The sequence below is a fragment of the Cnephaeus nilssonii genome (genome assembly GCF_951640355.1).
Source record: "Cnephaeus nilssonii genome assembly, chromosome: 8".
Classification (NCBI taxonomy): Eukaryota; Metazoa; Chordata; class Mammalia; order Chiroptera; family Vespertilionidae; genus Cnephaeus; species Cnephaeus nilssonii.
Window position 1 is genome coordinate 3,723,205 of NC_137079.1, and position 71,867 is coordinate 3,795,071.

The window sequence follows — 71,867 nt, forward strand, 5'->3', positions numbered from 1 at the left end:
CTTGTAAGAACATGTAAGAAATAACTTCAAAATGCTATGGGTATTTAATTTTAAAGTGTGCCTTTAACATTTATGTAAAACGTTTTCTGTACTCGTTCAATAGAAACTTATCTGGCCACTGGGTAAAGCTAGCAATAAAACTACTGGTCCACAATGTGTTAATAATTTAATCTAGCTGTTAGAAGATAATTTAAAACCTGAACAACTCGGTTAGGATATTTTGGCAGCAAGTGTCAGAATACGCAGTTCATAACGGCCTGAACCATGAAGCCATCTGACCAGAGAACTGAAGGTAGGTGGTTCTAAGGGCAGTCCAGCGGCCCACCAGGGATAGCATGTTAGCTCAGCATCACGGTGAACTGTTTTCTCCTTCTTCAAGGTCAGAGGTGACTGCGTGTCAGCACATAACCAAGTCCCCAGGAAGAACGAATGCGGTGGGAGCAAACATGTATATTCCTTTCCGTATGTTTGTCTTTAAGAGAGGAGTAAAATCTTTCCCAGGTATCGCCCTGGACGTTCCCCCATCCGTGTCATCTTCAGCAATGAGTCACATGCCTACCCCAGATGAACCCCTAATAATGATGAGTGGGATTGTCAAAACTGGCTTTGGCCTGCCACATTTCATCCCTAGAGGTAGGGACGATATAAACCAAACAAAATAGGAGTTCTGTTAATAAAAGAGAAGGAATGATGAGGGTCCACCTCCCTGGATAGCCTCACTTCACAAACTGGTCTGAATTCAGACTAACGTATGTATGAATGGTTTGCTTCTGGAGTTTTCCAGGTAATAGTTTCAGACCGTGGTTGACTGTGGGTAACTGAAACCATGGAAAGCAAAACCACAGATAAGGGGAACTACTGCAGGAAGAAAAAAAAAAGTGTATCCTTAAAAATAGAGCTGGGTCTGCAGACGTTCTTCTGTATAGGACCAGACAATAAATTCTTCAGGCTTTATGGTTCACATGGTCTCTCTCACATATTCTTCTTTGTTATGCTTACAACCCTTTAAAAATGTAAAAAACATTCTTAGCTTACAGGCATACAAAAACATCCCAAAGGCTAGATTTGACTCTAGTGTGCCAAGCCCTGGGCATGAAAGGTATTGTTTAGTTGTCTCCCATTCAGTGAGTGAATAAAAATCGTTATTGAATGTTGAATGGGGTCAGTCATCTGATTCAGTGTTAAGAAAACAGCCATGAATGATATACAGTATATTACCTAGAAAAGCTCAAACCCTAGTAAGATGCTAAAGATGAACCCCAAACTTAAGCCCGCCTTTCATTTTCCCAAAGTGAATGTCCTGAAAATATTTTTGGCAACCTCGAATATAAATTTTACAGATACAGAGCAAAGTAGGCACAGTGACTTATAAACGTATTAATTTAACACGGAGAATCACAGTTTCTAAGGAAGCACACAGCGTTGGGGCGTTTACGTCCTACCTACGGGGAACACACATGGGAGGCGCAGAGCAGGTGAAGAGCAGCAGAACACCCCCCCAAAACGCGCTGCTTCGGCATATTGATTCTTTTGAGCTCCAGGCACTTGAAAACCAGCAAGTGCAGGGAGAGAGGCTTTCTCAGAATTCCCTTACCGGCCTCAAGACAGATCCTCCAAAAGAGACCCATTGTCATACATCTCCTCCCAGCGCGAGGACTGACTCTTGTCACAGGAGAGACTAGAAGTTGGTATCACAGCCGGACACACTTTGTCACAATCTTACCTTCCATCAGCATGTTCTTCTAAGTCCCATTCCTCTCGCCTAAGAGGCTGCATCGCCCTACCTTTCCCTATGACGGTGGTATTGAAGCCTGAATCCTAAGCCACCTCTTTGAGTTGGTCACTTTCCTCTGGTATCTCCCAGGTATACAGGAGGTATACATGCATGTTTATCAAACATGTTTTGTTTTTCTCTTGCTAATCTGTCTTTTATTACAGAGGTCTCAGCTAAGAACTCAGAAGGGTAGAGGGAAAATTATTTTTCCTCCCCTACATAGCCAAAACAGTACACAGATGTCCCAAAATATTGATGAATTGCTGGTACTAGTTTTAAATTCCTATTCATTTCCCCTCTAAAATAAATAAATAAATAAATAAATAAATAAATAAATAAATAAATAAATACTGCCCTAGCCGGGTGGCTCAGTTGGTTGGAATATCTTACACCAAAAAGGTTACAGGTTAAATAAATAAATAAATAAATAAATAAATAAATAAATAAATAAATACTGCCCTAGCCGGGTGGCTCAGTTGGTTGGAATATCTTACACCAAAAAGGTTACAGGTTCAGTTCCCGGTCAGAGCCCACACTTGGGTGACAGGTTCAATCCCTGGTCAGGGAGTGTACAGGAGGCAACTGATTGATGCTCCTCTCACACATTGATGTTTCTTTCTCTCCCATCCCCTCTCTCTAAAAAATAAATAAAAACATATCCTTGGGTGAGGATTAAAAATAAATAAATACATACATACATACACGCACACATGTTATATACACTAAGGCCTAATAGTGCGAGTGTAGAAAGCCTGTCTGACCTCCCTCCCCTCATCTGTCTAATGGGGATAACGTCATGGGCATCAAACGTGACAATGCTTCATCCGTTCTCTCGCTCTGGGGACCTGTGAGAGCCACGGAGTTACTAACAGTAATTGTCAAAAGGAAATAACTCATAGCCGAACGTAACAGGAGCCAAGACTGGCCGATGTAAGTGAATTTCATCCAATTCTTAATGTTAGAGATTAACATCTGATTACGGAGATCTCAGCAAGTTTAAAGGGATTTCTTAAAAACACTACGGAAAACAGACGTTCTCTCGGAACAAAAGAACCCATTTCGTCCGAATCAATCTCACCGCGCCAGTGTTGGAAGAGTGCTTCATCCTGATTTTAAACATCTTTCCCAGAACCACCTAGAGGACCGGGTTGTGTGTGAGACACCCTCAGTCCACTGCCTTGAGGCCATCGGAGAATCATTCGGCTCCTTGTTGTTTTCTTTCTCCTGTTGACTAAAGAGGCCCATAAGTAGTCCTTCTAAGCAGCACAAAATAACAGAAAACAATCACGGGGCATTTCTGAGGGAATGAACTGTCCTCTGGAGAACGGAGATTGAATCGGGGACTGCCGGTTCTGCCTGTAAGCGGAGGCCACGACACTGCTGCTCCCTCGGCAACGCCTGCCTGTGGTCAGTGAGCCTCTTTCTCCGGATGAATTCCCCAGAGCAAGTTCCCACCATCGCCATTTTCTTTTCTTTTAATATATTTTTATTGATTTTTTACAAGGAGGAAGGGAAAGGGATAGAGAGTTAGAAACATCAATGAGAGAGAAACATCGATCAGCTGCCTCCTGCACACCCCCTACTGGGGATGTGCCCGCAACCACGGTACATGCCCATGACCAGAATCGAACCTGGGACCCTTCAGTCTGCAGGGTGATGCTCTATCCACTGAGCCAAACCGGTTAGGGCACCATCGCCATTTCCTCCCCTGGACTTAGAAACCAGAGCCTCAGATCCATACCTGCCTCGGCAGCACAAAAGTGGGCCCTGGCCTCCCCAAACCTCTCAACAGCTGTGGGAAGGAGCACCCTGACATGATGAAGGCACCCCAATCCTCTCCAGACACACACGAAAAGTGTGTGCCACACTGTTCCATGGGCCTGCCTGCTGCTTCTGCACTGAGGCAAGGTAAGCCTGTTTTACGATTCCGAACATCACCAAAGTGTGGAGACCAAGCATGAAGTATTCATAATACAATCTTCTGAAAAGAACACGGCTCCGTGGGTCAGCCCTAAATACTTGTCCGGCTGTAATGATTTGCGGGTAGAAGCAGCCCGGGGTAATTGAAAAGATAATGGCTCTCAAGGCTGCAGGCCGGTTTCAGTCGGCGCGCTATCACTTATCATCTCCGTGACCTTGTAGAACATTCCTTAATTAGCCTGTCTGACCTCCCTTCCCTCATCTGTCTAATGGGGATAATGTCATGGGCATCAAACGTGACAATGTTTCATTCATTCTCTCACTCCGGGGACCTGTGTGAGCCACGGATTAGTGACAGACTCAGCTCGGGGCTGGCTACACAGAACCAGGAGAACAGCCATGGGCCTGCCTCACGCAGGCTGGCGTGTTTGGGGAACCGGGACGCAATCCACACCTTCTGGTCACTATCACAAGAGGAAAGATGCAAGGTGGTGGAGACGTAGAGCAATAACCAATTCCCCTTCTGGTTATCAATAACAAAAGCCATTACTCAACAGTGAGAGATGAAAAGAAAAATGCATACACACCCCCAATTAGAGCTTTTCTTTATTGTAGGATGCCACTCGGATAAAGCAAATTTCTAGGAGGTGATAGAGAAATTAACTGGGTTCCTCCTGCCAGGCTGACTGGTCCTCTTCATTGTGGGTTACTAACTACATCAGTGGAAAGGCACATTAAGACCCTGGTCTTGCCTGGCCGGTGTGGCTCAGTGATGAGCACCAACCTAAGAACCAGGAGGTCATGGTTCAATTCCAGGTCAGGGCACATGCCCGGGTTGCGGGCTTATTCTCCAGTGGTGAGCATGCAGGAGGCAGCCAATCAATGTATACATAATCAATGTATCTCTCTCTCTCTCCCTCCCTCTCTCTTCTTCTCTGAAATCAATACAAGTATATTTAGAAAAAAAATAAGATCTCCATCCCTAACCGGTTTGGCTCAGTGGATAGAGCGTGGGCCTGTGGACTGAAGGGTCCCAGGTTGCGGGCACATCCCCAGTAGAAGGTGTGCAGGAGGCAGCTGATCGACGTTTCTCTCTCATTGATGTTTCTAACTCTCTATCCCTCTCCCTTCCTCTCTGTTAAAAAAAAAAAAATCAATAAAATATATTTTAAAAAAAAAAAAGCAAGATCTCCATTCCCACAAATATTTACGGGAGATATGTTTTCCAAGTTCAAACGATATATTCCCAGCAGCATTTTTTAGACCTTAATCAAAGTACTGGGACATAGGGGGAAACCCTCCATATTTCAAAATTCAATTAACTGTGCCATTGACGAGCTCCCACCTACTCTCCCTTTGGAAGCTACCAATATGAAATATAACGATGTGCTAAAATCAAGTATCAGGAGAAAAATATAACGGAGTTATCTATGCCTTCCCATCGATGAATATGCTCCATTAAAACTATGAGCTGCTATACTGACCCCAGTGATTCCCAACAGCGATCTGTGTGAAAAGATACTTTCCAAGAAGAAATACTTAAAATCTCATCTTGGATCAACACTGACCCATGAATCTGCAATTGATTTTGATGATAGCGAACACTAAGTTTGAACCTCAGTTAAATAAAATGCTATCCTCCCCCAAAAGAGAATTCCTTACATCTCATTATTACACCTACATTTTAAAAAATGAATTTAATTATCATCATCATATTTTGAATTTCATCAAAACATTAGTGAAACTTTCTCTCTCTTGTTACATAAATGCCTCCATCATGTCCTCAATGTTGCCTCAGAGCCGGAAAGCCTAAAGTAGTTACCAGGAGACCCTGTATAGAAAGCGGCTGCTGGCCACTGTTCAAATTCTAACAACCTTCCTTTCATATCATTTCTCCTCGAAAGTGGTCTGCTGAATAGCAGTACTTCGACAGCGATCCCTGTCCCACTTCACCTTTCTCCAAAAGCTTCAGGTTTAACAGATTTGTTCTGATGAACTTTCTGTCTCTTTCTAAAACCCTTTCACTTGTTGCTGACATATGTCCTCCCATCCCCTGCCCCAGACGCCCCCAGATTCCCAATGTTTTCACTGTCCTCCTCCCACCAAGCCTTTCTGCGGACTCCCCAGTGTCCCCTCTCTTTTCCTGACTGTCACAGTCCTGTTTTCGAGGGCTCAGTGGTCCTGGAGTCTATGCCATTCTGTGCAGGCGAGAGGTGTTGGGTCTCCGGGGAGCCGGGTCTTGGCTCCCCTGAACCGTTCTCGTCTCTAAAGGAAGTTTTCAGGCTGCGTGAGTGAATCCATCCATACTGTAGCTAGCATATATTCTTCCAAACTGAAGACGTAACTGTTTATGAGCGAGGGAGCGGTAACAACCGACTGCCCAGGGGTGAGGAGGGAGCCTTGGATGGAGCGGGGGAGAGGCACGGCAGAGCCCCCTGGAGAACGCTGCGGCGAATTCTCCTTTGCTCACCTGGTCTCCTGATTGGGAGAAAACTGTGGGAGAGGGGCAGGCCAGGGATATTCTGATTTAAAGGACTGATGCTAAGAGCAAAAATAACCTTTCTCAAGTTATTTTCTATTTTAAAAAATATATTTTTATTGATTTCAGAGAGGAAGGGAGAGGAAGCGAAAGATAGAAACATCAATGATGAGAGAGCATCATCGATCGGCTGCCTCCCGCATGGCTCCTACTGGGGATGGCGCCTGCAACCCGGGCATGTGCCCTGACCAGGAATCGAACCTTGTACTCTTGGTTCATAGGTCAATGCTCAACCACTGAGGCCAGGAGAGTTATATTCTTTTTAAAAGGGAAATATTTATGCCCGAGTGGGTGTCTAACTGGGAGCCTAGGTGAGGGACCTATTCCTGAACAGGGCTTCCTCTCCCTGGAGTATTTCCTGCTTAGTCAGAGTGTAGCCCTTCACCACTCCCACGACTTCACACGTCAGATCCTTGTCTGTGGGGAGACTTGGTGGTGTTTCTTAGGAAGATACTAAAAGGGGCTTGAAGAATACAAATGTGAAAAGAGTGGGAAATTTAGTTGTCATTAAGTGTTTAAATGTAGAGGAGAAGTGATTAGATGTTCATATTAATGAAGAAATAGTACAGAAATAAATGAGCTTAAATCACAGAACTGACATAAAATGGAAAAATAAACCTTCCTAATGTCAGGGCAAGGATTTCCAAAATTGCGAAGTGATGTTGACTGATCATCTTTACTCACCCGTTTTGATTCATAAACTTATCTTCTCTACAACCCTCCATTAGTGTGTAAACTATGTCCATGGTGATTGATAAGAGCATGTGATATAATGTAGTTTCCAACGATGAGCTTTACTAATTACATACCCGTGATCAGAATCCATGGCTAATGGAACAGGTCTGCTTTACCCCCAAGTATCTGACACACCCAGCCTCAGATTTACAGATTTATGCCCAACCCCTAACCCCTTCTTTCTTGTGTCCTCTGTCATTCAACTGGGCGCCGTGCTGCCTTCGTCCTTGTCCACCAGCCCTGCACACCTGGGCCTGTCTTACCACCATTTGGATCACGGGTATGTAAGTTACAATCCTATCTAATAAAAGAGTAATTTGCAAATTGACTGTCACTCCACTTGGGTAAACCACTTGGGTACCTTGTTCAATCTCTACTCAGTCCTTCACTATGGATAATTCTAATTCTTGTCTATTTTCCTTCAAATGTGTAAGAATTATGTCATGATTCTGTGATAAAAATATCCAATAACGCGATGTTTCATGTCCATCTATTTTGCAGACAGCTGCTGCTTTGTACTATTCCTTTATATTTAATTTTATGGTAGGGTGTGTTTTCTTAAAAAGACACAAGCCTGCTTTCCTTCCCTCGGTCTATTTATGTCAATAAGTATATTTATATCAGCTTTTACATTTCATTTTAGTATCTATCAGATTATATTACATAGCTGGTCATTTTTCCTACTAACCATATAATTGTAGGAGAGCCCACATGCCAAAATATTACATTATTATTCAGTAATAGTCCAGTCCTTGTCAAAGTCAATGCCTGACTATCAAGACAGCATGAGGCTAAATGAAAAAATGCTTTGAAAAGGCTGCGAACATGTGGTGTATCTCATGGGACCAGGTGGGAAAAGCGGATTAAAGGCAGAGAGTGTGGGATAACAAACAGGAGAGATGCATGCTACTTTGGGCTTTAGTCTCTAATATAAACACTTGCCATTAATAGTTCATGGAAGAATCAGCCCCTTTACCCTTTATTCCACAAAGAAGGGAGCATGCAAAGATGCTCTTCAAGATTCCTAAAGTTATAATAAAGTCTAAAATCACTACAGGTGGAATTAACAGAAAGAGGGAAAACAGAAGGCACAGTTGGGGTCATCTGCAGTCACATTCCACAAATGTTCGGTTCTTACTGAGTGGTCACTGAAGTGAGAGGGGACATCAGCTTTAGCAGCACAGACTTTGAGAATATAAACACACGACAGAGAAGCCATCTGCAATCGTCAAACACAGAGGGGAGATGGAGGGTTAGTCAGAGTGTAGCCCTTGTTGGGCTACATCCCCAGGAAATGAATGTGCAGGGAGTAGCCTCGGGAATAATGCGGGAAGGTGAGGCTGATGGAAGGTGCACAGACATTCCCAAAGCCCGTGAACAACAGTGAGAATGCACGTGTCAGAGACAGCCTCTCACTGGAAATCGCTGCTAAAGGAGAGAAGAGTTCGGAGCCACGGTAACATCTGGAAAACTATCATTTTGAGGGAGGACTCGCTCATAAAATAAGTCAGCAGAATCAAGATTCAAATATGGACCGAGGAAGGAAACCCCATGAAACAAGAATAGAGTGTCTTTAGTTGCACTGCATTGAAAGAACATGGTACATGAGATAGTCCGAAGAAAACAACAGACCTTCTTCCTGAAGCCTGGTAGGCTCTGAAGTACTTCACGTCCCTGTGAGAGACAGCTTCCTCCTCGGGCACAGCAGCCGCTGGTGTTGGCAGCAGACAGGCCCCTGCCCTTCCTCCTCGGAGCTCTCCTGCTCCTCCTGTCTGGATAGAGAAGAGAGAGCAGAGGTTGAGAACTCTCTCTTGTGACCAAGAAGTAACCATGAGGAGGAAGGAACCACAAGACACAGTAAGCAAAGCTATCATTCAGAATTGAAGGTCAGATAAAGAAGTTCACAGATAAGAAAAAGCTAAAGGAGTTCATCACCGCCAAACCGGTATTACATGAAATGCTGAAAGGTATTCTTTAAGAAGAGGAAGAAGAAGAAAAAGGTAAAGATAAAAATTATGAACAACAAATACATATCTATCAACAAGTGAATCTAAAAATAAAGTGAATAAAAAGTCTGATGAACAGAATAAACTGGTGAATATAATAGAATCAGGGGCATAGAAAGGGAGTGGACTGACAATCCTTGGGGGGAAAGGGGGTGTGGGGGGTGCGGGAAGAGACTGGACAAAAATTGTACACCTATGGATGAGGACAGTGGCAGGGAGGTAAGGGCAGAGGGTGGGGTGGGAACCAGGTGGAGGGGAGCTACGGGGTAAAAAAGAGGAACAACTGTAATAATCTGAACAATAAAGATTTATTAAAAAAATAAAAAAAGACACAGTAAGTCCAGGATGCTGATTACATCATGCGGCCACCTTGGCCTATCTCTATCTGGACTTATGATATAAGAAAAAGAAACTCCTAGTCGGTGAAGCCACCGTAATTGCATTTCTGGTCCATGCAGCTGGACATAACCCCTGACTAAGACCAATAGAGAAACTCTTTTAAGAAATGAGCGGCCGTATCCAAAGGTAAATCCCAACCTCTGCCCGAGGGTTACACGTCCACATTTTCTATTCCTCTAGAACAGCTTCCACAAGAACACACTTTCACACTCTCTGCGTTACCACGCACAGAACTCGGTGTGATTTCCCCGTTACGCTCCATGCTGGTCATCTGAAGTCCTCCAAGTAGTACTTTTCTCTCTTTGAAATATCAGCGCTTTCAGTAAAAGGAAACAGGGAGCCCAGGAAGATGGCTGACTTCTGAGAAACAATTCAACTTCCCACACGGTTTGAAAGACCGTACGAGGTGAAACGTGTGCACAACGACTGTCATAGCTGGCATCTCTGCCAGGTGCTTCTGTAACTGCCGTGGCCTCTTCCGAGTTGAACTCATGCTCACCCCTTTTCTTTGGGGGAGTTTTAGTCCCAAAGGCAGTGCTGATCCCCTTCCCATTAGCATCCAACTCAGAAGCAAGTCCCAACGTGCATGTGCTGAAAAGTGAGGCCACTGAGAAGCCGGTGGGCACAGCAATGCCTACTGAAGCTCACTTCCACATCTGAGATGGACTCATTCCAGGCGGCCCCTGGGATGGGGCCCTGGGTGCCCGAGCCTAGTTATGCATGAACAGACTGCAGTGTTTCTCAGCTTCGCTCATCTAAGTTACAATCCTATCTAATAAAAGAGTAATATGCAAATTGACCATCACTCCAACACAAGATGGCTGCCCCATGTGGACACAAGATGGCCACCACAAGATGGCCAGCAGGGGAGGGCAGTTGGAAGGGATCAGGCCTGCAGGGGAGGGCAGTTGTGGGCTATCAGGCCAGGAGGGAAGGGTAGTTGGGAGGGACCAGGCCTGCAGGGGAGGGCAGTTAGGGGTGACCAGGCTGGCAGAGAAGGGAAGTTGCGGGTGACCGGGCCTGCAGGGAAGGGCAGTTGGGGGGCACCCAGGCCTGCAGGGGAGAGCAGTTGGGGGGGACCAGGCCTGCAGGGGAGGGCAGTTAGGGGTGAACAGGCCTGCAGTGGAGGGCACTTAGGGGCTATCAGGCTAGCAGGGGAGCAGTTAGGCATCAATCAGGCTGGCAGGGTAATGGTTAGGCACAATCAGGAAGGCAGGCAGGCAAGCAGTTGGGAGCCAGCAGTCCTGGATTGTGAGAGGGATGTCCGGCTGCCTGGTAGGATCGGGCCTAAATGGACAGTCGGACATCCCTCGAGGGGTCCCAGATTGGAGAGGGTGCAGGCTGGGCTGAGGGACAACCCCCTTGTGCACGAATTTCATGCACCAGGCCTCTAGTATTTTGTAAAGGTGAGTACTCATCCCTGAAAGACTATAGAACACATACATGTGAATGCACATGAGGGTGTGAGCACATGGAAGTGGACACACATACACATTAGCATTTTTCAACTGCTTCATAAATGAAATCAGTAGAACCAAAAGCCTCCGGGTTTCAGTATTTAGCAAGTAAGGAAAAACTCCAGAATTTTAAATGTTTAATAGCTTTGGGTCTGATAAGCCTTTCCAGTCTAAGAGATTAATAATATAAACGAAAGCCTATTATGGCTTAATCACTAGTCTAAACTGGGTCCAAGCCAGTAATAATCAGATCAGAAATGCCAAAGAATCCTTCTTGAGGCTTAACAGATGAACTCTGAACCTTATCTGCATAAAATGAACACTATCAAAACATTGCCCTTGATTTTATTCATGAGTTTTTTTTGTTTTTTTGGGTTTGTTTTTTTTATTATTATTGATTTTTTACAGAGAGGAAGAGAGAGGGATAGACAGTTAGAAACATCGATGAGAGAGAAACATCGATCAGCTGCCTCCTGCACACCCCCTACTGGGGATGTGCCGGCAACCAATGTACATGCCCTTGACCAGAATCGAACCTGGGACCCTTGAGTCCGCAGGCCGACGCTCTATCCACTGAGCCAAACCGGTTTCGGCTATTCATGAGTTTTAAGACATCTACAAATTACATATGACTGAGGTTTTCTGTTGACTTCTGTAGCTGATTAAAATTATGTGCCAGAAATTTGGGCAGGAAGCGAGCTTACATTTGGCTGCTAAAACAGACCCTTCTGCTCTGTTGGTAAATCTATTTTAATCTTATATAATAAAAGCCTAATATGCTGTGTCCCATCTCCTGTCGGCCATTCAACCAATCAAACTGTAATATGCTAATGATATGCCAAGGCTGCTCAACCACTCGCTATGACGTACACTGACCACCAGGGGGCAGATGCTCCAACTGTTAGGTTAGCTTGCTGCTGGGATCTGGCCAATCGGGACTGAGCAAGACGGGCCTGACATGCCCTGGAGCCCTCCTGCGGTCCCTCACCAGCTGGCCAACCTCCTGCACCCCTCCTGCACCAGTGGGGTCCCTCGGCCTGGCATGCGCCTTCTCGCAATCGGGCTGAGGAGACCCCCCCCCAAAGTGCACGAATTTCATGCATCGGGCCTCTAGTTTTAATATATTATAACCATTGTGTTCTCATTAAGACATCAACCACAATAGATTGAACTCAATTCCATAGGGATAGACACACACAGAGCTGCCAAGTTATCTCCCAGGTACGTGAACATGAGTGCTAAGGCCAGACCATGCCCAGCTGCCTTAAATAATCTCGCTATATTTATACCTGGCCTTTCGCTAATGATGTCACCTGTTCTCTATGGTCTGTCATGCTCAGGAGGGAGGATTTTTGTTTAAACTTTGCACACCTCTGGCTGCCTCATGCTAGTGAGATCCATCTGCCGCTGTCACTTCACAGCTATCCATTTCGCGGTCGCCTCACTTCCAATCATGCCTGGACGCGGCCACGCTGAGCTCGGGTGTCCACCGAGAAGATAACATGGCATCATGACATAATTCATCCACTTCTGTTTTAAACTCCAGGCCCATTCTCAGGCTTAAGACCTGTCCTGTGAGCCAGAAGGAATGGGCTTAGTCTCTGCTCTTCTTGTCAGCTGCCACCTCCCAAGAGGTTTCTAGTTACAACCTTGGCTGGTGAGCTCAGTGGTTAGAGCATCGGCCTGTGCACTGAAGAGTCACAGGATTGATTTCCGGTCAAGGCCACGTACCTGGGTTCATTCCTGGCCCCGGCCATGTGGGAGGCAACCAACTGACGTGTCTCATATCAATGTTTCTCTGCATCTCTCTTTCTCCCTCCCTCCCTTTCATTCTCTCTAAAAATAATCAATGGAAAAAACATCTACCGATTAGGATTCACACACAAAAAAAGAGTTTTCCAGTTACTAATTATGTGAAACTGGCAATCAGGAGGGTTGGGGGCAGGGTGGAGGGAGGCAGAGGGGAGAAAATGGGGAACATCACTAATAGAGTCAACAATGAAAAAGTAAATAACAACAATGAGCCTGTAAGTAAAAAGATTTCAAACCTCTTACAGTCTTGGTCCTGAGTCCCTGCCTGAGATGCCAGCTGAAAGCTATTAAGATCTCTGTTCTCAGCTTTAATTTCTCAGGGGGAGCTCCTCAATAAACTGCACCCCCCATTCTGACCCACTCAAGGCACACCATAGCTGCCCCTTTGCCTCAAGTGGGAATTCTGCTGCATCTTCCCACTGTAACAAAGGCGGTCTCCACCAGTAGCCAGTGTTTATAGTAGCTGCCTCTGAGCCTCTGAGCCTGGATTTCTGTCTGTCTTTCCCTTTGCCCATTAAAACATAGTTTCTGTTGACATATTTTGATCCTTTCCACTAATAATCTGGCAGGAATTGTGAGGGAAACGGTCTTCGAAATGGTTGGCAACCAAAATGACAATGCCACACATACAAAAATACAAAGCAAATATACACATGCAGTGATGTTCTTAATCCTCTCCGAAACTGCCAAGTAGTGTGAACTGCTCAAGTCTGCTGTGAATCTTTAGAGCTCACTTACGATGAATTGCAGAAAATATTTAACGATTCAACAGCTTCTTCTAGAAAATGCCATCACATAGCTCTGGTATCCCTCCTTTTCTTCCTTGCTAACAAAATATCTGTTAGTCAAAATAGGGTCTGTTAGAGTTTGGTAAGTCAAACTTTAAAAGGCAGAGAACTTTATCTAATAAAAACTTTTCCAGAAAAAAACACAATGTACAAGTCATTTTATGATCTTAATATCTGGACATTAAAATTGGACAAGAATATAAAAAAAAGACATATAAATAGTCAGTCCACATCTTGAAGAGGTGAGAAAATATGAAATAAAATACTAACCAAATAAATTCAAAATCTATTAAGATTAATATTGAATTGGGAAGGGATGTCTCAGGAATGCTGCAATGGTTTCCTGATCAAAGCTCCATCGATGCAAAAACATTTTAAATTATTATCTTAGTACATGGAGAAAACGCATTTAATAAATGTTACACTTATTTATCATTAAAAGAAACAAAAGAAATGCTAGGAAAAGAGGGAACAAATATGGTGTCTTTCAGGGGACAAGAAAGTACTTACTTTAAAGGCTCAGCTAGATAGTGCTTATTGAAGAAACGTTGGACCCAACAAGGCAAGGGTATCTTGCATCACACCACTATTCATCACTAGAGGACCGGGGCACGACATTCGTGCACTGGTGTGGGGGGGTGGCCCTCAGCCCGGCCTGTGTCCTCTCGCAGTCCGGGACCCCTGAGGGGTCCTTAGCGCTGCTTCAGAGGCAGGAAAGGCTCCTGCCACCTCCGCTGCGCTGGCTAGCCATGAGCCCGGCTTCTGGCTGAGCAGCACTCCCCCTGTGGGAGCGCACTGACTACCAGGGAGCCGCTCCTGCATTGAGCGTCTGCCCCCGGTGGTCAGTGCGTGTCATAGCAACCAGTCGTTCCACCAGTCAATTTGCATATTAGCCTTTTATTATATAGGATAGTACTGAGGGCCCTCGCCCACACAGTAGGACAGGGCCTCTCAGCCTCGGCACCACTGACACTTTCATCCGGGCAATTCTTAGTTGTGGTGGCTTGTTCTGTGCATGGTAAGACACTTGGTAGCCGGGCTGTCCTCTGCCCATTAGATGCCAGTCACACCGTTTTCCCCTCGTTGTGACCAAATGTCACCAGAAGGTTGAGAACCACTGCTTCTCACAATCTGGTGATTACCTAATAAAGCCAATTACGTCACTCTCCTGCGTCCCCCCAGTACTTTCATCATGTCATCCATCCTTAGGGTATCATCTTAGACTTGGCCCCTCTGCCCTCACTTCCCAGCCTCTTATCCTCCAGATATTCTTGCAGTCCCCAGAACATGTAGTCTCTCACAGCTCCTCGCTTTGTATTTTCTCCCCAGGCTGCCTGAAGATCCTCTTCCATTCCTCATGTGATGAGCTTTCACTCCTTTCTCCTCAAAACCTAGCCAAGATGCCTGGGACCAGGTGACCTCCGGGGTCTGCTCACAGCATGACAAGTTACCTCTGTCAGTCCTGGTGTTTCCTCTTTTCTGAGAGTTATTTCATCTCTTGCATCTCTTTTGGCCACGGATCTAGCACTCTCCTGGCAACACATCAGATTGTTTTATGAATGAATGCCCAACGGTGGGTTTCATGCCTTGACTTGGATGAGACTGCTGAAAAATGTTGCTCCAAGATATTACCCCAAAATAGCTCGCTTTTCTGTTTCAAAATAGAAAATAAATGCATTCTTCCATCCTCTCTCATGGAGAGAACCCCTCACAAAATGAGTACTTTGGATCTTTTGTGAGTGTCTAGTAACTATTTCGTTCTTATTTTCCCCCAAATTAAGTTCATGCTCAGATACTACCTTCACTTACTTAATGTGCTTAAGTTTAAAAAGGAATCAGAAAGCTTCCTTCCACGAAGAATTTGGCAAGTCACAACTGCAGGGAGAGCCCCGCCCTCCTAGGTCACCGCCCTCTGAAAAGACTGGGAAAGTTAGAGCAGTCATGTGTCACCGAGGAGCCCGGGTGGCTGCTGCCATTTAGACTGTTTGACTTTGCAGGCAGGTCCCTGTCACCCGGCTCTCCCAGGCTCCACACTGGGATGAATGTCACTGCTTTGCAAAGTTTCAACACTTGGCATATGCTTCAAACAATAAAAGTGTCAAAACGGGTTCTGGTGCTGTGCATTTTATTATTCGCCGGGTAGTCTCACGTTCAAAGTTTCTCTTGATGGGCAGAAACTGGAGGCTCTTTAGCAAATACCACCGAAAACACCTGCGTGGAACGTTCACTGATGGCTGTTTCCTCCGCTCACAGCTCCAATTAAGAGGGCTTTGACAGATGATGTGTGTTCACTCTCTCCTTGTTAAATATATTCAGGTAATTGATGCAAAACACAGAAATTAAAGGATTTCCCCCATGCTACATGTTTATCATTCCAGCTAAAAGATCTGTCTACAGACCTTGTAAGGAGAAGGGTAAAAACAAAGTTTCATTATCCAAAACATGTCAAAACGTAACAGGCTAAAAGGGAAGTTTTTAGACTGTCTTTCCTGCCCTTAAACAGCCGAGTGAAAGGTTGCTTTTCCTCTAAACCACCATTTCTTCAGTTGTTGCTAAAAATACTTGGTGCAGGGCCAGTGTAGCATAATGGATGTTGCTGAAAATATTTGGCTAAGGCCATAGCGTGCCTGACTGAATCCCAAGTCCGTGACCTTGAGCAAGTTACCGAACCTCTGTGTGCCCCAGTTCCTTCTTCTGTAAAATGAAGATTAAAAATAGTACTAACCTCAGAGGACTGCTTTGAGGATTAAGAGAGTTTGTATTTCAAAGCACTTTGAACACTGCCTGGCACATGGAGGCACTAAATAGGATTACTATTCGTGAAAACAGACACTTTGAACGAAGCACTGCAAAGTATTCTGAATTCAGCGTTCTGTAAGAAACGCTAGCCACTTACCATGAGCAACTGTGGCCCATCTATGTCCTAATGAAGAACGAGCAATAATGGGTCCCAACTGCAGAGCGGGCTCCCAGTTTGATTGAAGTTCTGAATTTCCGTTTCAGTAAATAGGTATCATGAATTTAGGGGTTTAGGGGGGGTCCCTATATCTGCTCAAAAGTTTCACTGGCTGCCTATGACCCCAGGGAAATGAAATATCCTCTTCCCTCTCCTGTGTTCTCCACAACGTGGTCCCTAGGAATCTTCCCAATGTTATCTGCCGACACCTCTGCTGGAATCACCATGGCTCAAGTGCATCCCATGTTTTCCTGTTCTTCTTGCTTAGAGTTTCCTTAATCGACCTTTCTCCTTGCCTACGGCCCCCACTTCTTAAATGATCCACTCAGATTCCATCTCTTCTCTGAGCATCTCAGTTCATAAGAATGACATTAACGACATGAGGAAAAGTATTTGGAGCCAGAAAGGTCCAATTTTTTTTTTTCAATCTTAAGTTAGTAATCATAATTCGACAAATATTTGTTGACCGTCTATCAAGTGCAACCCCCTGGCTGCTGTGGGAAGTGTGAAGACGAATGGGACGCTCAGCGGTCTGTAAAAATGAAGGGGTTTTGAATATGGACACTAAAATATATTTGGTCGATAAAGCCACATTTTCTAAGACGTGATAAACGTGTCAGCGAAAAAAATAAACGCTGTCTGTCCGCATACCCTCCTCTGAGCCCCTCTCCGCCCTCCCACTCCGAATAGGACAGACAAACCCAGAGGCCTGCTGGACCACGCCAACGTGGATTTCAGGACAGAGGAAGAGGGCGAGGTCACAAAACGTGCATGTCCTGAGCAGCTCAACGACAAGGGCAAAACCTCAGAGCACAGGAGGTAAAGTCCACGCTTGTGAGGTCCCAGTTGCCTCTACTCCTAGCAGTTCAGCCCAGGAGGCTGGCTGCACTCACCAGACTCTCGCATTTCTTCTAGTACAATCCTGCATCCAGGGCCTGAGGGGTGACCCACTGAGCTTATGCTGCAGGGCGCGGCTGGGCGGGGCCTGGGAAGGGGTGGGCGGGGTCTGGCCAGGAACTTGGCTAGGTGAGCGGTTCCGGGGCGGGGCCTAAGGACGGTGGGGCGGGGCCTGGGCGCAGCTGGGAGGTTCTGGGGCAGGACTTGCGGCGGGGCGGGGCCTGCGGCGGGGCGGGGCGGGGCCTTGGAACAGTGGGGCGGGGCCTTGGAACGGTGGGGCGGGGCCTTGAAACAGTGAGGCGGGGCCTTGGAACAGTGGGGCGGGGCCTTGGAACGGTGGGGCGGGGCCTGGGCGCAGCTGGGCGGTTCTGGGAAGGGCCTGCGGCGGGGCGGGGCCTGTGGCGGGGATGGGCGGGGCCTGGGAAGGGATGGGCGGGGTCTGGCCAGGAACAGCCAGGTGAGCGGTCCCGGGGCGGGGCCTAAGGACGGTGGGGCGGGGCCTGGGCGCAGCTGGGAGGTTCTGGGGCAGGACTTGCGGCGGGGCGGGGCCTGCGACGGGGCGGGGCGTGGCCTGGGGCGATAGGCGGGGCCTGCGGCGGGGCGGGGCGGGGCCTGAGCGCGGGAACTTTGAACATCTCAGCAGAGCTGGCGCTGAGCGTGGATTGCGCGGCAGTTGTCCCCTCCGCGCCCTGACGCTAGGGCCGCAGGGCCGGCTCCGGAGATGGTGGAAGGACCAGGCTGCACCCTGAACGGAGAGAAGATTCGGGCGCGGGTGCGCCCGGGCCAGGCGGTGACGGCCGTGCGGGGGAGCGCTCTGCGGAGCCTGCGGGGCCCGGGCTCGCCCCCCGCTGCCCTGGCGGCTGCGGCGCCTTCCCAGGTGAGCGGCTCCTGGAACTTGCCACGGGGGCCAGGGGACCGCGGGATAAAGACCCTGCAAGGTTGGCAGTGTCCCAGGTGTCCTCTCTCTGCTCTCCACTCAGGTCCTGGCTGCCTGGACCCCCTGACCCCAAAGTTTATCCTGACTTCCGGGGCGGGAGGCGCCGGCTGGCGCGCCTGCGCAGTGGGAGCTGCTGGGTGCCCAGCGGGAGTTACTCCTTCCCTGTGCCCTGGCTGACCTTCCTCACTGCCCAGCCGGGAAGGCTTCCTTACAGCTGCGTTTTCTGCAGCCTGTGACTTTTTTATCCCGTTACATTTTAAGGCAAGCTTTCAGCATGCGATTCCAGCTCCTGGCTGGCCTAACATGCGGCAGTTGTTAAGAGGATCACAACTAATTTATAATTCTGAAACAGCACACGCAACCTTTAGCACTAACCTTCCCGCTCGGGATTGTCATCTGATGAAGGGGCAGGGGAACCCAGCTGTGGCTCCCCTAAGTGGAGGTCTTTCTTTCTAAAGTCATTTGTAGCCCAGCTTCTCGCCACTCGGGCCTGGGCTGCTGTTGGTGAGATGCTCATTGGGTGAGTCTGGAACTTGGCCTGAAAAGCTCTGATGAAGCTGTCCCCCCGGCAAAGCCCCTGGCTGTGCCCACCATGGTGTTTCACCCGCCCTATCCTGCTGGCTTTCAGCCTCCTGCAAAGCTTCCTGGCAGCCTTTGGTCCTGCAAGGAGTTGCCTGCTGTGAACTTAGCATAGGCTTTCCACTTGGAACAAATGAGGTTCTAAGGCCGAGAAAAGACAGTTTCCAAACTGGGAAAAGTAATGGTTCCCTCCTCCTTTCAATTAATTGCCTTTGTATTTTATTTAGTTTGGCTGTATATGTCAATAAGTAGTCTGCATCTCGTCTCCTAGTACAGTGCTTCTTAACATCTCTTCAGGGTGTCCCATAGATGGATCTCGGATGGTCTCTTAAAATACTAAAATATTCTTATAAAAATTTACCCACTCAACAAAATGTTGAATATTGAAGGAACCAGGGGAACAAAACCAGCTCTTCCCTTCGTGGGACATGTATTACATACTTCCTCACCTTCTTAAATGGCTGCTGATAATGGTTTTCCCTTAATGCCTCAGGGTCATTGTTACCGGCATTATGGAGAATCCCAGAACAAGAGGTAGCTGGCAACAGCTAAGGCTTATGGGTGAGGAAAGGAGGGAGGTGATTTCCTATGGCCATTGTAGCTTTAATCATCACATTCCCTGTGATGTCCAGAAAAGAACTTCTGATTCTCTTGGTTTTGAACTTCAACCCCCTCCTTACTTCCTATCCGTAGGTGCTTATTTGCTCAGGATTAGATTAGAGAACATCTAAAACTGGTAGTTCAGTGCCCAGGAGAGGACAAATCCTGGTAATTGTTACTTTTTCTCCCAGATCAGGGCTTTCTCACCAGACCCCTTTGTCTTTTTTGTAATAGTCTGTGCCCTCACATTATGTGCAAAGCATTTCGCCTCGGGGTTAAGTGCTTGAAGGTTCCCGCTTACAAAATTGCAGGCTGTGTTTTTGATGAATGGACCCAAAGACCTCTGTTTGGGGGCTTGGGCTCTTTGATGGTTTAAATTGGCATGTAAGTGACCTCTGAATAAGAAAAGTGTTGTATTAGGAAATTTTTTAAAAGGCAGGAAAACCAGGAGAAGAAACTGTGAGAGTGAATATGGTATACTTTTTTCCCTCTGGGGCGATGGCGTAACTGCACTAGAACCTGAAACATTTCTCTGTGGAAGAGCCTTAATCTGCTCTGACAGAGAGCATCTTCCCTTCCCCATGGCCAAGTGGGATGCGTGGTTATCAGCCCAGTATGGCGTGTGCTGTCTCCCAGGACCCTTGTGGTTTTGACAGTTTCCTCTTAGTAAGCCACTTGACAATGGGAAGGTGAATCCTTCTCAATCATACTTAGAGTCCTGGCAAAGGAGATTTCCGGCTCTGTTTCTGGGGGGAAGGGGAGGATGAAATGTTCAAATAATATAGTGACCGGATTATAAGGGTCAACACGAGAAAGTCAAGTATATATCGGGCTGTTGTGTACAGTTACAGCAAAGACAGTAGGCTTGTGGAAAGTCATTTTTGGATTTGGGCAGCTGGAGCTCATACAGAGGGGATTCTACAGTAGGACCAGTGAAGATCTTGTAAATCTTAGGTTTAATGCAAAAGCCCTGCCTGGTTCCCACGCGATAGCTCTCAACATCAGTGGAACAAACTGTCACTGGTAAGCTCTAAAATGGAGCTTAAAAAAGCAGTTAAAATATACACGGAGTGGCCAGATTATTATGATCTCTGAACGCATAATAATCTGGCCACTCAGTGTGTGTGTATATATGTGTATATATTAGAGGCCCGGTGCATGAATGCATGCATGGGTGGGATGGGTGGGGCCTGGCCAGGGGGTGGGGACATTGGTGGTTGGCCTGCCTGCCTGCTGGTCGAACTCCTGGTCGAGGGGACAATTTGCATATTAGCCTTTTATTCTATAGGATATACACTGAGTGGCCAGATTATTATGCATTCAGAGATCATAATAATCTGGCCACTCAATGTGTATGCAGGTGCTTGACATAGCCAATCATCAATTGAAAATTATTTTTTTGTCCCCAGCTGATGTTTTTAGAAACGCTGGTGTACTGGGAATTCTATGACTTGGGTCAGGTGTCAGCGTGATAGACAGCTGAATAAAAGGATTTTTATGTATCATTTTCCTCAAAAGCCAAAGAGAAGTATTAGAATCAATGTTTTTAGAGCAATCCTTTAAATGCGAAGAAACATCTCATTAAAACCAGGGCATGCTAGGACTGGTTGCTGAAAATACATCCATCCCTTCCTAAATCCCTCCCGAAACCTTCCCATAAAGCTCTTTTTCCTTTGTGGGAGATTCTGGTAAGTGTAATATTTTGTTTTTATCTAGCTTTGGATAGTCCTGAGAATTGGGTCCTCTTATACTTAAACCGCACTCCATTGCAGATAATTAGAACATAGGAGTCAGCGAGCGGTGTTAATAATTTTCTAAGTAGGTTAAACAGATGGCAGAGTGGAAGTTTTTGCCAAGAAATCTTGGGCTGGTCAAGCAAGATGGGGGTGGTGGGTGGGGAGACAGCGGGCCTGGGTTTTAAAGCCACACTCAGATTCAGGAGGAAAAGGAGAAGGGAGCAGATTAAACCCCAAAATGTCCGCTGGCCTCCAGGCATTGAGGGGGGCTCTCAGGGATTTTCAGCAGCATCCCTGCTGTCCCCACGGAGCTTATAGACAAACTAGAGGCCCGATGCACAAAGCTTCGTGCAAGAATAGGCCTTCCTTCCCCTGGCTGCCAGCATCGGCTTCCCTCCGGCACCCAGGACCTGGGCTGCATCGCTCCGGCTATTGCCGCCACCCACCCGGGGCATGCTCCGAGCCGTGCCACATGGCCGCTCGGAGCACAACCCCATCCCTGGTGTGTGTGTGTGTTTGTGTGTGTGTGTGTCCGCTGGGGTGGGGGCGGCACGCAGACCCCTCCCGCCCATCTGTGCGCGCAGCTCCTCCTGAGTGGTCCTGATGCAGCCTCCTCGAGCCGGTCGTGATGCCCGGCTAATTTGCATATTACCTGTTTATATATATAGATGAGGGAGAACCACGTCACAGCATCCCTCAGGGTGGTGAGCTGAGACTTCCTCTTTGTGAGTGGCCAAGTTTCCCATGGGTAGATCCACTCGACAGGCTAAGACTGCCGACAGGTGGCAGTCATTTGGAGAGTGTAGAGATGTGCTTGTGGCCGACCCTATGCCAGGTAGAAAGCCTCACAATCACTCTGCTTCCCGGGGAGTGGGGGCAAGGGGGGGGTGCGTTCTAGTAGCAGGAGAATTACAGACTCTGCGTGTGAGCAAGGAAGGGGCTATGCTAACATTTCATTTTAATTTCTCATTGAGTATTAAAACTCGTCCCCGCCAAGGTCACACAGCACCTGCAGCTGGAGCCTTTGCTGCCGCCGTGGGCACTGATCGTGTCGGGTCTGTAGGTTTCCAGACGGTTTCTCTCCCTGGGACGGTTCCTCCACTTACCCTCCTGCCCACCTCTGTGCTGAAGGTCACCGTCACCTTCATCAGGCCGTGGACATCTCTCTTCCATGTGTGTGGAGCCTTTCATTTCATGGCTGGCTCAGCATTTCTTGTTTGGAGGGCGCACTGCGTGTTCTTTTTAATTCTGGAGAAGAGGATAAAACACCAGGAAAGGAAGGGAGACAGACGCTGCGCCTGGAAGGCCTTGGTTCTCGCTTCCCTTTGAGGCTCTGTCAGCCGGGACAACACATTGCGTGTTTCCCTGACAGCCGGTGGAGAGGGTCAGTGGTCTCATGCGTGTTAAGTCCACGGCCCTTTGTGCTTTCGGGTTCCTCCTGCTACGCAGCACAGGGTGTATTTACGGGGCACGCTCTGCGCTCCCTCTTGTTCACACGCAGTCCGGGAACCGTCCAGTTTTGCAGGGCTGGCCCCTGCGACTTCCTCTTCGTGAGGAGCCAAGTTTCCCGTGGGTAGATCCACTTGACAGGCTAAGACTGCCGACAGGTGGCAGTCACTTGGAGAGTGTAGAGATGTTTGCTGTGGGACTGCTTTGATGCCCGAGGGGGAAATCCTGGATTTATTTATTTATTTTTTAACCCACCCCTCAGCGTTGGTTAGGAGGTTTCGGCTGTGCTGGCCAAACATGGGACCAACGTGCTCACTGTGGGTCCTGTACCATCCTGAGGCAGGGCCTCAGAGACGCAGTTAGCACCTAGAAACCCCCCTGGGTAGGTCCAGGACAGAAGTCGGGATAAGCTGGGTTTGAATTTCTTCCTAATCAACATTGTTAGGAGCCCAGAGCATTTAACGATTTGGACAAAAAAAAAAAAAAAAAAAAAAAAAAAAAGGTAGAGGTTTTCCTGAAGAACCTACCTTTTTCTTTCACCAGGTGTTACTATTTCTCTTCATTGTTCTCTTCTGAAATGTATGTCATATATCGATTTAAGAAGGAGTGGCACAAAAAAATTCTAAATGAATTGTACTCTTAAATATTTTGTTTAGCCAGTCCAACAACTTCCAACGATGTATGAGTGCTGAGTTAGATTTGGGTGTTTTGATAACGGGGTGACTTTAAATGATGCGGATCACCTCCAGCTCTTGTCTGGGTGGTTCTTTTCCTGCTTCCACCCTGGAGGCTTTAGCAGGAATTCTGCCCAGCAGTGAGAAGAGCATTTAAAAGAGTGATGGAGATCCTATCTGTTCTCCACCTCATTCATATATATATATATATATATATATATATATATATATATATATATATTATTGATTTTTTACAGAGAGGAGGGAGAAGGATAGAGAGTTAGAAACATCGATCAGCTGCCTCCTGCACAACCCCACTGGGGATGTGCCCGCAACCAAGGTATATGCCCTTGGCTGGAATCAAACCTGGGTCCTTTCAGTCCGCAGGCCGACGCTCTATCCACTGAGCCAAACCAGTTTCGGCTCCACCTCATTTCTATCAGAGGAAGAGCCAGGTCTTCAGCGTGGACCTGGTGGGCACATGATCTGATTCTTATGATGTCAGACTTCCTCAGGGTCCTGTCCTCCCTCTGCTCTGTGTCTGTTTCCTCGGGACACAGGAAACTCTCTGCCCCCCACAGGGCATGTGTATTGATTGCCATTCCTCTTGCTTAGGTGTGGCTGACTCACGACTCCTTTAAGACGTGCTCAAATATCGTTTTCCCAGCGAGGACAGCCCAACTAAAATTGCAGCCTGCTACGCCCTCCCCTAATCTTGATTTCTTTCTCATCTCAGTTTCTTTTCAGAATGTTATAATATATTGTTATTCTGTTTATTGTTAAACTAGGGGCCCAGTGCACAAAATTCGTGCACCAGGGAGGGGTCCCTCAGCCCAGCCTGCCCCCTCTCACATATTGGTAGCCCTCAGGGGATGTCCTACTGATGGCTTAGGCCCGCTCCCCATTGGGAGCATACCTAAGCTGCAGTCTGGCCTCCCTTTGCGGCAGGCGACCGGGCTGGTCAGGGGAAGGCACCAGCCCCATCACCCTGCTGCTGCAGCCACTGCCAGTCACCACAGCTGCCAAGGTATTTTCATCAACACGGACTCCAGTCCCTTCTCCATGAAAAAATGATAACTTTCTTTAAGCATTTTCAAGATGTGTCTTTCATAGGATATGACATTTCTTTCTTTATTTTTCTTTTTATCCTCACCTGAGGATATGTTTCCATTGATTTTTCCCCTTCCCTCTCATCCCAGGCTCAACCCCTGCCCAAGCCTAAAGCCTCTGCCCCAGGTTTTAGGCTTGGGAAGGGGTCCCCCCCGCCCCTGCACCTCCAGTTGCAGGTTCAGCCTCTCTCCAAACCTAAAGCCTCCATTCCAGGCTTTAGGCTTGGGAACAGCTTTCCCCACCCGCACCTCCGATCGAGGCTCATCCCCTTCCCAAGCCTAAAACCTCCACCCCAATCGCCGGCTGGGAGTGACCTGGGTGCCGAGGAGGTTCCCAGGACCCAGGTATGTATGCAAATTAGCCGCCATCTTTGTTGGGTTAATTTGCATACTCACTCTGACTGGCTGTGGGCGTAGCAGAGGTACGGTCAATTTACATGTTTCTCTATTATTAGGTAAGATCTCTCCCCGAGTAGAATGCAAACGTTCTGAAGGCAGGAGGCTTTTCATTGTGTGTGTGTGTTTTCATTGATACACCCCCGACATCAAGAACACGGCCTCAGACACAGAGGAAGGAGACAAACTTCTCTACAGTGCGTGCCTGCAATTAGGCAGCCGTGGCGAATGCATCTTTAATGAGCAGGGGTGTCTCTCCAGAGGGCCCGTGGCACCGTTGTTGTCAGAGGGCACAGTGGCAGACACAGCCCAGTGAATGACACGAGCAGTGACGGCTGTAGGTGGTGAGAGGTTTAAACCAAGTGGGTACATTCTTGTCAAACCGTTCATGTCGCAACGGGAGCCGACTTCCCAGGAGACAACGGGGACTCCTCCACTCCTTTGCTAGGTGCGTGGCAGCGCCTTCTGTCTCCAGGTGACCTGGTCGGCCGCTTTGCCAGCTGCCGTTACAAACCACTGAAGTCAGGGTTCGGTGGAGGAAGAGTGGTCTGGGCAGGGAACAGCAGTAGCGAAGTGAGAGCAACTCAGTCCTGTGGTTCCCACATTGGAACGTCATGGAGCAGGCGGTTGGGTTTAGAGCAGGGCAGTGAGAACAGCCCCTGGCAACTGGCAGAGAAGGGTTCCCTTGGCCAATCAGATACTGTGTTTCAGTGTTCACCCGGGGGTCAGGCTGTGCCAGAGAAAATAGAATATAGCAGGAGTGTCATGTTATCATATCATATATCATATCATATCATATCATATCATATCGTATCGTATCGTATCATATCACAAGGTTAAAGGCAGGTTAAGTGTCCTGGAAAAATACAGGGCCCTATTCCAGGTTGCTGAGCAGAGACACCAGGTTCTCCTGTCTCCAGCAGAAGGAGAGAGAGGGCCCTGTACAGATGCAGCCCCCACAACGCCCCGGTCCCCGGTGGCTCTGATCCACGGTGGACACGCACTGCCACTGCTGTACTCCGCTTTGTCCGCAGTGGAGGGACCCTCCGCTGGGGTCTGAAATACAGAAACGGGGGGCGGGCGTTTCTGGGGGCCATTGACATGAAGCTGCTTAAACAGGACTTAGGAGTAGACATCAAGCGTTGGAACATCGTGGAGCGGGCAGTTGGGTTTAGAGCAGGGCAGTGTTTCAGTGTTCACCGGGAGTGAGGCTGTGCCAGAGAAAATAGAATATAGAATATTCTGCCCTGCTCTAAACCCAACTGCCCGCTCTGTATTTCAGACCCCAGGGGAGGGTCCCTCCACTGCGGACAAGGTGGGGTACAGCAGTGGCAGTGCGTGTCCACCGTGGATCAGAGCCGCCGGGGACCGGGGCGTCGTGGGGGCTGCATCTTGTGCCCTCTCTCTCCTTGTGCTGTAAACAGGAGAACCTGGTGTCTCTGCTCAGACATCAAGCCCGGACCAGGGAACGACGCCCCCTCACAGACCATAGACCCCGCACCGGCTGGGCGGGCTCTTCGCCTCCCAGAGGGGAAGCCCAGGTTCAAGGAGGGTGGAGCGGGTGACGGACTGCACAGAATGGCCTTTTCCAGCAGCTGGGGTGGGTGCTGCGTTTTAGATTTAACTTGGGAAACAAAGATTTAGGGGCGATTCAAGCACTGGAATGACTGTAGCAGCAAACATCCTCCCTACCAAGAAGCAGGGACAGCGACTGGGGTCTGGGCTGCATGGATGAGACGGGATCGGATGCCCACCGGCCTCCGCTGGGAACCGAGCAGGAGCCAGAGGATCCGAGCACGTGGTGAAACAGTCGCTGGTAAAGAATGCTGGGAGGGGAGAAGAGGCTGTCGATGGAGCAGTGGGGAAGCAAGACTGGGAGCCATTAATTCAGAAGTGGAAAGTTTAAAATGCTAAAACATCTCATGCATTCGAGATCCTCAAAGGATAAAACCTAGCCGACGTGGAGGCAAAGTTTACTCATAACAGATCTTCATCTGATCTCTACATCATCCGCTTAAAGTGTCCTGGCTAGTTGATAAGAACTTTCTGCCTGCCGGTTGGTTGTCATGGAAACCTACATGGGCACCCACTGTCTTCATCTGCACTGGGCTTGAGGTGTGTGTAAGTGGCAGGGGGGAGGCTTTTGTTAGGAAGAAACCCGTGGGGACTCTCCATGCTTCTCAGTTCAGGGCTCACAGGTTCCTTTATAAACACAAGGCAAGTGTCAAAGCGTGTATTTCCTCACTGGGGCCTCCATCGTGCCGGGCCAGGGCCCCATCTTCGTTGACAGGCCCCCGGTTCATCCAAGGGAGATAGAGAAACCAGAGGCAGGTCTTCTGAGGGCGGGGTGACCTGTGTGTCTGCAGTCCTGGTGCTGGCATCTCCCACCGGTCCTGTTAGTGGTTTGTGCCGAACGGGAAGGCTGCCCCCTTTCAGCACCCCTGTGCGCTGTGCCTGGGTCACCATGCACCTGGGGTGGACCCCCCAGTTCTTATGGGAAGGAGTGGACTAACCCCGCTAACCTGACCTTCTGAACTTCGGGCAGTCGGGGAGCTCTGGCTTTGACGTAGCCCTTGCAGCTGTGAATGGAGTAGGGGAACCGTCCTGTCTGTTCTTGTCTTGGTCCGTTGTGGGCACCCATAACAAAGTGCCATAGACTGGGAGGCCTAAACCAAGTTTATCTTCTCTCAGTTCTGGAAGCTAGAAGTCCAAGATCAAGGTTCGTTCGGCCTGTGTGGTTTCTGGTGAGAGCTCGCCTCCTGGCGGGCAGAAACCCGCTCTCTTTCTCACACGGCCTTTCCTCTGAGCTCACAGGAGGAGGGCCAGCTCTCTGGTGTCTCTTCTTAGAAGGACACTAACTCCATTGGATCAGGGCCCCACCCGCTGGCCTCATCAAACCTTAATCGCATCTGTAAGGCCCTGTTTCAAACCCAGGCACAAGGGGGTTTCAAGATTTGAAGGGACAAAATTTAGTTCCTGGCATTTGTCAACCTTTTTTTTTTTTAATACCTATTATCCCTTCATCCCTTGTGCACTTTGTTTTGCATGGCGAGGGGGGGAAGGGTGGTGGGTATCGTTTTCCTTTATTGTTGACATTGTTGAGGAGGAGGGGGGAGCAGGCCTCAGGTTAGAGTCCTCTCCTCTGGGGGCCCAGCTTTGCTCTCTGGTTCCCCACACCCACCAGACGTGAAAACGGGAGCTCCTGCCACCGGCCCCGTAAATGCCTCTGATAGGGTGGCTTCGGGGTGCTGCTCACCCTTGGCATCCCTTCCCACTTTCACTGGGTCGGGGAGCTCCTCGTCCTCTTACTTGCTGGCTTCCTCGTTCATCAGCGCAGCTCAGAATATCTTTCTCATATTTCACCCACCATTTTCAGCTGTTTCCATCTGAAGGCTCTTTCGGGAACGTTGGCTGTACTTCTGGCAATGGAAGGCCGTGTCCTCCTTGGTGTTAAGACATTCACATCGTTTTCCTGTGTTTCCTTCACATCGCAGAGCTGTGTGGTCCTGGAAGAAACTCACTGTAATTGAGCGCCAGTTCCTTTTTTGTTTTTTCCACCTCAGTCTTGTGGCCTCTCTTTTTTTTTAAACGACTGCCTAGTAATCTGACAAAATGTATGTAAACAGTTGATTACATGGGACTTGTTGGAGATAATCCTCATTGGAACACACCTGGGCAGGAAGCACCAGAAACACATTTAAGAATTACATTATGATTTTGTTTACACGTGTGTGTGTGTGTGTGTGTGTGTGTGTGTGTGTGTGTGTGTTCTGCCAGGCTGCCACACAGAACGATGACAGCGACTCCGGCGGGCTTTCCCTGAGGCTGCTGAATGGACACGCGTACAGCGGCGTGGGAACGTTGGGCAAGGAGCTGTTTCTGTACTTCGGGCCGAAAGCTTTGCGGTAAGATAAACCCGTACAGCCCATCCTAACCTCCATGCGCCCTGCGGGGGAGAAGGCTCTGCGTGCAGGGGGCCGGGTGTCACACGGAATCATGTAGGACGTGCTCCACTCTTACGAGGGCTCTAATAGAAGAGGCCGAGAGGCCCTCACGGAAAGCGGTAAGCAGCAGCCGGAGAAAGTGTGATGTCATGGTTACGAGGAGGGCCGGGCTATTTATTTCTTTTCTTAAAACACTGATGGGCTCGGAGGACTTCCCAAGAGGTGCTCGAGCCGCACAGCCCGGCCCGTGGTTCTTGTCCGAACTCCCTGCGCAGCTCTCGCCCCCTCTCTGTTCACCACGTTTACTGCATTAGCGACATCAGCCTCTTGAGGTTTATGACAGCCCCTCGCTTGGATTAAATGGTTCTCTAGGTTTTTGTATTTTTCTGCCCGCTTTCTCTCTCGGAAGCCTCGGACAGAGCTGGAACCGTACTTGTAGAATTCAGAAACTCTCCCCGGAAGTCCCAGGCTCCCCGCTGTTCCACAGGGGCCCGTGGAAATCCACTGCCGTTCTGCTGGCACAGGCCACGCAACCTGCTGCCTCGGTTGCCTTAATAATAAAAAGGCTGAAATGCATGCAATTGCCTCTTAACTTTGGCAGAAAAAGAAAAAAGGCCCCTGGGTGAATATGCCGTCTAATCCAGGTCTATCAAACGCAGCCTGAGCCACTGCAGGCCGTAATGATGGGCGCTGCTTCCTTGAATGTTTCTCCGTCTCTTTAAGATACTGGGCAGTTTTTATCTTAAAAGTCCTCTGACTGTAGCCCAGGCTTCCCACTGCAGGTCCATAACGGGCGCGAAGGGGTGATGTGTGACTATTATGAGACTAGAGGCCCAGCACGCAAAATCACATGCGATAGCCCGCTGCTGCTCGTCCCGTTTGCCGCCATGGTCATCATGGACACTGGCTTTTTATATATATAGATAATCAGAGGATTGATACTCACTGCATCTTGTCTCCCGCATGCCTGGAGGACTTCCGAGTTGATGTCACTGCTCGTCCTTGGAGGTGTTCGCCATTGTCAGCAGCTGCTGTCCCAGGACAACATTGTCACTTCCCACCTGGAGGTGATAGCATCAGCTCATGCCGCCGGGTTCTGCAGAGGTCTCTGCTATGGGCTGCCTTATTGTCCCGGGCTGGGTGATTGAACACTCCTGGCTGTGAGCCGAGAAGGACACAATGGAGTCCCTGTAAGATCGGCGGAGAGCATTGACATGTTATTGATTCTCTGGTGTAAGGCGCAGGTTTATTTCCGGAGCGTGAGAGGCAGGTCTTATCAAGGGTTCCCCGCCGGGCTGATAAGGGGGGGTCATTTCTAGTGCAGGGCCATCAGCAAGCAGACAAGGGCAATCGCCTCTTCACACTAAGCCCAAGGGCACCATCCCTGGAGAGGGCGAGTCTCGGGATACGTGGGGAGGAGTGTGGCGGCGGCTGCCTTTCATTCCCTGCAGCCTTGACGACTGTTTGATCCAACAACTCAAGGTCAACGGCAGATCAGGTGTTGGAATATAACTGAGCCTCCTAAAATCAACAGTAGCCACGTTCACAGTTGAGGTTAAAGAAATGCACGCCTGGCCCACGCTTCTTGGGAGAACGGATGACTCTGTCGCGGAAATGTGCTAGTCGCATGCGGCTGCAGGCTGGGAGCGGGAGACAGACATGCAGGCTTCCCTTTTGACTTCTATCTGCCACCCGTCGGTGGCGGCCTGCAGTTCCGCGAGCTCAGGGCCGGAAGCGTGCTTAATGCCCGCTTACAGTGTCCCCTGAAGGCGGCGCGGCTTTGCACAATTAAAATTGCCCGTGGCTTTGAGGGCCTCGGCCAGGGCAGGCCATGCATCTTCCTGGGGTTCGTCTGTTGAGAATCTAGATTAGAGGCCTGGCCCGCGGTAAGGGACAGTGCAGTGTAGGAATGCACATGCTTCGGAAAGATACAAATCAGAGAGGGGTATTTCTCTCACTGAGACATGTACCAAAGCGCTCAAGCGCTGTAACAGCACCGTAGAAGACCGGTTCTGCGGATTATTTCATACACACTGGCTTCAGCTGTGCCGTTGTGGTATGTGTGGCTAATCCCTACACCTCTGGACACTGCCAGGCGCTCTTCATAGAATAACACATTAAAAACAAAAACAAAAATCATTTTTAATGTGTTATTACATGTGTAACAAAATACTCGTGAGAGCAAACTGAAGAACCAACACATGGACACGTTCACCGTCCACCGCCAGGTGTCATCTCTGTGAACGGTGCGGGCATCTACTGCCTGCCAGTCCGCCCACCCGGACACGCCCACCCTACCAGCTGCCCCTGGCAGTCCACGTGAACACAGCTGTTCCATCTTGCACCAACGTTTGAAGGATATATTTTTTTAATGACGCTCTCTTTCCAGAACACTTGGCTCTTTCCAGGTTGTGAGGGATGTGACTGATGGTCTGCAATTATCACAGCCACGCCGAGACTATATGTGAATATTTGAGAGGCCTGGCCGCCGTGGAGGAGCTTTCTGCATGATCGATTTTGTAATTGACTGCCGTTTCCGTGATAACGGCCCTCTAGACAGAGAGGCGAGAGCTCAGCTGGCCGTCCTCCGCGTGCTAACAGGTTTTCATGGAACTCCTCAGACGCCGCGTACAAAAGTGACCACCTAGACATAGTCCTTGCAATCTGCTTTTGTAATCTGTAACATGGTAGGGCCCAGTGGTCGGCAAACCGCGGCTCGCGAGCCACATGCGGCTCTTTGGCCCCTTGAGTGTGGCTCTTCCACAAAATACCACGGCCTGGGCGAGTCTATGTTGAAGAATTGGCGTTGGAAGAAGTTTAAGTTTAAAAAGTTTGGCTCTCAAAAGAAATGTCAATCGTTGTCCTGTTGATATTTGGCTCTGTGGACTCATGAGTTTGCCGACCACTGTAGTTAGGCAAAAAAGAATGTGATCAAGATGCTAACTGAATCCTGTACTTCACATTCGTAAACACCCACTGTCGTCTGCCCGGCATGCCCACTTGTCCGTTGGGGACATTATTCCTCGTGGACACTGGTCGTCTGGCTAGAAACCAGCGTTCCAGTTGAACGGAACCTCCCTAACCTCCTCTCTCCTACACCCTCTGCTGGGCCAGGCTAACTGTTTCCCAAGACGTTCTGATGGGGGCTGAGCAGGGCCTGGCTCTCTGTGAGGCAGGAAGCTGGGGACGTGGCATGAACAGGGAGGTGGCCCTGTCCCTGGGCTTGTCCGGGGAACCAGTGCATGGTGCTGGGGGAGGAAACCAGCCCCCGAGAAGCAGAGGGAGTCCTGCAGCGCTTTGGCCCTCACCCCACCTGTGCCTGCGGTCCGGCTGCACCCCGTCTCCCCGCAGGGCGACTTCAGCCCTTCCTGAGGTCCTGGGAGGCCCTGCTGCCTAAGTTGCGTTGAGTTGGGTCCTCGTCACTTGCAATTAAGGAAGCCGACCGTTACCCAGAGGCACCGGCTTCCGGTTATAAACTAAGGAAGCCAGGGGGTGCGGTGCACAGCGGGGTGGCCACGGCAGTTAGTAACCCGCCGCAGGGCGTTTCTGAAAGCTGCTGAGTGAGTGGATCCTAAAAGTTTTCATCGCAAGAAAAAGAACATTTTGGGGTAACTGGGTAAGGTAAGGGATGTTAACTAGACTTGTTGTGGTGACTATTTTGCTACGTATACAAATATCGAATCATTATGCCATACAACTGAGACCAATAGGATGTTATATGTCAATCACACCTCAGTTTCAAATAAATGTGATTTTTCTTCTCCTTATTAGCATCTATATTCCAAGTAGAAGCAGACCTGTCTTTTTCCTTTGTGCCCTTGGCCAGAATCAAACCCTGGGACCCTTCAGTTCGCAGGTAGACGCCCCATCCACTGAGCCACACCAGCTAGGGCCCAATGAGGAATCTTGAAAAGCAAATCTAACTCTTGAATGTAAATGTAGTGTGAGCCTGTGTCCCGGTCCCATATTAAGATCGGTAAGTGTGGCCATTGTTACAACAGGGTAGGTGCTTATTGCATCTGGAACGTTTTCGTGGTACAGATTTTTCTCAGTTTACGTTAAAAGGTACTGAACAATAAACACAAAATCCCTTGGTTTATCGGGGCTCAGTTATCACAACATTTAGGTATTTAATAAAAAGAAGATAAAAAAATAGTTACTCTATGCATAGTTCCCCCTAAATTGAATAGATTTCTTTAGAAGACCAAAAAAGGGCACACTCCTTGGATTCAGGGTTCTTCTTGGGGCCACTCCAGCATTTGAATGGCGTCTTAACCTTTGCGATTTTTTTATGTGGATGCAGCTTCATTACAGAAAGTGATTTAGAATCCACTTTACGAGCCACGCCGCGGAGAAGATTTGAGGCGCGGCGGCTCTCGGGCACGACAGTGCACACCTTTCGCCGGGTCGAGCCTCCATACACTAAATCACGGAGTGCTCACGGCCTCCCATTTCTCCTGTCAGAGCGATGGGCATGTAAAATGCACTCATGATTGATCGTAGGGCACACAGAGTTTAAAACCCGCGCTCTGAAAGTTAGCCGGGCTAACCTTGTACCAGGCTGTAACGCAGAGCTGTGGAATTAGAAGCACAGAGCGGGAACATTTGCTGCCAAAAGAGCGATATTTATTAACTCCGCGGAGCCATCAGGAGAAGGATGTGAAAGGCAGAACACCGTATTTCATCTTGAGAATGGTTTTTGATCTTCATCATCAGAGGTCTCACAAAGCCACTTGCCTTTTTTTTTTTTTTTTTTTACGGGACATGCTAATCAATCCTATAAAAACTGAAAGGTTATGAATTTTTTATCACCACATTGTGGCTTTCAAGTTAACCGTAAATATTTATATATCCCCTCTTCCCAATACGTGTAAAGGTAGGAGAATTGAAGACAGTATCATTTTGACCTGTCTTTTTTTTAATGCTTAAGATTTTACAGAGCATCGTTTCATTGTGTATCCCAAACTAGGGGGGACAAAAAAACGTGTCTCAAACTGTAGATACCTTTTTGGAGTGGGTAAACATTTCCAAGCCACTGTGGCTAGAAATAAGGACTTTGAATGTTAGTGGCTTTGTAGAATTTATAAAAACACAAACTGTAGGCAATTTAAATGTAGCCTCATCTCATCCCCAGCCTTTGAATCTGAGCAAAAGCTGAGAGATGCTAGACTCTTCCATGAATAAAAAACGTTTCATCTCTCAAGAAGGTAGAACCGGGTAGGTTTTCTTGGGCTTATTTTCGGGGCCTTATTCTTTCTCTAACCTTTGCGATTTTTTTATGTATTTTATTTGTGGATTGAAAAACGGATTGTCACATCTTCTAGTTTTTGTGAAGGTACAGAGCTGGAACAGAAAATGTTGGCCCTTTCCGGGGACCGTCCTAACATTTGTTTGCTTAGAATCCACACAGTGAAGAGAAGGAACACACATTGGACACATGATTTACTTCCTGCCACTCAGAAAGGGGTTTGATTTTGTTTCAGGATCCATTTTGGAATGAAAGGCTACGTCAGGATCAATCCACTTGAGTATAAAAATAAAAATGGAATTTCTCCTGTGCTGGAAGTACAGCTCAGCAAGGATTTGATTTGTTTCTTTGACTCGTCGGTAGAACTCAGGTGAAAAATAAAATAAAAGCCCTCTAGCTACAAAACTCTAAAGGTTGGGTCTACAGATGGTCACATGTGGAAGGAAATGAATTTTTCAAAAATGTTTTATAATTGATAAAACCTCATTTTTATTTTATTTTATGTTAATATATTTTTTATTGATTTCAGAGAGGAATGGAGGGGGAGTGAGAGATAGAAACCTCAATGACGAGAGAGAATCGGCTGCCTCCTACATACCCCCTCCTGGGGATTGAGCCCACAACCTGGGCATGTGCCCTGACCGGGAATCGAACCATGACCTCCTGGTTCATAGGTTGGCACTCAACCACTGAGCCACGCTGGCCGGGCAATACCTCATTTTAAAAGAGACTTCAAATAATATAGTTTGTTAGGGTCTTCACCGCTTGGCTATATAACTCTTATATCCCAATTAACGTGAAGTGTCATTCCTATCCAAGCTCATTTTAAGTGAAACTTTGTGACGTTATAACCAGACTGACGATGAACGTGTCTCACACTCCTTCCTACAGAGACTCAACGGAAAGCCAGCGGAGGATAAGAATGATGGAAGAGTTAGATGTGTGTTCGCCCAAATTTAACTTCTCACGAGCCGAAAGGGAAGTGAGGAAGCAGCGGGGACGGATGCTCTGTGACGTGGTAATGGACCAGCGAGTGCTGCCTGGGGTCGGCAACATCATCAGAAACGAAGCTCTCTTTGACAGTGGCCTCCACCCCGCGGTCAGAGTAGGTGACGAGGATTTTAAAATGCTGTCTGTGTTTTTAAACACGGTTAAAAGACCAGCATGGGACACTTCCATGTGTGGTGTGGTGACATTCTCCCCAAACAGATCTCATGTCAACCTCTCAATGGGGCCAGCCCTGACCACACTATTTAGAATTGCTGTTGTGCCCAGCTGGTGTTGCTCAGTGGACAGAGCATCTGCCTGTGAACCTAAGGGTCCCGGGTTCGATTCTGGTCAAAGGCATGTACCAATGGATGTTTCTCTCTGTTGTTCCCTCTCTCTTCCACTCTCTCTAAAAAAATCAATGGAAAAATATCCTCGGATGAGAATTAAAAAAAAAAAATTATATAAAAAAATAAAATACAATCGCTGTTGCATCCCCTCCTCCCAATTCACACTCCCAGCTTTCCCTCACTTGCTTTGCTTTTTATTTCCCTCATACCATTTTGATCATGTTCAAACATCATCTGATCTTTGCTTGTTATATTTGCTGTTTGAAATCTCTCTCTGCTAGAATGCAGACTCTTGGGTGAAAGGTGTGTCTCTGTTCACGGTGTGCCCACGCGTGTAGAATACACCGTCTGGCACACAGTTGGCATTAAAGAAAGATTCGTTGACAGGATGAGTGAACTCAGCGCACAACTTCCTTTTTGTATCTGGAAAATTAAATTCACACTCAACACATGCTCATGTTTCCTTTTTTTTAAAAAAAAAATTTTTTTATTGATCTCAGGAAGGGGGAGGGAGAGAGAGAAACATCAGTGATGAGAATCATGGATCGGCTGCCTCCTGCACACCCCCTACTGGAGATTGAGCCCACAACCCAGGCACACGCCCTGATGGTGAATCAAACCGTGACCTCCTGGTTCATGGGTGACACTCAACCACTGAGCCACACCAGCCAGGCTCGTGTCTCCTACTTATTAGAAAAGGCAGTTTTAATGGAATGATAAGAATAGAAGTCAAGTAGCAGGGACTAAAGAGTGAGTGACTGGTGAAAACTGGACCCAAATGTGGCCGTGCTTGTTAAAATAGCTGGAATAAAGGGAACATGCTAGACTTCTTGAGGAAGATATGTCAGGACAGGGACTGGTTTAATGTCGTTTTCTTGTTCTTCAGCTGGAGAGACGTGAACTTATTCTTATGTTGAGAGAAAAATACTGGTCGAATGGGAGAGGTTAAAAGTGTAAAAAAGAGAAGGGTGTTTAAGCAGGACAAAGTTGTGAGACGGTCGGAGAGGTTAGAACTTACGCCGGGTGGAGGGATACGTATATTTTAGTTTCCAAGGAAGCAATCTCCAGTAGGACTTTTAGCCAGGCCCAAATGGTCCCTATTACTAAGTCTGTTTTGTTTTGTTTTTTTACATGAATACAAAGATACTGTTTTATTTTGTGTAATTATTTCCTGGACAGCCTTCATGAAATCCAAATCAGTAGGAAATAAATTTTAAAAGAAACCAGTTATTAATAGTTCTAGGTGAGATTCAGCCTTTATTTTTATTTTTTTAAATCCTCACACGAGGACATTTTCATTGGTTTTTAGAGGGGAAGGGAGAGAGAGAGGAAGAGAGGAACATCGATCAGTTGCCTCGCGCACATGTGCGGACCAGGACAGGGAATCAAACCAAAACCTAGGCTTGTGCCCCGACCAGGAATCAAACCCTCGACCTTTCAGAGTATGGGATGATGCTCCAACCAGCTGAGCCACACCAGCCAGGAGGTTTTCCCTTTTGACACTTGAAACAAACTGCCCAATGTCTGTTATGTGGGAATAATGAAACAATTTAACAACAGGCCTTTTACAATCACCTAGACCTCTATGGAAAATGTTTCTGAAAAACAAAACAAAACAAAACCCAGAGTATCGCTACCTGGACTATCCCTATTATCGATGATAAATTGATTATTTACTTTTTTATCTGGACATCCAAGCCAGCCATTCATCTAGTAAAAGGTCATTTGCCCGTAATGTCTGAGAGCTTAAAAATTAATGACATTTCTGAAGCTTAGCTATTAGCCTTATAAAGGCACATGCATCATTATTGAAAAGGCAGTTTAACGTTTCAAGGCGTAACCGGATATAGTACGTAAGATATGGTCAGAAAAAGATGAGCTTTAGGACTGCCTATGTTTTAAACTTTAAGTAAGTAATTGAAAATGTATATGATGCTTTTAGAAGGATTTTGTTGATTAGAGGGCTTTAGATTTTACAGTCATTGATACATTAGTTTCTACTGTGTATAGACATAGATACATTCATACACGTGCCACAGGGTAAGTCATCAGACAGCTCTTCTGAAATGACCATGGAAAGCACACGTGCCACGTGATGGTTAATCCTGCGAGGGTGACACGGGTGTATGCCAGGCCGTGTCACGGAGGAATTCTGCAGGGAGGACTGTGCCTGAGTTCTTCCATGTGCTAACAAGTCCTTCGATATTAATGCGTGTATATAAATTCATACCTTCTTAAAGCTTGGTAGTGACCTTGATGGTCAACTACTTCTGTGCCTTTTTTTTTTCTTCTTCTTCTTTTCTTTTTCTCTCTCTTTTTGCAAACCCAGCAAGAATTTTAAGGTGGCTGACAGTCCGTGCTGGGACTTTGACGACATCTTATACAGAAGACGTATTCAATAAACACTTGAATTAGAACTCAAATTTATAAATAGGAATTTTTAAAATTTGTAGTCCTAGCATTAAAAATAAAACCACTATTGCCCGGCTGGCGTGGCTCAGTGGTTGAGCATCAACCTATGAACCAGGAGATCACGGCTCTATTCCTGGTCAGGGCACATGCCCAGGTTGAGGGCTCGATCCCCAGTGTTGGGGTGTGCAGGAGGCAGCCAATAAGTGGTTCTCTCTCATCATTGATGCTTCTCTCTCTCCCTCTCCCTCTCCCTTTCTCTCTGAAATCAATAAAAATATATTTTTTTTAAATTAAAAAACAAAACTAAAACCACTGTTAATGACAATAAACAGTAGATATGTGAGACAGAGTTCTAGAAGATGGGGATGTATTTTAAATCTACAGTTCTCTAGAACTGGTGAGTCATACCATTTTTTTATCGTGAGCAAATTATGAAACTGTCCTCAGTCGATTTTCTATTTTCAGGTTTGTCAGTTAACAGAAGAACAGACCCAACACCTAGTGAAAATGACACGTGACTTCAGCCTTCTTTTCTACAGGGTAAGACCAAGTGCTTTTCAATTGTGGAAAATGTCAACGGTTTCCCTTTCCATTCTACCAGAAATGGTAAGGCAGAATATGGCCACCTAGTGGTCAGAGTATGGAAGTACAGTAACGGAGAGTGTGCTGTTAGGGGCCTCATTAACATCTTAAAATTTTAGGTCACAGGTCAGTCCGAACTTATTCAACTATAATTATGTTCAAGTATCTTTATACTGCGTTGGGGAACAACTATGTTAGCATTCGACTTGAACTCTTGTTCTATTTTAGGCATATAAAAGTGAAATATAGGAAGCCTGGAGAGAATTAATTTCTTCAAATAGCCCTCATTTCAGTCAGGTTTTGCCACTACTGCCTGTGTGGTTGAGATTATTTAGATAACTTTAAGTTTAGCTTTCTGTTTGTAAAATGGGACCATCGGAATCTACCACAAAGACTATTTTGAGAATGAAATAAATACTTGCTAAACTATAAATTTTGCGAGTTATAGTTATGCATATATACATATATACATACATACATAGAGAGAGAGTTCAATAAACACATTTTATCTTTTAAACAAAGCATCACAAATATTTTTTCTCCATAATCCATTTTCTGTATTCCAAATTTCTACTTTTACTATGTTCAGAAAGGCTGGTATTGTGGAATTCTTCATTAATTGCCTAACATATTAATGAACTTCTTGCTTTACATGATCTGCCTTGAGTATCTATGGTTGTTTTAATCTATATATATATATATATATATATAAAAGCCTAAGTGACGGTTACAACTGAACAACCGGAACGACCAGTTGACCAGTCGCTATGACCTGCACTGACCACCAGGGGGCAGACACTCAATGCAGGAGCTGCCCCCTGGTGGTCAGTGCGCTCCCACAGCCAACCTCCCACAGCCAGCCAACCTCCCGCGGTCCTTCCCCCTGTCCCTCCAGCTCTGTCCAGCAGCCAGCAGGCCCTGGCCAGCCCGGCCCCGATAGGGCCAGACGGCCCCAATGAGCCCTGATCGCCAGCCAGGCCTAGGGACCCTACCCGTGCACGGGTTTCATGCACTGGGCCTCTAGTATTATATATTCTCACTTATTCTTCCAAGGGAATCCTATATAATAAAAACCTAATATGCAAATTGTCCCCTTGGCCGGTCATTCGACCGGGAGTTCAACCAGGAGACCGGGCGTTCAACCGCTCGCTATGACATACGCTGACCACCAGGGGGTGGCACAGAACTTGGTGGGCGTTGGCGATGCAGTGCTGGCAGCGGGTGGCAATGGAGGCGCTGCCAGCCCCATTGGGCCCCGACAACAGTGGGGCCATGGCGGGATGGTGGAGCAGGTGAGGGGGAGGTGCTAGGCCAAGGCAGGGTGCCAGGAGGGGCTGCGGGCCTGAGAGGCTGGGGGCCGGAGCTGGGGCTGTGAGGCTGGGGACACGAGCTGGGGTCCGATCTCTGTAGGATCCCCGAGGGACCCTACCCGTGCACGAATTCGTGCACTGGGCCTCTAGTATAATTATAGACAGCTACCCACTTCCTACCCATATTAAGTTGGGTATTTCAATACTTTGCTTAAATTAATGTGATGTGTGTGTAATTTTCAGCTTATATATGGTGAGCCATATTTCTGGGCTTTTGAAATTTCACACTGCTGATGTAGACCCAAAATATTCTTTCTGTGGGAGCCTTAAATGCACGTGAGCAGAATAAAACTGTGACGGAGAATCTCAAATGTCTTTCGAAATAGAACTTATACCAAAATGGAACCTGTTCTCTGCTAGGATGGCATTTGAATTTTTATTTTTTCTTTTAGTGAATCGAGGATTAACAACTGAAAACTCTCTTTTGTCAGATCGACAAAGAAGATGGTCTTGCTAAATTCTCGGTTGGCTGTTGAAACCAAGTGGACAGCTTCCAAGTTCCCAAAATAATCAGATTTAGCGCTAATCTACTCTTTTTCTTTTAACTACATAATTACGTTTAATTTTTTAAAACCTTAGCATGAAAGACATTTTGAATTATGGAACTCTTATGTCCCATTTAGATAAGAGGGTAAAGCTATTCAAAGAACAATTTTGAATACTAATAAGTAATAAAATAATTACTTAATTATGTCACAGGAAATCTTATTTAACAAATATTGCTGAATCTGGTCAGTATCTTTTTCTCAGATGAAGGAAAAGATTATCCAGACATACTAGTATATACAGACGTACATTTTTTTTTTAATTATTTTCAGAAACGGCTTTCAAGAACTTGTCTTTGGCTCCTTAGCAGCAGTTCTGTGGATAACGTTGTTCCTTTATTTGGTTTTAGTGCCGTAAAGCAGGACTTGCCGTCTCCAAACACTATAAGGTTTATGGGCGTCCTCACTGTGGTCGGTGCCGCAGCAGAATAACCGTGTGTCGCTTGGGAGAGAACAGCAGAATGACATACTTCTGTCCTCACTGCCAGAGAGAAGATGCTCACCGTGCCGACAGAGGGTGAGACGTCTAGTCGGGGTAGCAGTGGCCCCACTTTCATAAAAGGCCATTCATAAGGGAACCACAACGGAATAGCTATCAGGCTGTTAATAAGAAGACCTAACTCAGAAGTGTTTGAACCTTGGAAGGAAATAGTGCCCGGCCAGCATGGCTCAGTGGTTGAGCACCAACCTATGAACCAAGAGGTCCTGGTTTAATTCCCGGTCAGGGCACATGCCCAGGTTGTGGCTCGATCTCCAGTGGGGGGCTTGCGGGAGGCAGCTGATCAATGATTCTCTCTCATCGTTGATGTTTCTATCTCTCTCTCCCTCTCCCTTCCTGTCTGACATCAATAAAAATATATTTAAAAATTAAAAAATTAAATAGTAAATAACATCATCAAGAACCAGGAGGAGCCACAGGTGAATTTTGGACCAATTCTGATTCTGGAAAGTTTCCAGCTCAGATGTTACTATGCAGCCTTCGGCGGCAATCTTGTTTGCAACGTGATTACGAGGACGTGTAGATATGTCAATAACTGGAAAGACGATCTTCAAACATCTCGCTTTATTTATAAACTAGTGGCCCTGTGCACGAATCCATGTGCCAGTAGCTCGCTGCCGCTTGCCTCAGCTGGCCGCCGTGCCCACCGCCGCTGTAGCTCTCTGCCGCTCAGAGCTCAGTGCCCCACCCTCCTGTAGCTCTCCCCTGCTTGTAGCTCGTTGTCCCACCCTCCTGGTGATCGGTCATTACGTGTCACAGCGTAACGACCGTGTGCATATTACCTCTTTATTATATAGGATAACATAAAACACGAACGAGATCTCTTTACAAAATGTATGGCTTATTGGTGAAACAGCTGACTGGTGATTTTGCCGGTAGCTGAGTCTGTCTGTTGCAATGATGCTTTCGAGAACGGGAAAATAACCACAGATGGGGTCCAGGGCCACACGGGGCCCTCTGCGGGATGACCTTGAAGTAAAACGCCATCTGTCACCTGACCCCCACAGCCCCTCCACTGACTGGTGGACCACAGTGAGATAACAGGAGGATGGAGATTCTTGTCATCATTATAGACCAGCCCATTGGCACAGGGCTTAGTAGTTTCTGTGGAGAATTCCAGAGGTACCTGAGGAAAATGTAAAACTTGATTTCACTTTTTTTTTCTTTTTTTAATATATTTTTTATTGATTTCAGAAAGGAAGGGTGAGGGAGAGAGATAGAAACATCAATGAGGAGAGAGAATCACTGATAGGCTGCATCCTACACGCCCCACACTGGGAATCGAGCCCACAACCCAGGCATGTGCTCTTGACTGGAATTGAACCCGAGACCCTTCAATTCACAGGCCGACGCTCTGTCCGCTGAGCCAAACCCGCTGGGGCAAACTTTATTTCACTTTCAATGTCCTAATGTCCACGTGGCTCTTCCTCTCCCCTGATTAGTCTGAAGAAAGATATTTTAGTTTTGCTTTGGGAAGAGAACCACTTAGTTAAAACATTATTTGAGAAACGCTTCCTGGCGGTTATGTCAACTATTTTTAGTCGGTATAAAAGAACAGTAACAAAACCACAGCTCCTTGATCCTGAATAAGATCTTTTATTTGGTATTTCTGTCTTGAACAGCCGTCACAGGGCCCAAGGGAAGGCATTTTATTGAGATAGTTTGCAACAGTAAACCTGTGGCATTTGGGTGTATTAATGGTTCTGTAATAGTTCCCCAAACACCCAGGATGTATAAGAGCAAGGCAGTAATGACAGTGTTGATGGTCAACTGTAAAAATTCTCCGCAGCAAGCCGCCAACGAGAAACACTGCCCTCGGCCCCACGCCCCATCGGGACCATCTTGGGGACCACGTGGCCAGGAAGTGGGAAGAGGCCTGGGCGTGTGGGGTCTGCACCCTGATAAACATGCCTTCTGCCCAGGCCTGCGACGCTTGCCTGGCGCCCAGGCCTGCTGGTAAGCATGAACGTGGACTTGGAATGCGTTCCTTCTCACAGACCTTTAATTACACCAGGTCGGGGGCGTACCTTGTGCTAGCTGGATGTCTCTTAACCAGGGCAACACTCCGCTGCATGTACCCCACGCTGACGTTCTGGGGGGCGGGAGGGAAGAGAAAACTCTCTGGTGCTAGAAAAGTGTGTGCCTTTGTGTCTCAGAGAACTGACAGGATCCCATCTGCGCTCTGGGGTCCTGATGAATTATTCAGGAAAGCTCTGTTTTATGCAGATTTCAGCAACTCCGCAGCCTGTCATCCAGTCCCAAGGTTTCGTCAATGGGGAGGGAGGGTCTCTGTGAGAATATCTTTGCAGGTGGAACAGAAAAGCGCTGCATTTTCCCTCTCTTCTTTAGGCTGCCCACGCCTTGTTATTAAAGTCTTTCCCTGGACAATTGTGCTGATTCCATTGAAATCCCACAGAATAACTCTCTGTGGTTCACAATTTGGAGAATGCGAAACCTCGAGGAAACCTGTGATTAAGAACCTTCGCGTGGATGCGGCCTCTGGCCTCTATTGTATCCTCAGAGTGTTCTTTCTTTCTTCAATTAGAGATGAGAACGTTCATTCTTGACTTAGAGACCCCGCGTGGTGTTTGCTGTCGGATGGCGCTTTGTTCCCTTTGTTCTCTGGGCCGGAAGGAAGGGCCACGTGGCTCCTGGCACAGAGCAGGAGGGACAAAGGGACCGCATCCCTCCATCCCTCCCGTGCCTGCCTCTCCTGGGAGCCCTCAGAAAGCCAGCCTTCGGATTCCACCTTCACTGCAACAATCCCAAGTGCCTTGACCCTGCTTGCTGTTTTCCTGATTGTTTTCTGAGTCTGATAGACATCTACTTTACCTACAATCCAGAATACCTTACAGTACAGATTCCAAAATCTGAGGATGCTTTGTAAATCTCTGTAATTCGTCTTATTTTTAACTAGAGGCCCGTTGCACAAAGATTAGTGCAAGAATAGGCCTTCCTTCCCCTGGCTTCGCTCCCCACTGCCCGGGATCCTGCAAGTCCTCGCTCCTGGCTGGACCACCACTCCTGTAGTTCCCTCCACCTCCCCCCCCCCCGCCCTCCCCGTCATAGCAGGCGCCCCGCCCCGCCCGGCCACCCTGCACCTGCATGTGCAAATTAACCCTCCATCTTTGTTGGGTTAATTTGCATACTCACTCCTGATTGGCTGTGGGCATAGCAGAGGTATGGTCACTTTACATGTTTGTCTATTATTAGGTAAGATGAGCCTTCTGCTTTGTGTCTTGTCATTCCCCGAAACATTCCTGACCACCCCCACTCCCGCCGCAGACGCAGCCTCTAGCTACTGGCTCTGAAGCTTTTAGACACATCACCTCCCAGTTACCACTGCTTTACCCCTGCCTGGTGATAACCAAAGTGAGAGCTGAAGAACCTTCAGAGCAGGGGTAGGGAACGTCCGGCCCGTGGGCCGCATTAGGCCCGTGAAATCACTTGGTCTGGCCCTGCCACGGAATTGGGGGTGAGTTAATTAAATGTTTGGCCAAATAGAACAGGCTGGTTTTTAAGTGGATCATTTTGTGTGGCCTGCAAATGATGTTATAAATATCCAAATGGCCCTTGGCAGAAAAAAGGTTCCCCACCCCTGATGTAGATGCCTCAACGCAATAGGAAGCAAGTGAAAGTCTTTGCGAAACCCAGCTCCGGGTCCCTCGGAGTTGTTAAAACTTTGTTGCATGTTATGCTTCCTTGCCTAACAGGAGCTTAATGATGAATTGCCCAAGCTCACTTTGTGTTATTAGTTCTACATATTAGTTCACCGTAATACGTGAACTAAAAGTTTTCATCCAATACAACCATGTTTCCAATACTCAGTATCCCATCTCTAGGCACACTGCAGAACTCCTTCTCTCCTTCCAGATCCCGGGCTCGAGAATGAGGAAAACCCCGCTGCCGTGAGCGACTTGGTGAAGTACCCCTGCAGCGGCTTTGGAAAGCCGAGCTCCGAAGTGAAGATCAACAGGAAAACTGCCTTTGGCACGACAACCCTGGTCTTGACGGATTTCAGCAATAACTGCAGGCCGTCGGGAAGAGAGAAAAGCCCAGACGGGCTACGCGATGGGGCGTTTCAAAGCCCTCCTCCCACTAACGTTTGTCTCCGTGACACGCCTCGCCCCTCTGAGGAGAGAGCCAACAGTACAACTCAACCACCCAGCACGACAAGCCTACTAGTAGCCCCCACCGTCTCCACGTTACGCCGTCCCGCCTGCAAAAGACTGAAAACTGCCCACGGCTCCTCGCCAGGCTCCGGAAGTCGCGACCCTGGACTCTCTAACAAGTAGGATGCTTCCACCTTGATCTCGAAGGCATTGGCGTTAAGGTTTTTTATTTAATTTTATTTGTGTGTGTGTTTTTTTTGTTGTTTTTTTTGTTTGTTTTTTTTGGTTGTTTGTTTGTTTTTAAGTGATCACAAGCACTTGGTTTAATAGCAATTTTCCAAACTGAGTCCCTGGGGTGGGTTTTGACTTAGGGCTAAATTTGCCATTGCTATAGATGTAGATAAAGTCACTTGAATTTTATACATAACATTTTCACATTTTAAAAATCCAGTTTCTAATTGGCCACTGTATAAAGCAGTTTTGTCAGGTTCCTCTTTTGGAAATACCTCTTCCTTCCTTCCTTCCTTCCTTCCTTCCTTCCTTCCTTCCTTCCTACCTACCTACCTACATAATTACAACCTTTTGCTTCTCATTTTTGTATCAATGTCGTCAAAGTCACCTACAGGAAGGAAGCTGAGAGGGCTGCGGTCCTGTAAGTCACACCCTGAGAGCCGGGGGCAGTCATGAGCTTCGTCCTTCTCCAGTTTACAATGTGAGAGGGGAAGGGGATGAGAAACAGAATCCCCCACCTCGGTAACAAGTTACTCTTTTCTGCCTGTAACCATGTATGTGCTCAATACAGCACATTTGGAAAGGCTATAAAGAAAAATATTTAAAACACCCATGATGTGCCGAAACCGGTTTGGCTCAGTGGATAGAGCGTCGGCCTGCAGGACTGAAAGGTCCCAGGTTCGATTCTGGTCAAGGGCATGTACCTTGGTTTCGGGCACATCCCTGGTAGGGGGCGTGCAGGAGGCAGCTGGTCGATGTTTCTCTCTCATCGATGTTTCTGGCTCTCTATCCCTCTCTCTTCCTCTCTGTAAAAAATCAATAAAATATATTAAAAAAAACACAAAAAAAACCCACCCATGATCTTATCAGTTCTCAGTCACCACTCTTAGCATTTTCATTTTATTTCCTTCCAATGGAAGATCGCTTTTCCAGAAGGGAGGCGACCGTTTGCAGCAGGTTAGTAAGTGTCTTCTGTTCTAAAGAGAGAGCTGAGATGTTTTCAGTGGCATTTCTGCCGGAGACAGTGGCTGTATGTCAGACAGCCCAGTGAGATGGTGGTTTTGTTTCCACCACAAAGGCCCAAAGAGCACGTGTGTCTGCAATGAGAGAGTTGCGCCTCCAGCCGGTAAATACCCCCCCACCAGGTGTGCTTCACGCGAGTGCCAGGGCCTCCAGGGAAGGCCCCGTTGATGTCGCTGAGACACAGAAAGTTAATGACACTGTCGCCTCTTGTTCTTTAGTGATTATTGGCAGCGGCTGGCGCTGTCTGTCCACACTCCTTCCCTCCTGGTTTAGTGCTCTACCCGGGCGTCCCAGCTGGCCCAGCCTGACGCCAGCCTCCATCAGAGGGACATCTCAACTTTCTTCCCCGAGCTGTTCGCTGGGGAGGTTTCCCTGCAGAAAGGAAATGCTGTATATTCAGCATTTTAAAAATTGTTGACATTATTACATCCCCCCCCCCCACCATTTTGCCACCATCCACCTAGCTCTCGCCCCACCCTAGGCCAGTGGTCGGCAAACTGCAGCTCGCGAGCCACATGGGGCTCTTTGACCCCTTGAGTGTGTCTCTTCCACAAAATACCACGTGCGGGCGCGCACGTACAGTGTGATTGAAACTTTGTGGCCCATGCGCAGAAGTCGGTTTTCAGCTCTCAAAAGAAATTTTAATCGTTGTGCTGTTGATATTTGGCTCTGTGGACTAATGAGTTTGCCGACCACTGTCCTAGGCCTTCACCACACTGTTGTCTGTGTCCATGGGCTATGCATGTCTGTGTCTATGCATATATGCATGTGTGTTCTTTGGTTAACCTCTTCCAGTCCTCTCCACCCGTCCCCTCTGAGATCGGTCAGTCTGTTCCCTGCATCCTATTTTGTGCCTCTGGTCCTATTTTGTGTGTCAGTTTATATTGTTCATTAGATTCCAAATGAAGTGAAGGCCAAGAGTCATCTTCCCACACATCCCATCTCTCCCATGGGGGCGGAGCAGGGAGAGTTAGTGTGGGGGGCGCGGGCTCTCAGGTAACCTCAGGGGGGTCTGGCTGCTAGGTCTCTGATGAGCTCTGTCTGGGCTGATGCACAGATTCTTCCTCTGGGCAGCGAGATGAGGGACCACGTGGCGTACACTCCTAGACCAATCCCTGGGAATCCTTAAACCCTAACAGATTTCTGAGTCAGTTTTGGTCAGTAGATGCTTCTATCTCAAGTTCCCCTCCCAACTCTAAATTTACTAGCAGTGAATCCCGATGATTTATCCCTGGCTGACTTTTAAAAATGTTTTGTGTATAATCTATATATATAAAAGCCTAAGGACCATTGCAACCGAACGGACGACCGAACAGGCTGCATGGGGAGACCAGGCCGCCGGGAGGGGCAGTTGGGGGTGATCAGACAGGCAGGCAGGCGAGCAGTTAGGATCCAGTGGTCCCAGATTTTGAGAGGGTTCAGGATGGGCTGAGGGGACCCCCCCCCTCCCGTGCATAAATTTCTTGCACCAGGCCTCTAGTCATTTATAATGACTGCCTTATGTTTTGTCCATCATATTCTCAAATGATAGACGCTTGAACTAAAGTGTGGGAGCCAGGCTTTTACCTCGATCAGCACCCCACCTTCTCTTCCTAACCCTATTTCATGGCTCGTGATGAAGGTTCACAAAGGAGCCGGTGACGGGTCTGAGCTGGGAGCAGTCCTGTAGGGAAACCCTTTTCAAGGAGCCTTTTTGAGCATAAAAGCAGCAGATGTGATCATTTTAAAATACCGTGGCATTTGCTGGACCCAGATGAAATATCCCGTCCTATTTTTATTTCCTTGGTGCTTTGTAGACAATCTCAGACAATTTCACTAATGAATTAGGGACTTAAAAAAACATTAATGGAACCTTAAATTTCAGTGATTTCTTCCTCAGCCATTAGCAGGAGGGTGGTGTGATTAATCACAGCTCCGGGCCTCGCTTGGAGACGCTGCGGCTGGGCACCTGTGGAATAAAGAACCCCAGGCCTGAGCCTCTAAACCAATCAAGATCCGCCAGCAAAATAAGTGCCAAGTGATGGGATGCATTTACCCAGCAGCCCTCCTGCACCCAGCCACTTCCCCAGGAATAAATCGCAAATTGCTGCCACTGAGCTCATTTTCCCGCTTGTCTGGCAGCTGCAGTGTTCGTCTGCGGACAGGACGCCAAGCAGGAGCTCTCCACGTGGTACCTTTAGAGCAGGTGGTCCCCTCAGAGACCTTGCAGCCAGCGCCGCTTTTCTTTAATAATTGTATGATAATCAATTCGCCTTTTGATCTCTTAATTACTGATCTCATCAACACGTTGGTGAGGCCTGTTTTCAGACCAGTTCTTAGATACACTTGAATTTTATCTAGCTCCAAAACCCAGGCATGTGCCCTGACCAGGATTCAAACCATGACCCCCTGGTTCATAGGTCGACGCTCAACCACTGAGCCACACTGGCCGGGCATGTTCTATCAGTCTAAAATAAAGTGCTGTCCTTTAATAGACTTTATGTAAGTCTCATGGTAAGCACCAGGATCCTGACCTGTTTCACATCTGGCACGTTTCCGCTCCGCTAGCTGCCTGCTCCTCCCTGAACTGTGGCTGCGGCTACTACAGCGGCCTTGACGCAGGGAAGTGTAGGAAACCATTTGTAAGTGGACAGTGGAAGGAGTGACTCCCTTGACGAGGCAGGGCCATAGCTGAGAGTTTGCCTGTGGTGAGAAAACAATGAGAGAAGACTGCATCTAGTCACTTTGCCAGGTGGGAGGGCAGCTGGGCCTGAGAATATTTTAGCGGAAATAAAAGTGGCCGCACTAATGTGGGGCACGGGAAGAACCAACCATCACAGATGCAAGCTAACGAAGCTGGCTGCATTGCATCACCGTTCAGCTGTGCTGTTATTTACATGCTAGAGGCCCGTTGCAGGAAGATTTCTGCAAGAATAGGGCTTCCTTGGGCCTATTCCTGTAAGAATAGGGCTTCCTGCGGCCAGAGTGAAGCAGAGAAGGAAGTGAAGCCCGCCAACGGAGGCTTTGCTCCCGTCTCTGCTGCCTCGCTCCCTCCCTTCTCTGCTGCCTCGCCCCCTCCTATCTCCACTGCCTTGCCCCCTCCCTTTTCTGCTGCCTCGTTCCCTTCTCCGCTGCCTCGTTCCCTTCTCCACAGCTTGGCTCCCTTCTGCAGCACTTGGCTTCCTTCTACGCTGTCTTCAGTCTCCGCTCCACACCTGCATATGCAAATGAACCTCCATCTTTGTTGGGTTAATTTGCATACTTGCTCCTGATTGGCTGGTGGGTGTAGCGGAGGTACGGTCACTTTACATGTTTTTCTATTATTAGGTAAGATTGAAATGACATGCTTTGGGTACACAGGTGGCTTAGGAAGTAAGTTAGACTTACCTGGGAAAACCAAGGGTTGGCCTTAGCAGTTGTGTGGTTACCTAGCGTTGACCAGGTTCCACTTTTTGATATGATTACTTTGCACAGGCGGATTCTACGGGGTGAGGAGCTGTGAGTGACCCCCTTCGCACCAGGTGCTGTAGTTGTTTTGTCACCTGTCGTTACAGGGAACCTCAGATGGACACGACGGATGGTGCTTGTGCGCCCATGGCTCCCGCCCCTCGCTGCAGTCAGCACCGCCGCCTCTGCGTCCTCCGGGTCGTGAGCAAGGACGGCGAGAACAAGGGCAGGCCCTTCTACACTTGTCCTCTACCCAGGGAAGCGCAGTGCGGGTTTTTCAAAGTAAGTGTGAGATTTGTCAGTCGTGCTATGGTGGAGTTGAATACTGCGGCCATTGAAATGTATCACACAGCCATCCTTTTCCAGTCTCACCTTTAAATTTCAAATAGCCATGTTGACATTCAGTCTAAAGCCTGAGTTAAAATTCAAGGAGGGTCATCAAGAAACTTAATCAAATGATAGCTTATGTATTAGTAGAGTGTCTCCTGTTCGCAGCCGCGGTGTAGAAGTGTCTCCTGTTCGCAGCCGCGGTGTAGAAGTGTTGCCCTTGGTGTATAAAATAGAAAGGCCTTGAGTGATTCTCCCAAGGTGGCTAAATAATTCAAGGTGCATACTTGCTCTTCTTCATTTCGGTGCTGTGATCAAAACCTTCGGGTGCCCTGCACAGAGGTACATAGGAAAAACCATCACCATGCCTTGGGTTTGCTGTATACTTAGCGACTCCCACTGCTCGAGCTTGATCCAACAGTAGTGATGGCACAGTAACAGTGCAAACGCAGGCGATTCCTCACACCTCGCTGATCTGTGCATGTGCCCCTGAAAATGAATGGGAGATGGGAGACAAGAATTGGGTCCTTCTGGGCCTGGCCAGTATGGTTCAGTGGTTAGAGTGTCAGCTCATGCACCACTAAAGAGTCTCGGGTTCCATTCCTGATCAAGGGTTGCAGGTCGATCCCTGGTCCCCACTGGGGCACTTGCAGGAGGTAACCAGTCAATGTGTCTCTCCCACATTTCTCTCTCTCTCTCTCTCTCTCTCTCTCTCTCTCTCTCTCTCTCTCTTCCCCTTCCACTCTCTAAAAATCAATGGAAAAAATATCCTCGGGTGAGGATTAACAACAACAACAAAGAACCGGGTCCTTCTGGTTATTCTCACTCTGCATTCCTCAGAGTGTGAGCATCCACTGTGCTGAGTGTCACTCTCGTGTTTCAAGATACATGCTTTTCACTGCTTCATCTGGTGTGTAACAGAGAAGAGAAGAACGGATCTGTTCCCGAGCTGGAGCACAAGGTTCAGGTTGGCCTTACTGAGAGGGGAAATATCTGTCTTCAATGCAGGATCTTCCTCAGGAAGTTCCCGGGGAAAATCTGATCCTGATTTCAGATCTTAACCCGGCACAAGATTGACTCCCTCCTACCACACAGATTGGCTCCTCGGGAGGCTTTTGTAGACGTAATGGAGAAATATTAGCAACGTTAATCATATCACAGCCTGCTTGATACCCATCTTGAGGCCAAACTTAATAAGAACAAGAGTAGCACAGTGGAACTGCCTAAATTAGTTCGAGTAATTCTGTATTGGATTCATTCTTTGCTTAGGAGACGAAGGAAGTCTAGTATTAGAATCATGGACATTCTTTGATCTTAATAGTGTTTTTTTTAAAAAATAAATACATTTTTATTGATTTCAGAGAGGAAGGGAGAGGGAAAGAAAAAGAGAAACATCAATGATGAGAATCATCAATGGGCTGCCTCCTGCATGCCCCTTACTGGGGATCAAGTCCAAAACTAACACATATGCCCTAACAGAATCAAACCGTGACCTCCTGGTTCATAGGTAAATCCTCAACCACTGACCCACACTGACCAGATGATCTTAATAGTTTCACCAGTAACTAAAATAGATCTGCAGGAACATTGGTATTTGCTTCACAGCAAGACAAAGGAAAGCTCTGAATTATGGCAATTTTCTGTGTGATCCAAGCAAAATTGTAAGAGGTGCTTCTTATAGGATACTAGAGGCCCAGTGCATGAAATTCGTGCACAGGTAGGGTCCTAGCAATTGCCGGCTACCGGCTGGGGCCTCCCTTCGTTCCTTGCCACCTCCTGGTGGTTAGCACACGTCATAGCGAGCAATCAAACTCCCCGGTAGGTGGAACTCGCAAGGGGACACTTTGCATATTAGGCCTTTAATATATATATATATATATATATATATATATATATATATATATACACACACACACACACATACACACACTAGTAGCCCTGCGCACGAATCCGTGCGCCAGTAGCTCGCTGCCGCCCTCCTGTAGCTCCGTCTGCCCCCCCCTCATAGTTTGCTGCCCTGCCCCCTCCTGTAGCTCTCTGCCCCCAGCTTGTAGCTCGCTGCCCCACCCTCCTACTGATCTGTGATCCGGTCATTACACAGTCAGTCGTTACGCTATGAAGACCATTTGCATATTACATCTTTATTATATAGGATATATATATAGATAGGCTTTTTTAATGGAAACAATGAATGACTTCTGTTGGTTTTACGACGTCAAATTGATAGTCACAGCAATGAAGGCAATATGGCATTGACCAAAGGTGCCCAGGCCGAGCCCCTGGGTACTTCTCGCTTCCCTCCACGCTCTCCTATCTCTCTGTTTGTCCCGGCAGTGGGCAGACCTGTCCTTCCCATTCTGCAACCACGGCAAACGCTCCATCCTGAGGACAGTGTTGAAGATGGGCCCTAACAACGGGAAGAAGTTTTTTGTGTGTCCTCTTGGTAAAGGAACACAGTGCCGTTTCTTCCAGTGGGCAGCACCGGGCCCGGAGTGAGCACTACTTCAGGTGCTAACGTTTCTCCTTCTGCAGAATATCTGGCAGCTCATCTCTCCAAGCCACGCGTGTTCAGTCCCCTGGAGTTTATCAGAAAGTCCGTAGACTGTCTATGGCGCATGGTAAAGTCATGCAACATTTGAAAACTGTTCATTTTTTGTGTGTGTTTCATCTTTCCATTCTATGGCTGCATTTTTTTTTAACCTTGATGAATGCTATTTGTGTTTCATCAAATGTACAGTGTATTACACTTACTATGTCTATTTAATGTGTTTATTAATGACAATAAAGTATTTTTAGCATGCTCTTGGTCTCTTGTAACTTCTTTGGGGAAGAAATGATTTCTTTTAGGAGAATATTAGGCAGCACAATAAAATATTAAGCTCTTCTGTCTGAAATGAATAATTTTCTCAGGTATCACCACTACTCATGCGACTAAAGGTACTTTTTTGTTATTCTAAATAACATTTAAGAAATGAGATCTTCTTTATGGAAAATAATATTTTCTTTTTTACTTAGTATTTTATTCAACAAACAAGTTCCTGTTAGAAGCTAGAGATATATCAAGCATTTGCCTAACTTCAAATGCATTTTCATGGAAAGCTGTGGTTATTCAGAATACATAAGTACCATGGAAGTACAGAAATTGTCTGTATAGCTTTAGGAGACAAGTTGATTTAAATTTTTCTGATCTTGATTTTAATATCTATTAATTAATTTTTAAAAGTAAGTCAACTTCAAAAACTCAATAATGAGCTATATTTTGTTTCTAGTTTTAAATTAGCTCTCCTTTTTATTTTATTTTTTACATTTAGTTCAGGTAACTAGATGATTATTTATTCAAAGAAAATAAAAACTCAATCTTAAGGTATTTCTGCATATTTGTGGGAAATTTCCATTCAGAGTGGTTCCATCTATTTAAAATAAAAACAAAAAGAGCAGCATGGAAAATGGCTTGCACCTCTTTTCCATGCTGTCTGAATTGTCCATGCAGAGGTCTTGAAGGTAACAGCATGTGAGATTACCAGCAAGACAGAGCCTGTTTCCTCCTATATAATAAAGAGCTAATATGCTCATTAGACCGGACAGCGGAATGACCTTCTGGACGACCTTCCGGAAGACCAGTGGGCAGGGCCTCGAGGCCGTGAGGCAGCTGGGCTGCAAGGGCCGAGCCCCTTGCATGAATTTTGTGCATCGGGCCTCTAGTTATTTTATATGTTTGAACTCTGCACTGAAGAGACAATTAGAACCAACCTGAGATCAGGGATCTTAACCCAAAGATCTCAAGGGGGCAGCGACTCTACGGGGCAGACCAGGCACCAGAGTGGACCGTTGGCGGTCTTAGTGAAGCCATGTGACGTGCAGCATGTGCTTTCAGAATGAAATTGCCCATTGATCATGATAAGCCTAGGTGCTTCTCTAATAAGAAATGTGCAGGATTTATATGAAGAAAACTTTACTGAGGAACTTCGCAGAGCCAGATGGATAGACAAAATAGGACCTTGTTTAGGAAGGACTTCTTTGTTTTTTATTTTGAGAGAGAGAGAGAGACATCAATTTGTTGTTCCATTTACTTATGCATTCATTGGTTGCTTCTTGTATGTGCCCTGACGGGAGATCAAACCTACAAACTTTGGTGTATCAGAATGATGCTCTAACCAACTGAGCTACCCAACCAGGGCAAGGGTAGATGTTTAGAAATGGCATTCTTCCAAACTTAATTTTGAGTTTTAACAAAATTTCATGTCAAAATCTCAAGGCGGTTTCTGCTTCCATTGTGGAGTAAGCTCTAGCTGAACCCAAGTCCAGGTTCTGGACAAAAAAACCAATGCTGGAATGTGGAGAAAAGCAGGCAGATTGTGGAGTGGTGTGAGGCGTGGAAAAAGGGAGCAGCTGGAGGTGATTTTCCATTTTTCATAGTTTTTTATCCCCAGGAGAAGGTCAGGATCAGGCAAGCTGGCCAAAAGCTCTGGCAGACAACCCGTATTCCCTCAGGTCTGCCGAGCTTGCAGGCATCTGGGGCAACGGGGCCACTGGAAAGAGGGAAATCTCAGGAGACATTCTGAGAAGGGGAGCCCCAAGTTCTGTGTCCTTGACTGACCCCTGAGTCACACACACGTGGGTGGGCAGACTGAACACAGAGCAGCTAAAGGTAAAAGAACTGAACCCTGATTCGATCTGGCACCCAAGGAAAATCCCGGTTTGAATCCAACCCAATGAATTGCCTGCTGAGACAAAAAACATCCAGTCTCTGTGGAGGAATAGACCAAATCCGGTCTCCACCACATGATGTTCACGATGCTCAGGAGTCACTCCAAACTATGCAACATAAGAACCAAATAATGTGACCCAGTTTCAGAGAAAAGACAATCAATCAACCCGACCCAAGATGACCGAGATGTTGGAATTAGCAAGTAAGGATTTCAAAGCAGCTGTTATCACTGGAGTAAATGCTAAAGGAAAGTGATTCCAGATGAAAGTTCAAATCTTCAAGAAGCAATCAGAAAATCTAAAATGGAAATCTAAATAAATAGAAAATGTTGTTGTGGCCTCTGTTTCTTTAAAATACACAGGACTGTTTAAAATAAAACAGTTGCAACATTTCTAGTATAATGTATGTAGATAGAATGCATATGACAGCCACGGTGTAAGGACAGAGGTCAAAGGACCTATATGATTGCACGTTTCTACATCTTATGGGAAGTGGTACCATCATGACGCTAACTGTAAAAAGTTAGGGGTGTCAGTGTAATACCTTTTGCCAGATTTGAGGACTTTTCAACCATCATTTCTTCAATCACTTTCTCAGTCCCACACTCTTCCTCCTCTGCTGAGATTTCAGTGCTGCAAGATTAGATCATCAGCAGTTACTGTCCCACAGATCCTGGGCTCCATTCTCTCTCTCTCTCTCTCTCTCTCTCTCTCTCTCTCTCTCTCTCTCTCTCTCTCCTCCAAGTTGAGTAAGAGTAAATTTTATTGATCTGCCTTTAATTTCACTGTCTATTCTCGGTCATCTTCACTCTACTATTGGGACCCTCTGCAAGTTTATTTTATTTCAGTGATGGTATTTGTCAGTCTTAGCATGAACACCTAGTTCTTGGTTATAATTTTGTTTAATGATGCAAGCAGAGGGCCTTTCAGCAAAGGGGGAATGGCATCTAGCCTGCCAGTGTTGCGGGAGACGGTCTGTATAGGGTTTCATCACTCAGATTCCGGAATAAGATTGAGTTCTGGGGTCAGAGGGCGAGTTCAAGGACCTGCCCCACCCCTTACCTTGACCTTGACCATGTGACCTTGGACAAGCTATTTGAGGGAGCTTTAGCCGCTGTGTGCTAGGTCTTCATTACTCCATCGGTCTGATGGTGAGCACAATGGCACCATCTCACAGCGCCTAATTGAGGATAAAGTGTATTCGTGTAAAGGACTTAGCAGAAGCCCTGTCTGTTAAAGCACTTGACTCCATATTATCTTTGTTACTCACAGTACTACTACTACTACTACTACTACTACTACTACTACTACTACCATCACAGCTATTAGCATGGGAAGTTTCAGAAAGGAGAGAGCAATGGCAGTCGATTTAAAGAAGCACTTGCATTTCACCACAGACAGAGGGCACGAAGGGTAGAGGGAACAGCAGGAAGAAAGCGTGGGGCATGAGGAGGTACATGTTGTGTTTGGGGAACAGAGAGACCCGGACGTTTAGAAAGAAGGTGTTAGAAAGAAGATGCTGAGGTGAGTTTCATGCTGCCAGTGACACATCGAAAAATTGGAAGTAGGAACCATAAAAGGACGACTAACAGCCTTAATCCATGAAGAATCGAGGGCTCCAAGGAGTCGGAGTCATGCAGGTGGGCCCCACGTTCTGGAGAGGGATCACGTCTACCAACAGTGCGTGTAAATCATGATGGATTGCAGCTCCCCTAATGCAGTGGTCGGCAAACTCATCAGTCCACAGAGCCAAATATCAACAGCACAGCGATTGAAATTTCTTTTGAGAGCCAAGTTTTTTAAACTTCAACTATATAGGTAGGTACATTGTTATTAACTTAATTAGGGTACTCCTAAGCTGGCCTTTGCTAAGAACTCAAGGGGCCAAAGAGCCGCATGTGGCTCGAGAGCCACAGTTTGCCAACCACTGCCCTAATCCCACTCTCTCCCTATTGGAGGGCAGAAGAGTGTATGGTAAGTTATCAGAAAGGCTGCATACACAGTGTTTCTGGAGACGCAGGTCTTCGGATCACACAGTTCCACCCAGAGGGATGGGGCCACGCAGTCTACAGGGTCCCAGTCATTGAAATCTACATTATTTCTAATGTGTTTTTATTTTTTTATTACATGTATTGGGGTGACATTGGTTAATGAAAATACATAGATTTTAAATGTACATTTCTACGATACACGTCCTGTATATTATGTTGTGTGCCCACCACCCAGAGTCAAACCATCTTCCGTCCAAGGCAAGTCCAGGCCTGGGCCCCACAGAGAATGGGAGAACCCTATTGCTTCTTGGAAGTTGAAGAATGAGAGCCAAGGGTTTGGGGGGTCTAAACACTTTCTATTTATTATCTGAGTCCTCTCGCCTTCTCTAATAGAAGAGTAGGAAGGGAGGAAAAAGACAGGAGGTTTAAAGAGATGAAGAAATGAAAAAGTGATGATAGGAAAAACGGACTTTGTGAAAGGGAAAGAGAAGGGACCCTCAACGCATCCACAGGAGCCCTTCCCTCCGCGCCTGCCATCAGAGACACAAATAGATGGGCAGTCCACCAAAACACTGCCTTCTGAATTTGTAAAGCTACGCACTCGCGTTGGGGACCAAATGCTATCATAAAACCCCAAACTGCAGAGAAATTAGCAGTCTCATTGCAGCGGTTCCATATCCACCTTCCAGATCAACACCGCGTCCCGCCCAGCCACCGGCTTCGGCATCTCGGCTTACATATTAATACATACTTGTCTGCTTTTAATATGCATCTATTTTCGTCATGATTGTGTTATTATATTCAGCATTAAAAAGAATTTATTTTGCTCTCAGTGGCGGGAAACAACTTAGGAAACTGTGCAGAGCAGGAGAAATGTTAAACCTAAGTATTTGCGTTGGTTATTGACTCATTAGTCTCATAACTCGTTTTCTCCCAACTTGAATAATTTAAATGCATTAGAAATGATATGGCATTAAAAAGTGCATTCTTAAAATGGTGAGCGCTGGATCTAGGATCTGAGTTGGTAGTTATTACTTATTTAAAATAAACAAGCAAATTCCGTTGAGCTATGGTCTCATTTTCAGGAATGGCCTATTAGCAGGAAGCAGCGAGACAACAATTAACCGTATCAGCGCATTAAAGACTAATGTGTAAACTCAACATAGCAGCAAACACACATCCTACCATGGCCTATTAAGTAATCAGAAACGAGTGCAGATAATTAGCTCCGGAACAGCTGCATAAACTCGAGCTTTCCATTTTTTATCAGGCGTGGAGACTTGGAGGTGGAAGGGAGTTTGATCATCTCTGTCCTGAACCGGGTGGGAGTGTCACCGTGGAACACAGCAGGGACAGAGTCCAGCATGTGAGGGCGTCTTGCCATTTTACACTTTCTCCTGGTGATACTCCTGAGGGTCACCTACAGGTAGACCTACAGGTGAAAATTAGGAAAGCCAAAGATATTACCAATGCACAAAAAATCGCTTGTAAATTTGGAAATGGAACGAAATAGGATCAGACAGGAATCAGTTAATAAATTCCTTTAATGAGTTTGCATCATCCATATTTATTTGTATTTTAGATCAGATTTGAGTTGCACATTTCCCTATTAGCCCTTCTGAATGAGACTGTAATCAGACGCATATCTGAATGATGATATACACAGTAAGTGTATAGTTGCACTTGAATTGACAAAGGTACTTAGGTATTTTTTTCTTAAATTAAAAAATGCAGACTCCTTTTCTCTGTCCTTTTTTAGTAAAGAAAGCGTGCTGGACAGAGCATGATGAGCACCTGGATAAATCTGAGCCCCTGATGGGAAAAAGGAAGAATTGTGTTCATTTCATACAGCTCCAGGGAAACAGAATTAAGAGACATAGGTTTAATTAAAAAAAAACCAAAATTTTAAAATTGGAGCTCTTAAAACTGAAATCGGTCCACTGTGAGGAGCTTAGGTCCTGCCAGGGCTGTGCTCAGACAAATTCAGCGACCACCCTCCTCCACGTGTGGATACGGTTAGAAGGGACCTCAGGTTCTCGCAAAGGCCCCCCATGAAATTCTAGGAACTAACCCTCCAAAGGAGACAGTTCAGCAGGAAAGAAATGCATCGTCGCAGATGACGCGGAAAGCTTGGGTGCTACTGTCTGAATACTTCTGTGATGCTTTTGTTTCATGTGAAATTACATTTAGCACTTGTTCTTTGTTTTGTTTTTTTATATATATATATAAAAGTTAGTTTTCATTTTATTTATAGGCCTACCAAGGGTGAAATGGAGAGAGAGGGAGATGGGTAAGATGGATGGATAGATGATAAACATATAATTAAGAACGATGATTTTCGCTCACAGAGAATTGCTTTTATTATGTGTCTTTCATGTTGGATTCTCTCTCGTTATCCTCTCGGTTTGCTCTTGCGTTCTGGCGTTCTTGCCCTCGTATGCTCCTGGCTGCTCTAGTGTTTGGGGGCTTTTGGACTCTTGTTGCAGGGGGTGTGCTCTGGGCCCCCCTGCATTCCCTCACATAGCCCACAGCCATGCGGGCCTCAGCGTGGACTGACGGACCGCAGCCAGCCTCGTGCTAAACCTGAGCCGGCTCCTGCATGGCCCCTGGCTCTGCTTCTACTCTGCTGCCTTCCCAGCTGCCCCTCTTCCGGGACTGGACTAAGGGAAATGGGGCTTTGCAAACCCCGGGATGTAATTCCACAAAACTAAAGCTCACCCTCCCACAAGGGCCTCCAGAAATATGGCCCAGCGATACCCCAAGAACCTCAGTCCCACTAGCAATGGATGGAGGAAGGCCGTCCACACATTTCTCTGATAACACTAGAAATCATCAAAGTCGTAACCAAATGATTTATTGTATAATTTTTGTTTAATACATGTCTGTCTTCCAATTTTAAATGAATGCTCCATGTGGACATGGATGCTCTTTCACTCAACACTGAGCTCCTAGGCCAGTGGCTGGAATATAGCAGGAATTCCGTAAACCAAGCATGTCAAACTCAAAGGCTAACACGGGCCAAATAAACAAGGTTTAAGTTCATGTGGCCGCAAAAAAAACAAAAGCTTCGCTTTTCATAAGAAATGTAGGTTTATTTCGATAGAGACATGCTGAATACAAAGGGCCGAAATAAATGACTAATTATTAACATAAAAGAATAGAACATATTAATAAAAATTAATATTTTTTTTGAACATTAACTTTCCAGACACTGAATAACTGCACAAATTAATAAGCTTAATGCAAATGAACCTATTTTTCTTGTTCTCCGAAAGCGAAATATTTCCTGTTACGCACACCAAACAAGTCGTACAAGACTAATGACGTGGCCATCGGCTGCTAAAATATTCGCTGCTAGTATTAATGGAGAGAAATAGTGCGCCTGCGCGTAAGGCGTGTAAGGGAAATGAATACAACATGATTATAGTGATTAGTCATTAGCGAACGTTGTAGTTCGTTATTGATAATTATATATAACAGGATATTGTAAAAATTAAGTTAGGACATTTTTATTAAAATGTTTTTTACATACCGTTATATTGGCGGGGCCGCAAAAATATTTGTTGTGGGCCACATGAGGCCCTCGGGCCGCGAGTTTGACATGCTTGCCATAAATGGTGGTTGAGTTACTATTGTCCAGTTACTTTATTTCCATGGCTGCGCTTTGGCTGTTGTAATAATTCTAAAAATGCATCCTTTGGCCTCAGAACTGACAGGGCTGCTGCTTTGCTGATAGGCGCCCTCTCTCCTGCGGGAATCTGCCTGTGCACAAGCCCTTGGTCCTCATTGCCATGGCAACAGCCCTGGTTCTCCCTGTTTGCTCAGCGCTGCTCCGGGGCCTCCTCTTCTCACACTGGGGGAGCTGGAGTCTCAGATGGATTCTGGTTTCAGGATTCCCCATCTGCAGACCCCCCCGCCCCCCCGGAGTACAGTCTTCCTTCAGGTGGGTTACAATACAATTGATTGTGATTAGAGCACTGGATCCATTCCCTGTAACTGATTACAGTGCGGCTTGATTGTGTGACAGCCCCATCCACTTACCTTGATTAGGTTGTTGCTGGAAATCCACGGGTACAATCAAGCTTCCGCTATGGTCAGGCTCCTCAGGGAGTTTCTGAAGTTCTCCCCATGAGCTTTTAGGCTGTTCCTCAGGGTATGTCATTTCTACAGATAACCCATCTCATCACACAGCCTTGTCATTGGAAAAGGGAAGCGTCTTTTATTTTACTTTTCAAATCATTGGGATTTTCTACACCAAATCTTCACAACTGGCGATTTCCGAAAGGCTTTGTGCAACGTATTAACTGAAACCACATTGATGATTTTTTTTTTTCTCTGTTACAGAGAAATTCGCTGGTTTATCTTGTACCCATGCATGATATTGTAACCTTATGCATTGGTCATTTGGGAAGTACTGAGTAACTGATTTACGTAGTTGTTACAGATGTTGGTGAATTCATCCTACAATAACAAAAAATAATATTATTACAACGACTGACCTCATAAGAAAAGCCTGAATAATGGCACCTTCCTTTAAGTAGTGGGAGGCTGTTCCACATTTAATTTTCACAGGAAAACTCACGTGTTATCATCGATAATACATCCTGACAGTTGTTTTCTTTTGAAGTATCAGGCTTCTCTTATTTATGTTTTTTAATTGCTTTTTAGAGGGAGAGGAAGGGAGAGGGATAGAGAGATAGAAACATGGATGAGCGAGAAACTTCATCGATCAGCTGCCTCCTGCACGACTCCTACCAGGGATCGAGCCCACAACCCTGGCTGGCATGTGCCTTGACAGGACAATGGGACCAGCGAACTCTTGGTCCATGGGTTGATGCTCAATGACTAAGCCACACCGGCCAGGCCAGGCTTCTCTTACTCGTTTTCAGTAAAATGTTTTCCAAGTGCCCCAATCTAGTTAGCCATTCTTTCAAAGCAAATGGGGTTTTACAGAAGCATTGGCTAATTTTAGCTCACAACTCAATCACACAAGTGTTTTCCCTCAAGACATCATACTTCAGTATGTAACAGACATACTTGAAGCGTGACTCCCATTTTGTCACAAGGAATATTAACAAGACATACAGTCAAGGGTTGACATTTTATAAAATTCATACTATTTTCTGCTTCATCAAGGACATTCATAAGGGAGACTGGCTTTTTTTTTTTTTAGTCGCAAGTGTGTGATGGTGGAACATAGGACGATGATTAGCATAGCTTGGTACCAAGGTCCTGATTTATGCTAATGCGCTAGCTGTTTCACCGACCATTGCTCTTACACCATCACTGGGAATGTCAACACGGGGACAAAGGGAAACAATGCCTTAGTCTATTGTGATAATGTTAGGACTTCATGGATCGTGTGGAAATGTCCCCGGGACCCCCAGGGCCCAAGCTCCACACTCAAAGTGCCAGTGTATTACAGAGGATTCCCAGTCTTGGTTGCATATTAAAAGACTGTGGAGGGCTTTTAAAAAATTCCCATGCTTATGCCCCAAGCCAGACCAATGAAATCAGAACAATTGAGAATACTTTTTTTTCTTTATTGATTAAGGTATTACATATGTGTCCTTATCCCCCCTTTGCCCCCTCAACCTCCCCATCATGCCCTCACCCTCCTGGTGTCTGTGTCCATTGGTTAAGCTTATATGCATGCATACAAGTCCTTTGGTTGATCTCTCCCCCTTACCCCCTCCCCTGCCTTCCCTCTGAGGTTTGAGCATCTGATCGATGCTTCTCTGTCTCTGGATCTGTTTTTTGTGGATTATAATGAACAACATAAACTGATGAACAGAAACAGATACAGAGAATACTTTTCAAAGCTCCCCAGGGGATTCTACTATCAGCAAAGTTGAGAAACTGGAGCCTGGTCTCTGGTGCTTGAACCTGTTTTCAAATCTAGGTCACTTCCGATTTTTCCCAAGTTCCCTGATGTGCTAAGAACACTTACTATCATGCTTTTGACTCATTCAGCTCCTATACGTATTCTGTAAGGAAACAAGGCATTCATGAACTATCACCTCGCATGTGCAATTCCTTGCATTTTTATTGCATTTCATTGCTTCTTTTTTAATTCAAAGACAAATTTAAAATAAAAAGCTTACCCACATGTATTTTCTTAAAAAACAAACAAACACAAAAAACAAGGGACTAGCTTGGAGTAAGTATCAATTTAACTCATTCTCTCATAATTACATACGTGGAGTGATGCTCAAACTATCAGAGTAAATGTATCAGAATCACGAAGATTACCTATTGCTCTCTGTACCATGCCCAGTCAGAGAAGTGCTCGCAAGTTTAACACTGGATACATTTAAAAATGTTTTCTTCTTAGTTCATCACAGTACTTGACCTTGAAGCCATTGGCTTATTGAGTATTTATTCTATTCTTCCCTTTGGTGTATAACAGTGATGACTGATTACGACATGAATGTGTTCTTAGGGAGGAATCCACCAATTTTTTGTATTTGCTAATAAGCAAACAAAATTATGTTGCAATTGTTGAAATGTCTTCTTGTGCAAAGCACTTTGCTCAGTTTTGAATTTCACTGGACAGGATATTCTGGCCTCATGTAGACAAAGAGTTCAGCTTATTTATGTCAACTACATAATAGCTCTCTATAAGTGACAGAATTTCCTAATAAAAATTAGGCCATAAAGCAAACGTTAACAGTGTTATAAAAATAAACTTCCTGTTTATGAATTATTTTCCTATGGAAAATATAAAACATGTTTAAACATAACTTATCTTTTTTTTTTACACTACCCCTCTCACATCTAAGCACACTCTTTCCTTCCTTAAACAATTAAAAAGGCTGAGAGTCTCAGATGGACAGTGACACTAGGAGCCAATGTCAAAAGCCCACGTGCCCAGCTTATGGGCCAGGGTGAGAAAACTATACAGAAAATATCATTTGATGACCCGGCCAGCATGGTTGAGCATCGACCTATGAACCAGGAGGTCATGGTTCGATTCCTGGTCAGGGCACATGCCCAGGTTGTGGGCTTGATCTCCAGTGTGGGGTGTGGAGGAGGCAGCCTATTGATGATTCTCTCTGAAATAAATAAAAATATATTTTAAAAAATATCATTTGGACACTTATCCACATGGAACTTAAGATGGAAATGGGGAGAGAGGGGTATTATTCCTCCATCATAGAAATGGTACTTCTGAATTATTATCAGGTTTGTGAGTAATTATGAGAGAATGAGTTAAATCAGTACATACTCCAAGCTAGTCCCTTGGCCTTGTTTTTTTTTTTTTTTTTTTTTAAGAAAAAGAAATGCAGGGAAGCTTTTTATTTTAAATTTGCCTTTAGAACATCAAAGACAGGCTGCTGTTTGGAGCCTGAAAGAGAAGGCGCGGGTCCCTCCAGGTCAGAAGAAGAGGATAATGACTTTCTAAGAGTCTTCCAGAGATGGATGACATGAAGAGGAATTTCAGGCAGGCGAAGGAAATGCCTGGGAGTGAATGTCTCAAGCTCTCCCGTCTGCCACGGTTGTCTGAGAACTGCCACAGGGAACAACCGCCCAGCCTCATTGACCAGCAGGCAGTGAGCGTTTCCGTTAGGTTTGCTAAATGAACTCTCTGGATGCTTCTGGAAAGGTAGTTAAAGGTCAGGCCTGAGACTGAACCGCCTGGAGAATCTCTGCCCTTCTTTTATATTTTATCCATATTGCCACGCTCCTGTCTTTATCATTGTTTCAGATACATTATTTAAACGCCCAGTGCATCAAACTTTTATGGAATAGGGAAATAATGTTAAACCCATCTGATCATGGCGCTTCCTTCACAGACCACCTTTATATCTCACTGCAGTCCAGGGTTTCTGTCTTCCCGCTGGGCCGCTGGAACGTCGGTGGGTGTAAATCTGAGCTCCCTACACTGTTATCTGTGACAGCGCCTAGTGCCACTGTGGGAATATCTTGGGGGGGTGAGAATTATGTCTGCACATAATTTTGTATTTTGTTGGTTGTTCTCCGTCGCAGATGGTTACCTAATGATTTATTAACATGAACTTGTCAGATTGTGTGGATACTACGTGTTCCAATCATTTCTACAAATGTAATCTTTACATCCACTTTTGATGTTGACCGAGCAATTTTGGTGTTCAGTTTATTTGACTTTATTACACTGCATACTTCTCATTTGAAATGTCCTGGCTTATTTCCATTTCAGAAATCCATTTCCCCCTCTCTCTCCTTCTTTCCTTCCTTTCTGGTTCCCCGGTTCCCTTCCTTGCCTCAAAAGCATAAGGAAGGGCCATCTTTTTGGAGTAAGTATCAATTTAACTCATTCTCTCATAATTACATCATTTACTACTTACATGGCCAAACCATGGTATCCATATACATATTTTCGCTGTCACAGTGACACTCTGAGATGGCGCTGCCAGTGAAGATGGGTTCTGGAGGTGTCCCGAGAAAGGAATTTGAAAGGGCACCTGTGTGGGAGAGGTTTAAGCGTAGTGGCAATATTGGGGTGAAGGGAAATAAGGTGCCCTCAGGGACGTAGAAGGCAGGCAGGCTGTAGTAGCAACTGCCCCGAGATTCCTGGGAATCTTCCCTATGTTTTCTTGGTTTGGGGGAATCAGCAGGTTGTCTTTCAAGCTGTCCAACCTTCTTCCTAATTCCTCCTGGGCTTGTGCTGGGCCCTCCCCGCAACCAATCCCGTTCCTGGACCTCCCAGGGTTCTGTGCCCTCATCCAATCTGACTCTTTTTCTGGGCTAGACTCCGCCCCTTTATGTTGCCATTTTGTCTCCTACTGCGCATGCCTCGCAGTTCTGCCCCTTCACCTGCTTCCTACTGTGCAGGAGTCCAGCAAAGGTGTTTCCCCTGCTGTTTGCAGCCCTCCCTCTGTAACCGGCTCAGGATGCTCACTGACTCACTTCCGGGATTGAGTCCCCTCAGGGGAAGATGCGGTGGTTCCCTGGGAGGCCTGTGAATGCTGTGGCTTCCTACTGAATGAGGCTTAATGTCCCATTCAGCTCCCTGGCTTATTAGGCTTAATGTCTGGTTCCCATTTCTCCCATTATTAATAACTAACTACCTACGCTAACAGTAGGAGTGATCATGCCCCCATTTTGTAGATGTTGAACCTCAGGCTTAGACAGAACACATGAATTGACCAAGTTAGTAAGTGGCAGGGTCACTGAAATGAAGCTACTTTCTCCGTAGAGGAAGTCAGGCATCATGGAGGCCCTACCACCCACCAGAGCTCCATCCTGGATGGAGAAGCATCTTTGGGGGATCCAGAGCGAGAGCCCCAGCTGAGTTCCCAGCCAACAGTCGCTCTCCAGTGCAGCCACCTGAGGGACCCTCTGGGACACCTGGTGCAGCTGGGCCCCTGATAACTGTGGCCGCAGCTCACATCTCGGCCACAACTGCATGGGTGGCCCCCAGGGAGACCTGCCCAGCCCAGCCAGCCCTTCCCAGGCTCCCGACCCAGAAAGTCATGAGCAAAATGAAATGAAACACATTTAAGACTGGGGATCAGCCCTGCTGGTGTGGCTCAGTGGTTGAGCATCGACCTATGACCCAGGAGGTCAGGGTTTGATTCCCAGTCAGGGCCCAGGCCCAGGTTGTGGGCTGGATGCCCAGTGTGGAGGGTGCAGGAGGCAGCTAATCAACGATTCTCTGTCATCATTGATGTTTCTAATTCTCTCTCCCTCTCTGAAATCAATAAAAATATATTAAAACAACAACAACAACATTGGGGATCAGTTTTTACACAACAATATTACCAGAACAGTAACTCCAAAATTAATTTATGGGAATCTTAGTAAGGCTAATGTGCGATTTTCAAACAATCAGAGCTTCTGTTCCTAGTTGTCCCTTTCATTAACCTGTGGGCTGGCCAAGAGTCGTGGTGATGTGTTGTTCCTTTGTCTACACCATGGGGTTATCTATTTTTAGAGTTATTATAAACTTTAGGTGAAAATTCCTCTCAGAAGGAAACATGTGTAAAGCTTCACCATTATCCTAACCTTAACTACTAAATAAATGTTATATAAATATCTTATAAGATGGTATATTCGTTTGTTGTTGTTTTTTGCAAATCTATTTTTCAAGGAGATATTTAAGATATTTTATTATTTCCTATAATATTATTTTTAAAATACCTTTTTAAATGTTTCAAAGAGGAAGGGAGAGAGAGAGAGAGAGAGAGAGAGAGAGAGAGAGAGAGAGAGAGAGAGAGAAACATCAATCATGAGAGAGTCATTGATCAGCTGTCTCCTGCACACCCCACAATGGGGATCAAGCCTGCAACCTGGGCATGTGCCCTGACTGGGAATCAAACTGTGACCTCCTAGTTAATAGGTTGATGCTCAACTACTGAGCCACGCTGGCCAGGCTCCTATAATACTATTTATTGTTGGATTGAGGGCATAGTAGAAAGAATACAAATTCAAGTCAAAATTTCATTTAAAGTTTCATTCCCTTTTCCCTCCTTATTGTGACACTGCTCAGCAGGAGGTATGATGGACTTCAGGGGTGATTTGTACTCATCATAAAATTTCCCTTCAGTGTCATGAGAGCCCGTTGTGGGCTGTGCAGGGCGGCCCGGCAGTCCTTTATCACTCAGAATGTGTGATAAGCCCACAGTGAGGCAGCTCTAGACGCTCAGTCATGTTTACACTTCCGGAGAGCTCCTAGCGAGGAACATGCGGACGTGGCCTTGGTGCTCTGAGTGTGCTGTTGTGATAAATACCACGGATGCTGGAGCTGTTTACCATCCATCTTCTCGAGAAGCAGCTGCGTAGATGTCTGAAAAGCTACACTCCCACGTTTCATTTCTGACGAGTTCCCCTGGATAACGAATGAGCCGTGTCTGGTGAGTGTGGTCCTTGGCGAGGCCTTGGACATCACTGGTGTTTAAGGAGGTCTTTCCGGATGAAGGCTGCATGCTTCAGCCATGTTTCTGGGGATTGGAATAGTGGGCCTGGACTTGCTTTCCTGTGGGAGGCAGAGCCGTGCCGGGGAGAGAACCAGGCTGCCCCGGGATAAGCCTATCTGGTTGAAAGGCTGCTTGGAAAGGGAACTTGTGTTTCTCTGCCCAGATAGGTATTTAGAATTTTCTAGAGTCACAGATTGGGGCAAAGGGGAGATGCTCTGATCTCTCCTCATCCCAGGGACGCCACCTATGTCGTCTGAAGGGTTGATATCACAGTGATGCCCTGAAGTCACACAGAGACACGATGACACCATCCATAGGCAGAGAACCCACATTTCACGCTCAGCGGCCGCTTTCTGCATCGTCCATGTAAATCGTCACTGAGTTTCCTCGTTAATCTGACCTCTGTAAGCGGCCATTTCACCTTACAGAGCTTGGCGGGATGTATCCTGGCCTCAGAAATAGGAATAACATTGCCCGGCTGGTGTGGCTCAGCAGTTGAGCATCCACCCAGGAACCAAGAGGTCTTTGGTTTGATTCCCCATGTGCTGGGGTTGCAAGCTGAACCCCAGTAGGGGGTGTGCAGGAGGCAGCCAATCGATGATTTCCTCTCTTATCGATGTTTCTATCTCTCTATCTCTCTTCCTTCCTCTCTCTCTAAAAATCAATAACAAACATATTTAAAAAAAATAAGAATAACATTTCATATTTGAACTGTGATTCAGATTCTCTTGATGTGGTAAAAAGGCAAAGGTAATGCAGCAGAGAAAACAGAAAATGGTATACATTTATGAAATAATAATAAGCGATTGTGAAACAAATCCTATATAATAAAGATATAATATGCAAATAGTCCTTACACCGTGAAACGTAAAGACCGACTGTGTAATGACCAGATCACGGGTCAGCAGGAGGGTGGGGCAGCGAGCCACAAGTGGGCGGCGGAGAGCTTCAGGAGGGGACAGGGCAGCAAGCTATGAGGGGGGCATGGGGAGGGGGCGGGGAGAGCTACAGGAAGCTTCCCCTCTGTCATCACCTCCCAACACGGGACAGAAGCGCAGAGACACGTTTTCAGCAGAGGTTACCCAACCCTGGTCTCAGGTCTCTCTCCTGGTGGCACAGGAATCTGGTCCTCCCAGGTGATGACCGACAGTCTGACAAAATGGAAAAGGGGGTTCAGGTGTCACGAGGAACCCCTCCAGTCTACTGAAATGTAGAATGAAATCAAGTAGAACACCCTGCCGACTATCTCAATTTACATCGTCTTTTCTGAGAACAACAAGTTGACGTGTGCATGGTAATCTTTCAGCAAATTGGGCCGGAAAAAAAGACATCCAACTCAAATATTTCAAAAGAATTCTGTCTTTTAAAAAAAAAGGTCTTGGAGCCTCATCAATGACAAGAAATTCCTTTCAAGCCCTCCCTCAAACACTGTCACGTTTGCAGGTGACATTTCCTTCCACCTCCCATGATTTATCTGACACAGGCGCGGATCAGCAATATACCACCGGGAAGATAATTGGAATCAAGAAAGCTAATCCGCCTTTCTGCTTCAACTGTCAGAGGGGGAAAAAAAGTGAAGTCACAGCAAATACTTTTAAAAGCACAACAGTAGAATGTCAATGTCCTGACTCAGCAGCCCAGACGAACACAGCAAGTCTGTTCCCAAAGAACCCGCCGCATCCGGTGTCAGGGCAGACTGCGCTTCCACAGCTGATGGAATGGCAGCCTTAGGAAGGAAGGAGGGGGCAAAGCTCTCACTCCAAGGTCCAAGTGAGGGTGCTGTGCAGGCTTCAGAGTTGACTGTCCCCAGGTCCAGCAGACTTCCAGCCACGCCTCCTAAGGGTCTCTTGGTTAGAGCAGAAGTTTCAGAGAGGGGCTCTCAAGGGCAGCCAAGGAAAGTGAATGCCCAGGAAATCTTATAGGAAGCAGCACCACCAGTTAACCAGGGAGCAAGGCAGACTCAGGCCAAAACTTCACAGGCCACACCTTCTTCTGCCCCAAAGCATAGAGTTTTGTCTAATTCCTGTGCATTAGAAACAAACATGCCGATGATGGACATTTCCATATGTGGAAGAAAAAACACACACTGATGACCATATTCCCGTTTATGTCATGTCAAGAGTGAATCCTCACCCAACAGGTGTGGCTCAGTGGTTGAATGTCGACCTACGGACCAGGAAGTCACAGTCTAATTCCCAGTCAAGGCACATACCCAGGTTGTGGGCTCCATCCCCGGTGTCGAGCTTGCAGGAGGCAGCCCATCAATGATTCTCATCAACAATGTTTCTATCTCTCTCTCCCTTTCCCTTCCTCTCTCAAATCAATAAAAATATATTTTTTTTAAAAAGAAGAGAATCCTCGAAGATATAATTACTTTGCCAAGGACAATTCCTAGAAGATTTTTTTCCCTCTTCTCTCCATGGACAGGAGGCCCCTGGCTTAGGAACATCTACCCACCTTACCAGGCCTTGGGACATTCCATTCCAAAAGCTGAAGAATATTCTCTGACAGTAAAGAAAATACCTGAAGGTGCCCTGGGCCAGCAGCCAGTGTATGAAGAAATTCCTTTCCTAAAAGGATGCAGGAAGCTGGGGGTGGGCTGGGACCTACAGCCAGGTGCTAGGCAGCCGGAAACCCCCTCACTTTCACCCTCTCCCGCTGTCCTGCCTGGCCCAGGAAGAGAGAGGTAGTTGGATTCTGGAGTTGTTCATCGAAGTCCAGAAGTTAAATAAAAAAGAAAATTCAAATTCTTTATTTTATTTTATACTTCGATGCTACAGCACTTAAAAGGAAAATACCTGGGGAAAGGATTTTCACATGGAAAGGTGAAATTGAGTAGCACATTTTTAGGCGGCGTGTTATCACACTTGTGCAAAGCACCGAGGGCCTGAGTTACTGCAGATAGATTCACAGCCTGCCTCATCTCTCTACGTAACCGTCGTATCCCAGTGGAAACAAAAGACCATTTTTCGTCACTAATAAGTGGGTTTTTATTATGAAAGCTTTAATGTCATTAGTTCTACCTCTAACTTTAAGCCCCAGAAAGCAAGATCTATTTGCCTCCAGGCACCAGGACTGGTCAACAAGTCGGCCCTGTCCCGCCTTTAAGCTTGAAACCACCCTCATCGGTCTTAGCATCCTACCCTTCTGCAGAATTCCCTTATGGCCAATTCCAGCATTACTCTCTGTAAGTTTTACTGCTTCTTGCCTTGCTTCTTTGATATGAAAATATCTATTGATTTCCTACTAAGGTCAAGGCATTTTGCTTGCAGCTGGGGAGATAGTATTTAACACAGAAATAGTTCCTGTCTTACCACGCAGGGAGGACAATGACACATTAGTGCAATAAACATTCTGATGATAGTGATCCCATAGGAGAGACTCTGTCTAGAGTAAAGGAGTGAGGAAGCACTTGTAAGAGTGGTGGAGGGTAGAAGGTGAAGGGGGGGGGAATACAAGAGAGAGTGGCAAATAAGGGGGTAGCATTGGACAGAGTGTGAGGACTGGGGGTTGGGGTGGAGAGTGGGTCTGGTGAGGTCAGCAGGAACATGTTAGAGATAAGCCCTCTATCCTAGTGCCAGTGTAATTGCTAAAAGTATGATATTTGTTATCACATTTGGGTTATCGTAAGATTGCTCTGGCTGGGTTCAGAGAGTGGATCAGAGAAGATCCATGAAGAGAAGTTAGAAGATCAGGTAGGTGGCTGCTGGAATAATCTCCATGAGAGAAAATGATGGGCAATCTATGGAACTGCTGGTGAGGGTGTTGAAAATACCAAGATCTGAAACACTTAGGAGGTGAAGTGGGCTCTGTGATCGATAGGCTGCTTGGTGGCAGACGAGAGAGTTCCAAGTTCTTGAACAAATAGATGGATGGCGTTGCCATCCCCTGAGACAGGAAACGTGGCAGAAGGACCATATTTAGTGAGGGACTATGTTCCATTTGTATCTGATGAGTTTGGGGTGATTGTGGGATAGTCCAGTGGAGCTATCCAGCAGGGGTGTTGATCTAAGAGTCTAAGTTTGAGAGAGAGAGAAGGGAGGAAGGAGAGAGAGAAGAGGGAAGAAGAGAGAGAAGAGGAGGAGGAGGAGGAGGAGGGGGAGGAGAGAGAGAGAGGGGGGGGGAAGGAGGAGAAGGAGAGCGAGCGAGCACTGGGAGCCATTACTTGTAGCTAAAACTTGGAGCGTTGGTGCCATGGGAGTGGCTGAGACAGCAGAGGGGGGGAGGGTGGAAGAGGATGAAAGGGATCCTAGGGCCCAGGATGGAGCTGAGGAAGGCAGTCATTCAAGGCAGAGGCTTGGGGAGATCTGAGAAGTGTCAGAGGAGCAGCAGCAACCCAAGGGAGTCTCTCACGGACGCATCTGGGTGTGGCAGGTTCTCTTTGCTGCGTGTTCTAACGTTCCCCAAAGGGGACAGAGAGGAACCTCGAGTAAATTCAAGATTACAGATGTA

General features: G+C 46.7%; 1 protein-coding gene across 1 annotated transcript; it reads left to right on the plus strand.

Annotated features, from left to right (window-relative positions):
* The first annotated feature begins 17,910 nt into the window (after window positions 1-17,910).
* Window positions 17,911-52,613, plus strand: NEIL3 (nei like DNA glycosylase 3). Its single transcript, XM_079778960.1, has 10 exons — window positions 17,911-18,160; window positions 28,541-28,668; window positions 34,191-34,325; window positions 34,847-35,060; window positions 38,170-38,244; window positions 40,552-40,718; window positions 42,490-42,656; window positions 44,574-44,991; window positions 49,600-49,774; window positions 52,154-52,613. Exons 1-10 carry the CDS (start codon window positions 18,005-18,007, stop codon window positions 52,313-52,315), a joined length of 1,797 nt encoding a protein of 598 aa, XP_079635086.1. The 5' UTR covers window positions 17,911-18,004; the 3' UTR covers window positions 52,316-52,613.
* The last annotated feature ends 19,254 nt before the right edge of the window (window positions 52,614-71,867 follow it).

What these genes read in the sequence shown, in the direction of transcription:
- NEIL3 (XM_079778960.1), top strand. Translation starts at nt 18,005, where the DNA reads ATGGTGGAAGGACCAGGCTGCACCCTGAACGGAGAGAAGATTCGGGCG. An exon ending in TCAGCCTTCTTTTCTACAGG is followed by an intron (nt 38,245 to 40,551) that starts GTAAGACCAAGT and finishes ATTTGGTTTTAG; the next exon opens with TGCCGTAAAGCAGGACTTGC. An exon ending in GCTCACCGTGCCGACAGAGG is followed by an intron (nt 40,719 to 42,489) that starts GTGAGACGTCTA and finishes AATTCTCCGCAG; the next exon opens with CAAGCCGCCAACGAGAAACA.